Source organism: Hippocampus comes, unplaced genomic scaffold, assembly GCF_001891065.2.
Source record: "Hippocampus comes isolate QL1 unplaced genomic scaffold, H_comes_QL1_v1.1 scaffold153, whole genome shotgun sequence".
In the NCBI taxonomy this organism is placed as follows: Eukaryota; Metazoa; Chordata; class Actinopteri; order Syngnathiformes; family Syngnathidae; genus Hippocampus; species Hippocampus comes.
This window is the reverse complement of record NW_017805991.1, coordinates 280772-348841: the sequence shown is the minus strand read 5'-3', so window position 1 is coordinate 348841 and position 68070 is coordinate 280772. Positions and strand designations below refer to the sequence as shown.

At 41.7% G+C, this 68070-nt stretch overlaps 9 protein-coding genes across 19 annotated transcripts in view; 3 read left to right on the top strand and 6 right to left on the bottom strand.

Annotated features, from left to right (window-relative positions):
* Positions 1 to 1381, bottom strand: part of LOC109528989 (class II histocompatibility antigen, B-L beta chain-like) — a 4326-nt gene extending 2945 nt beyond the window's left edge. The window contains exons 1-2 of the mRNA XM_019892107.1: positions 1313 to 1381; positions 181 to 237 (exon numbers count right to left, since the gene is read on the bottom strand). Of these exons, the coding sequence (XP_019747666.1) occupies positions 181 to 229 (49 nt within the window). The 5' untranslated portion in view covers positions 230 to 237; positions 1313 to 1381. The remainder of the gene's footprint in view (positions 1 to 180; positions 238 to 1312) is intronic.
* An 88-nt stretch (positions 1382 to 1469) lies between these two features.
* LOC109528992 (H-2 class II histocompatibility antigen, A-U alpha chain-like) lies at positions 1470 to 6416 on the bottom strand. The gene is made up of 5 exons (XM_019892110.1): positions 6287 to 6416; positions 4893 to 5001; positions 4534 to 4794; positions 1870 to 2151; positions 1470 to 1784 (listed from the first exon to the last, which is right to left on the bottom strand). Exons 2-5 carry the CDS (start codon positions 4948 to 4950, stop codon positions 1654 to 1656), a joined length of 732 nt encoding a protein of 243 aa, XP_019747669.1. The 5' UTR covers positions 4951 to 5001; positions 6287 to 6416; the 3' UTR covers positions 1470 to 1653.
* A 949-nt stretch (positions 6417 to 7365) lies between these two features.
* LOC109528987 (boLa class II histocompatibility antigen, DQB*0101 beta chain-like) lies at positions 7366 to 11290 on the bottom strand. 3 transcript variants are annotated; one of them, XM_019892104.1, is made up of 5 exons: positions 10794 to 11284; positions 10241 to 10498; positions 9605 to 9889; positions 9219 to 9329; positions 7366 to 7576 (listed from the first exon to the last, which is right to left on the bottom strand). In XM_019892104.1, exons 1-5 carry the CDS (start codon positions 10840 to 10842, stop codon positions 7485 to 7487), a joined length of 795 nt encoding a protein of 264 aa, XP_019747663.1. In that variant the 5' UTR covers positions 10843 to 11284; the 3' UTR covers positions 7366 to 7484. The 3 variants fall into 3 exon arrangements, with proteins under 3 accessions (XP_019747663.1, XP_019747664.1, XP_019747665.1); XM_019892105.1 differs by lacking the exon at positions 10241 to 10498 and having other exon boundaries at positions 10794 to 11290; XM_019892106.1 differs by lacking the exons at positions 10241 to 10498; positions 10794 to 11284 and adding an exon at positions 9954 to 10230.
* A 1816-nt stretch (positions 11291 to 13106) lies between these two features.
* On the bottom strand, positions 13107 to 16085 carry LOC109528986 (rano class II histocompatibility antigen, A beta chain-like). 2 transcript variants are annotated; one of them, XM_019892102.1, is made up of 5 exons: positions 15581 to 16070; positions 15025 to 15282; positions 14389 to 14673; positions 14002 to 14112; positions 13107 to 13317 (listed from the first exon to the last, which is right to left on the bottom strand). In XM_019892102.1, exons 1-5 carry the CDS (start codon positions 15627 to 15629, stop codon positions 13226 to 13228), a joined length of 795 nt encoding a protein of 264 aa, XP_019747661.1. In that variant the 5' UTR covers positions 15630 to 16070; the 3' UTR covers positions 13107 to 13225. The 2 variants fall into 2 exon arrangements, with proteins under 2 accessions (XP_019747661.1, XP_019747662.1); XM_019892103.1 differs by lacking the exon at positions 14002 to 14112 and having other exon boundaries at positions 15581 to 16085.
* Positions 16086 to 17228: 1143 nt separating this feature from the next.
* On the top strand, positions 17229 to 36264 carry fam171a1 (family with sequence similarity 171 member A1). The gene is made up of 9 exons (XM_019892083.1): positions 17229 to 17683; positions 23650 to 23877; positions 24431 to 24523; positions 26802 to 26960; positions 27857 to 28033; positions 31969 to 32085; positions 32236 to 32350; positions 32847 to 32964; positions 33087 to 36264. The coding sequence occupies exons 1-9, from the start codon at positions 17581 to 17583 to the stop codon at positions 34554 to 34556; spliced, it is 2580 nt and encodes an 859-aa protein (XP_019747642.1). The 5' UTR covers positions 17229 to 17580; the 3' UTR covers positions 34557 to 36264.
* A 1121-nt stretch (positions 36265 to 37385) lies between these two features.
* On the top strand, positions 37386 to 47679 carry nmt2 (N-myristoyltransferase 2). The gene is made up of 12 exons (XM_019892093.1): positions 37386 to 37611; positions 38006 to 38123; positions 41118 to 41259; positions 41862 to 41980; positions 42062 to 42153; positions 43046 to 43162; positions 43710 to 43880; positions 44021 to 44129; positions 44224 to 44394; positions 45875 to 46042; positions 46480 to 46617; positions 46700 to 47679. Exons 1-12 carry the CDS (start codon positions 37499 to 37501, stop codon positions 46718 to 46720), a joined length of 1479 nt encoding a protein of 492 aa, XP_019747652.1. The 5' UTR covers positions 37386 to 37498; the 3' UTR covers positions 46721 to 47679.
* Positions 47680 to 49694: 2015 nt separating this feature from the next.
* Positions 49695 to 51872, bottom strand: rpp38 (ribonuclease P/MRP 38 subunit). The gene is made up of 2 exons (XM_019892099.1): positions 51729 to 51872; positions 49695 to 51142 (listed from the first exon to the last, which is right to left on the bottom strand). Exon 2 carries the CDS (start codon positions 51132 to 51134, stop codon positions 50322 to 50324), a length of 813 nt encoding a protein of 270 aa, XP_019747658.1. The 5' UTR covers positions 51135 to 51142; positions 51729 to 51872; the 3' UTR covers positions 49695 to 50321.
* Positions 51873 to 52247: 375 nt separating this feature from the next.
* LOC109528977 (acyl-CoA-binding protein homolog) lies at positions 52248 to 63679 on the top strand. Of its 3 annotated transcripts, XM_019892086.1 has the most exons (18): positions 52248 to 52422; positions 53731 to 53848; positions 54677 to 54739; positions 57752 to 57876; positions 57964 to 58145; positions 58223 to 58347; positions 58687 to 58795; positions 59206 to 59299; positions 59649 to 59774; positions 59860 to 59961; positions 60030 to 60113; positions 60215 to 60322; positions 60993 to 61123; positions 61598 to 61721; positions 61793 to 61871; positions 61937 to 62030; positions 62111 to 62230; positions 63132 to 63679. In XM_019892086.1, exons 1-18 carry the CDS (start codon positions 52411 to 52413, stop codon positions 63250 to 63252), a joined length of 1917 nt encoding a protein of 638 aa, XP_019747645.1. In that variant the 5' UTR covers positions 52248 to 52410; the 3' UTR covers positions 63253 to 63679. The 3 variants fall into 3 exon arrangements, with proteins under 3 accessions (XP_019747645.1, XP_019747644.1, XP_019747643.1); XM_019892084.1 differs by lacking the exons at positions 52248 to 52422; positions 53731 to 53848; positions 54677 to 54739 and adding exons at positions 55761 to 55897; positions 56494 to 56619; XM_019892085.1 differs by lacking the exons at positions 57752 to 57876; positions 57964 to 58145; positions 58223 to 58347; ... (10 more) ...; positions 62111 to 62230; positions 63132 to 63679 and adding an exon at positions 54819 to 55212 and having other exon boundaries at positions 52267 to 52422.
* Positions 63680 to 64187: 508 nt separating this feature from the next.
* abcb4 (ATP-binding cassette, sub-family B (MDR/TAP), member 4) overlaps positions 64188 to 68070 on the bottom strand; it is a 46712-nt gene continuing 42829 nt past the window's right edge. For 5 of the 6 annotated variants that reach the window (XM_019892071.1, XM_019892075.1, XM_019892076.1 and 2 more), the window contains 9 exons: positions 67403 to 67486; positions 67128 to 67331; positions 66956 to 67056; positions 66710 to 66850; positions 65993 to 66149; positions 65698 to 65895; positions 65259 to 65465; positions 64763 to 64909; positions 64188 to 64677 (listed from right to left, as the gene is read on the bottom strand). In XM_019892071.1, coding sequence (XP_019747630.1) covers positions 64471 to 64677; positions 64763 to 64909; positions 65259 to 65465; positions 65698 to 65895; positions 65993 to 66149; positions 66710 to 66850; positions 66956 to 67056; positions 67128 to 67331; positions 67403 to 67486 — 1446 coding nt within the window. In that variant the 3' untranslated portion in view covers positions 64188 to 64470. The remainder of the gene's footprint in view (positions 64678 to 64762; positions 64910 to 65258; positions 65466 to 65697; positions 65896 to 65992; positions 66150 to 66709; positions 66851 to 66955; positions 67057 to 67127; positions 67332 to 67402; positions 67487 to 68070) is intronic. The other variant, XM_019892074.1, reaches the window with a different exon arrangement.

Here is a 68070-nt window from a genome sequence, read left to right as displayed (position 1 = left end):
GTTTGTGGAATCAAAGATAATACAGTATATATAAAATGTTCATTATTCGCCATTATTCATGTGTTAAAAAAAAAAAAATGTACATGAGTCAAGTCTCTTAGTGACCAGTGTTGAAGCAATGCTGTGGCCCCTCTCGTTCGAAGCACACAAATTTCTACACTGGATTGAAAATTTACTCACCTGCATGGCAAAACACCAGGCAAAGACAAATAGCTGAGAGCGTATACATAGCGACAACTGGAAAAAAAACCGAAAGTGAAGCGACTGAAAAGCTCACAGTTTAAGGCGTGGCAATTCAGTAATTGATTCATACTGACACTTCTCATGTTTTTATAATCCAGTTCGCCTTTATTTCAAATGCTGAAGTGTTCTACATAAGGCCAAACAAAAAAGATAGTGTGTTTCCGGTAACATGAAATTTCAGCATAGGGTCGGTAGGTCGGACAAAGGTTTTTTTTTTTTTAATTTCCCCCACCCCCATTAAAAACTAAAACAAAATATTTAAACAAAATAACCATAAAACATAAAACAAGAAGACATTGAACCCGCCGCTACCTATTTAGTTTTCTCCCCGCTCCGGACTCGGGGGGCCGGGGCGCGCCGCCGCCTCCGCCGTCCTCCTCCGCCCTCGGTTTTTACTCGGCCCGTGGTGTTCATCAAATAGTTCGCTGAATTTTTTCGATACATCAGTGGATGCTATTTTCTTAACATTACGGTGCGAGCATGCGACTGTAACACAGAAAACGCGGTTTAAACTGTCGTCGGAGATCGCGTCCGCCGCCATGTTTCAATGTTGTTGACAGACGACAGGGCAAACGACGCACGCGCTCAACGTGAATATCGCGAGTTTGCACCGATGTAAACCCTCTCCACAAAAATGTAGAGGGTTGTTTGAAAAAAATGCCGACCTTAAAGTTTTTTTTCGACGTAGAAATTCTCGGTTGGTCGGGTTACCGGAAAAACACTACTTTTTTTTCTACGCCTAAGTGAAAAAAAAATCCCACCAAAACGGTTCATTTACAACTTTCGACTAGCTGCAAGAAACTGGAAACATGTAATCAATCCATCCACCTCAGGACAATTTAGAATCTAAATTGTAAATGAATGTCATGCATGTTTTTGGAATGTGTGAGGAAACCGGAGTACTTTGAAAAAAAAACTGTCTCTTCCTCCTTGGCAATCAATCCACTCAAAAGCTCACAACGACTGAACATTGCGAGGTGTTTGGGCTTGTTTGCTATGATTCCCGGACTCGCCCCATCCAACACACGGGCAGTTACAAGACAATGTGACGGTTTTCAAAAGTACTTACCAAAACAGTGCTAAATTAAGAAATGCAAATGCCAGAACTGTCGACTTGAACACGGTGATGAGCATGTAGAAATACGAACAGGATGTCGATGGCTGTCATGGCCGCCGGTCACACTTGATTGGTTCATTTTTGACCCAACAAAAACATTCCAAGCATATAACCCAATAAATATTTAATTTGAATTAAACATTTCATAAGAAATATCCCAGAATTTTGACCCAACACAAACAATCCAAAAATTGAGTTAATGAAATAACCCAACTGTTTTTACAGTGTACCACTGATGGGGAATCTCTCTATTAACAAGTTGCGTGTTTTGTTCATCAATGTGGAAGCCAGAATCACAAAACAGGCGTCGCATAGCGTCCTCTGACTCCCCAGAAAACTCCAGATGCCACTCCAAATAGTGCCACAGTCAAGCCCACGCCACAGAAAACATCTGCTCCAACGCCGGGATGACTGAACTCCACCTCTGTGACATTGAAAGACAAGTTTTTTTACTGCATGAGTGTGTGCTGTTTTCGTCATTGAAGTATAGAATGAATGAAAATATTTACCCAAAAAAATTGTTTTTGGCCTGTCCAAGGCTGAGTGCTCCACAGTACACCCATAAATGTCTCCTTCTTTTGGTGTGAATGTCAGTGTTGACAATTGGCGGAATGTGGCATCCTCGTTGGGGTAATACCGACTGAGTGACACCCCCTCTGATACCTCTATGCCATTTTTGGTCCAGTGCACTCGGATGTTCGGTGGGAAGAACTGATCCACGAAGCAGATCAAGGTGTTTTCTTCACCCTGCAGAACCTCGTCTGCAGAGTAGATGACGGTCTGTGGGGGATCTGGAGGGGGCAGAATGGATAAGAATTAATTATTGGACACATTACGACAATTACAGTTCAGTTCAGTATTTGGACCGTGGTATGAAGCTGTTTACAAAGTAGTTCTGCTTTTCATTGTGTGATAGCAACACCTATTTTCAAAAGACCAGCCTGACATGAAGTTACAATGACATCGGCAAGGCAAGTTTATTTATGATGCAGTGCATTTCACACGCAAGGCAACTCAACGTGCCTCACACGACACCTAAAAGCCTTTACAACAGAACATTTGAAAACATTCGCAAAGAGAGAAAATGTAGCTAATTAAAATTACTAACAGAACGTATATTGACATTTGAAATCCTTCACAAACAATATTTACAGAAATTTAAAAGCAAACGACATCATGTCATTAAAAAAAAACTAATTTAAAGATTTTATTTCCAAATTTCTGTTCCCAGGTGTCTTCATATCTGTCCTGTCTCACCCCACTGCTCACTAGAGCCCGACCACATGGATATTTTTTTCGGTCAAACACTTTTAGGTTTGATTTAGTCGACTGGTTAGCCCATCCGCTTCACAGTGCAGGGTTCGATTCCTTCCTGTGCCTGCATGGGTTTTCTCCAGGCACAGTACTCTGTTTTCCTCTCACATTATCAATAAATGCATGGTAGATTAACTGAACGCTCTAAATTGTCTCTAAGTGTGATTGTGAGTGTGAATGGTTGTTTCTCTATGTGTGCACTGCGATTGCCTGGCAACCAGTTCGAAGTGTACCCCGCCTATTGCTCAAAGACAGCTTGGAAAGGGTCCTGTAATACAATATTGCTGATGGACAGTCTGCGGCTGGATGGATGCACGGATTGAGGAGCCGACGATGAGAAGAAAGGAGCGTCAGCGCAGAGCGCCGATGCGTATGTGGAACCGGGAGTCGCGGCTTGGAATTGAAGCGGATTTACATGGGACAGGAGAAGAGAGCCAATCTCTTTTTCGTTAATGGATGCGACAGCTTCTTGTTGCTTTCAAGCTTAGCTTGTAACAGATGTGTGCACATTGCAGCATGACGTCTTTGATCCACTGGTGAAAAGGACACTCTGATTCACTCCTCTTTCATCTATAACTGCTTCAGACAACGAGTGTATGCAGGAAAGTGGTTAAGCTTGCATGATTGTCTGTGTCTCATGTGTTGTCTTGTATTATTTTGTAATTTATTTTTAACTTTTCTTTTGATGGCGGCGCGGACACCCGCAGCTGCTCCTCTTGTTTTATGTTGAGAGGGAAGAAATTTAATCTGTATGTGTAACATACAGTACATTTGACAAAAAAGTTGTATTCAATATTCAATTCAATTCAATATTACAGCCGGGCATCATCGTAAACTGGAGGACAGCACGTTTGCCTCACATTTCAAAGGTTCAGGGTTCCAATCTCTGCTGTGGCCTCTGTGTAGAGTTTGCACGCTGTCCTTGTGCTTGCATGGGTTTTCTCTGGGTGTGCTGGCTTCCGGCACGTTTTCTTAATTGAAGATTGCTAAATTGTCCACCGGTGCGAATGAAAGTGAATGCGTGTTTGTCCCCTGATCCTATCTGATTTCAAAGCAGACAGAGCATGACTTTCTGCCAGCGTTTTTTACCCGGACAAAGTTAAAGAAATGACTCGGCACACAGGGAAAATTGTCTTCAATATTGGCTGGAGGGATCTCTGAGAGCGAACGACGGTAGTTGCCCCGATGATCACACACTCTGCTCCCTCTCCGCCAGTTCGAACTTTTATTGCAAAATACAAGAAAACACTGCCCCCGAGATTTGCATACCGCGCCCCCCGGTCCGGCCCCTCGGTAGTGATCTGATCTACCCGAATACACAAGTCACAGATTTTGCTGATGACAAATGTCCACCTGGGCGCGACAGCTGTTCCCAAACCGTCTTTTGGTATTCAACAACTCTTTGTTCTCAAATTGTTTATTCCCACTTTGTGACTTAGTCAAGCCTTTTTCCATCTGTTCGCCCCCCTTGCTTTGACGTGATTACTCAAAAGAAGGCCCTCCGCCCGAACGGCCGACACCTCTGCGCTGAGTATGTCCAGACATGCCCAAATTAACCGAAACTTTAAACATGATACAATTTTGTTCATAGATTTCTCTGTCACTTTCATATACTGAAGATAAAAGGGAAGGCAGGGAGAGCCACGTCCAAGTGAGTGGCGAAGCAAGGTCACAATTTGGACTTAACACAGTCACTGACGGCAAAAATACTTTGTAAAAAGTCTAAAAGGCTTCTCTGCAACCGCATTGGTTCATTTCAAAATAACTGCGATGCTTAATAATGGCAAAATCTCTGCCGCTGGCCACAGAATTTCAGAGGTAACTGTATGAATGTAAAAGTTAAAAAGAAAACTGTTTACCTTCAATGTCTCCTGGATATTTGACATCTTCTTTGAAATACGCCAAAATTCTCTGGCATTCTTCGGCATCTCTTTTTGAATATTTGTATTTAGTAAAATTCTTTAACACCATTTTTGGATCTAAAAGAATAAATTTAGGAACAGTGTAAACAATCTCCTGCCGGACGTAATCCGCATATGCTATCTCATTGCCGTTGTCTGTCCACACTTCCAAATCTGTGTCGGGAGAGCAGGACACGGTTATCTTGGTATCGACCAGAACTGAAACATAAGAAATGCTGGATCAAATCTTCTCTCTCAAGAACATTCTACCATTCATATTAAGGTATCACATAAAAACGTATTAATTTAATTCTTACATTGTGAACAAGTCCTTAGGCATTCCAGTATCAGGATAAAGAAAGTAGAGAGGTTCATATTTTAACTGCAAGTAACCTTCAACTTAATGATGAATCACGACTGAAACGTCTGAAAGACAAGGAAACGTTGAGAGCACAACGACTTCTTCATGATTAAGCCTGCAAATCATCTATTGGCAGCCAGAAGCTGCACAGATGGACAGCTTTACAAACAATACAATACTGTACTGAGTAAAAGTTAAAAGTCACCATTAGATTTCAAGTGTCTGTTTTTTTGATGAGGTACACAAACACAGGAATTCTGTTTATAAAATTAACCATTAAAAAAAAATACTCTCCTCTCCTGCAGCAGCATGGCAGGCTGATTGGACACTCGAAAATATCCCTCGGTGTGAGTGTGAGCGCGAATGGTCGTTCGTCTCTGTGTGCCCTGCGATTGGCTGGCAACTGGTTCAGAGTGTCCCTCGCCTACTGCCCGAAAACAGCTGGGATAGGCTCCAGCATGCCCCCGCGACCCTTGTGAGGATAAAGCGGTTCCGAAAATGGGTGGATGGATGGATAATATTATTATCGTCATCCACTGATGTGAAAATTCAAGCAGAAAATTCACCGTAAAAGTCGCTTCATCTCTATGTAAAAAGCCACGAGCTTCACGTTCATTGCAGGCTAATTGACACGCTATAATTAATAGCATGGGAATTTCTACTGTTACCTGGGATGGGGCCGCAGCTAAGTAATTGTTCCCACCAGCAGTGATGAAAACTTACTTTCTTCCAAAACGTTCTTATATTCACATTCTTTAAGTTGTTTCTCTTTCCCATTCTGCTACCAAGACATGTATCAAGGGCATATGCTCCCAGATGCTTAAATCAGAAAAAAGTACAATTTGTTGGATGACACTGTGTTCGCTAATCACAAGTGAACGCAACTTCGAGGGACCGCCTCAAGTCGTTCTTTGCAGACAGCGTTTTATAAGCTTCTCTCAACCATAATGGAGGGCTATGCATGTTTAAACTAGATTGAAATTTAAAAAATGCAACTTTCCAGCGTTTGAAATGGTCCAAATCACAGCTTTCTTTGTTTCTCTCCATCATTTTTGAATACTCTTTGGTAGCCCAAAAATCTAATTTACCAATAATGCACTGCGGCAGCTGAGATCTGCAAGTTGTTTATTAATGTCCTAAAGTTTCGGGGACTCAAGGAACATGTAAAATCTTGCGTATTGCCCCTGGTATTCAAGTTTGATTTGTTCTTGTTTAATACTGTCTCAGAGTTCGTGTTAAAAAAAAAATCCCCACGAGTCAAGTCTGTGGTCACCAGTTTTGTAGCAATTATATTTTGGACCGTGAATTCTAAATACACAACATTCTGTAGTGTGTTTAAAATGCACTCACCCGCACGGAAAAAAACAGGCAAAGACAAATGATGACGGTCTATGCAGGATGTCAAAAAGAGAACTGATATAAAAGCAAATCTACTGCCACAGTAGTTGAAAAGTGACACTTGGAGGCGTGGCATTTCAGCCGTGAATTCATACGGTTCATATTCTGAAGTTCGTTTACGGTAAATGTATCGTACCATGCGAGTGAAAAAAATTCCACCAAACCAGTTGTACCAGTTTAATCTTCTGAAAGTTTAAAGGGGTATCTCTGATAAACAAATGTGTAAAAGGTGTTGGTAGCCAGGGATTGAAACATATGTTTCGCAAAAAATAACACAGCCCCTAAAAAAAAAAAAAAAAAATTATAACTTTCAGAAAAATTCTCCCTCCAGAAATAGTACATATTTCTTTACCTTGTGTAATTGAAAAAAAAATGAAATTTGACATCAAAGATAATTTGACTTGCAAATGTCAGGTTCAAAATCAAACCAAATAATGTTTTGGATTCCAGAAATTCAGGCTCAGACAAAGTACGATAACAAAACTATTACAGAAAAGCGCACCGACAAAGTACAAACTATAGTTGCTGGTCACAAGGAGCCGGGAAAAAAATATGCATAAAACAAAAAGTGCTTGCAAAGGTAAGGTAGAAGTGAACATTCTCGGTAGAATACGCAACAGAAACATCAAGTCCAATCATGCGAAACCAAAGATCAAGATCGATAAAAAGGAATGATGAAAATACAAAGTTCTATGACAAAATAACAATGACGACGAAAGCTGTAAAGAGGTCTAGAAGACAACACTTGAAGGACAACAGCGAGCAAAATCAATAATGCGACAAGTGACTGGGCAGTTTGGCAAGGCTTAAATACATGGCAGGCTTGATTGATAAATGCGGAACAGGTGGGCCTGCTGGAGGGAAACGCCCTGCACTCCAGCTAGGGATGACAACAAAGCAAACAGACAAACATGACAGTAAAGTGCCTTTGAATACTTTTTAAAGCGCTACACAAATAAAATGTTTGATGATGATGATTATTATGATTATTAATAAACATGATTAAACATCAAAAACAACAATTCCAGCCGTTTTGACTGCGTGAATGAACTCATGGATTTTATTGGATTTGAATAGAACATTATAAGGCACAGAACAGAGAAATAAAATTGAAAAAAAAAACATATTTAGCACGATTAGTTTATTTTATTTACTCTTGGTGGTATATTTGAGTCTCAGCCTCCTCTCTCTCCCCTGACTGGACGTCCCTTCTGTCACCACTTGTTGACGCTCTCACTCGCCCTGGAAAGAAAAAATAGAAAATATCACACAGCTTCAGCTGGTGTGTAAGATCACCAAAAGATTTTTGTTGAAAATGTGAAAAACATGACTGTTTTGTTAAATTGCCATAATTAATTTGTCATGATTCTGTTTGAGGGAGGGGTACTGTCATGATTTGGTTTGGGACCAACAGGTGGCACTGTAGGGCTTCCCCTGCAGCTGCACACCTGTTGGTCGTTATGTAATTATTAGTGCTTTAAAAGGACTCCCAGCCCGATCAGGCGACCACTCATTGTTGCGTCATTGTTTGTGTTTGTGTGTTGCTTGATTGCTACTGTCATGTTTGTTTTCGGTCATGGTTAGTTTTTGCTTCTGTCATGGTTTTGTTTGCTACTTTGGATTTTGTTTCCTCAGTGTTTAAATACAATCTGTCAAGTTCACCCTGCTCCTCCCTCGTCCCTGCCTTTTGGGGTCCACCACCACCCTGTATCGTGACAGAATGACCCGACCTCCTGGAGCCCACAGGTATAAAGGACTGGTTCCAATTCCACCATGTACCTGGCGGAGGACATCTGCGGCTGACACCCTTTTCCCCTTCAGGCAGTGCTGGTCTTGTGGCTGTCCCATGTTCCCCCTTCAGGCAGCGCTGGTCTTGCGGCTGTCCCATGTTTTCGTCTCGTCAAGCCGCGTCTATGGTGGGCCGAGCCCCGTCCACGTCGAGCCAAGGCTCGTCACGTGTCTGTTCGAGCTGAGTCACATTCACGTCGACGACGAGCCATGCCACGTCCATGCCAGGCCCAGCCCCTGTTCACATCCGGCTGTCCCATGTCCCCCGTTACGTCGAGCTCCGTCCACGTCAGGCCAAGCCCAGCCAAAGGGTTGCCGTCGCTTCTTGTTCGTGTTCCCTGGTGAGGCGAAGGTCGCCGTCGCTTCTTGTTCCTTTTCTCCGGCGAGGCGAAGATCGCTGTTGCTTTTGTTCCTGTTCTCCGGCGAGGCAAGGGTTGCTGTCGCTTTTAGTTCCCGTTCCCCGGCGAGGCAAGCTTTTGATCAACTTTGGGAGGTCTGGGATCTGTCCCTTGAGGGAGGGGTACTGTCATGATTCGGTTTGGGACCAACAGGTGGCACTGTAGGGCTCCCCTGCAGCTGCACACCTGTTGGTCATTATGTAATTAGTATAAAAGGACTCCCGGCCGACCACTCATGGTCGAGTCATTGTGCTTGTTTGTTTGTTGCTGTTCGTTTCATTGTTTGCTTGTTGCTTGCAACTGTCATGTTTGTTTCTGTCCTGGTTCTGTTGGTTCTGTTCCTGTTAGTTTTTTCTTTTTTTTGCCACAGTCATGGTTTTGTTTTGGTACTTTGGATTCCTTGTGTTCTTGGAACTTTGTTTAGGATTTAGTTTTCTGTGTTTTAATACAATTGGTCAGGTACACCCTGCTCCTCCCTCCTGCCTGCTTTTTGGGGTCCACCACCTCGCAAACGTGACATAATTGATTCAAGTGGTCTCATATAAGATTGCAATTTTATATTGGTTTCCAGTAAATCCAAAAGAAAATAATGAAAATGTTACTGCCCGGTAGCAACAAGAAATAAAAATTCTGGTCCCTTGACCCAAGTCAGTCTAAAGTACCATTTTTTTTCATCTTAATTTACATCAATCACTTACCAGGCACATTACTTCTGTAGTAAATCAGGCCAGCAGATGAAGAGACCACACCCACAATCAGACCCAGTGTTCCTAATATGATCTTATTCCTCACAAACTCTGGCATGGCCTCTGAAAATGCCAACATAACGTTACGTTATTGTATAATGAAATGGTGAAAAGAGAGAGACTTGCTTTTAAACTTTACTCTGTCAATATTCAACTCACCTGGAACACCTCTCTAACCAGCCATCTGATTGGCTGAGACATATCTGTAATAGGTTACATTAACCTTTACATGACAGCCAACTATTTTTTTTTTTCTTTTCAGAATTGTCCAGTTCAACGGCATTCGGCTTGTGTTAATATTAGCAATCACACCTGACATGACATATCTATCTACATACCCCAGTCATAAATCCTCGCCTTCTCGAGGCTGGGGTGCTCCACCATGCAGCTGATTTTGTCCCAGTGCGTTGGCGTGTACTCCAAGTACGAGTGCCTCTGATAGAGCCAATTGCCACTGGGTAGGGACTCGGTGGACGTCACCTCAGACGTAACCTTCTCGCCGTTCTTGAGCCACGTCACCAAGATGTCCTTTGGATAGAAATTGTACACGCTGCAGACGAGGGTCGCTGGATGCTCGCTGTCCGCCGGCGCCTTGGTTAATCGCAGTCGAACCTTCGGCTCAACTGCGAAATTGTGAAAACCACAAGTGACAACGAAATAATGGTAAACTACTGAACTGAGACGTATCGGTACACATGGAGGTGAGAGGAAGTGAAACTATGTTAGTCTCCCCTTTGCAGCTTCCACTCAGAAGACCACAAGATCTGACTGTGAAGTCAAAAGTCACTTGAACCTGAGAGAGGGCATTGTTATCACACGATCACGGTTGGTGTTCACCCCAAATGTTTTTGATGGGGTTCTTTCATGCCAAACTCATCTCAACCTTGATGGATCTTATTTTGCTGATTGATGGATGATTGATTGCTATGACCCAGTGCTTCTTATCATATAATCTAAAGGTTAAAACAGATCACCTTTCTTTGTTGAAGTGCTATAGGCACGCGTGATCCATCTCTTGCAATGTTGTAGATGTTTTTTTTGGTCTTTCAAAAAAACGTCTCTGTTGAGAATGTCTGCAATTGCCCTTCCTGTCTTTGTGTAGCCAATAATCTTTCCTCCGCTGCTGTTGTATTGGAGATAAAGCATCTTGTTATAGTAGATTTTTTCAGTTAAAAGTGCATCATCACTGGACATCCCCTGGCATTGGAACTGCCCATAGCCAAATTGAGCATCTGTAACATAAAAAGAAAACAATGTGTACCTTAAAAACAAATAAAGGTGTATACTGTATTACCCCTGCGGTTGGCTGCTAACCAGTTCAGTACCCTGCCTATTACCCCCCACCCAAAAAAAAGCAAGAAAATAAATAAAAACACATTTATGTATTCCCCATGGACTTCCAGTTATATATGTCATTGTTTATTCTTAGAGTTAATGTTTAAAAAGGCTCAACAGTGCTGGAGCAATACTGTGGCCGCTGTAGTTCCGCACAAACAATATTCTGTAGTATATTTAAAATGCACTCACCTGCATGGAAGAACACCAGGCAAAGACACAGTGATGAGAGGGTATGCATGGCGGTGTTGGAGCTACACGTACCACAATTGACTCTGAACCATATATACCTTGGACGTTTGTAAACCGAAAGTGAAGCCGCAACAGTGGGAGTCGCTTTGAATTTTGAGGCGTGTCAATTCAGTAATGCCAGTGAAAGAAATCCCACCGTGCAGTCTAGAAATTAATTACAAAATTCAGAAAATATATGGCTTCAATATGCAAGATTGCCACACGTTTTGCAAGTTTCTGGCCAGAAATACCCAATTTCTTCTGGAAATTGCTGTCATCCGTAAAGAATAGCTGTCTAATTACGCACATGAAAGTTATTTCAAGTTTGATAGTTGTCGTGCGCTGCGATTAAGTATTTATCCTTTATACACACACACACACAAAGACGATTGGGGTGTACAACGTATTTATATTAAATTGGAATTAGGATTATGGGAGTAGAGTTGTGACAGCCGTGGTGGCGGTGGGCGGCTCGCAAGGCTCAAATTATTGGCTACACCTTCGCGTCCCAGGTTTTTTCAGCTCTGCGCTGCGCCTTAAAAGACCGCAATTATCCTTTCTCGCCTGTAGATGGCAACGTTTTCCAATGTTTTGCATGGGTAAAGCCGCTGTTTTTCTCATGTTCCACGCCAGGGGTTTCAAACTCATTTTATGCGAGGACCCCTGGAGATTGTGTGTCTCCAACGCATGCACTACTGTTTTCCACTAAAAAGGTCTTCAAGTATTCAAAAGACGTATAACAAATATATTCTTCTCATTCTTGATTAAAAACAGTTCAGAGAATTCACATTTTTTAAGTACGTGGGCAAGGTTGGTGACACCGGTTCTCTTTTCTCATCTCCCTCGGCATGACTAGTTGAGTAATGACATCTGCTTCATTGAGCACCGCATTCAAGATATGTCGGGGGGCTCCTGTGCTCAATAAAAAAACATTCTGTCTCCTGTTTGTCTTGAATTGGCTGTTCTCGCGCACTCGGGCTGCTCGATATTGGAAAAACATTCCGTATGTGATTGCACAGTATTGAATATAGCGATATCAATGTTACTGCAATATTTGACATGTACCTAATGAAATGTCATTTTTATTATTTCATGAAATATTTTTTTCATGTGCCAAAATAGAGGTTTCAAGAAAAATCCGATTGGCAAAAACTGTAATGTATTAAATTGAAAGAGTCCAACATTTACGTTAATGCACTCACCCGCACGGAAAAAAACAGGCAAAGACAAATGATGACGGTCTATGCAGGATGTCAAAAAGAGAACTGATATAAAAGCAAATCTACTGCCACAGTAGTTGAAAAGTGACACTTGGAGGCGTGGCATTTCAGCCGTGAATTCATACGGTTCATATTCTGAAGTTCGTTTACGGTAAATGTATCGTACCATGCGAGTGAAAAAAATTCCACCAAACCAGTTGTACCAGTTTAATCTTCTGAAAGTTTAAAGGGGTATCTCTGATAAACAAATGTGTAAAAGGTGTTGGTAGCCAGGGATTGAAACATATGTTTCGCAAAAAATAACACAGCCCCTAAAAAAAAAAAAAAAAAAATTATAACTTTCAGAAAAATTCTCCCTCCAGAAATAGTACATATTTCTTTACCTTGTGTAATTGAAAAAAAAAATCAAGTTTGACATCAAAGATAATTTGACTTGCAAATGTCAGGTTCAAAATCAAACCAAATAATGTTTTGGATTCCAGAAATTCAGGCTCAGACAAAGTACGATAACAAAACTATTACAGAAAAGCGCACCGACTAAGTACAAACTATGTCACAAGGAGCCAGGAAAAAAATATGCATTAACAAAAAATGCTTGCAAAGGTAAGGTAGAAGTGAACAGAACACCGAGAATACGCAACGGAAATATCAAGTCCAATCATGCGAAACCAAAGATCAAGATCGATAAAAAGGAATGATGAAAATACAAAGTTCTATGACAAAATAACAGTGACTACGAAAGCTGTGAAGAGGTCTAGAAGACAACACTTGAAGGACAACAGCGAGCAAGATCAATAATCCGACAAGTGACTGGGCAGTTTGGCAAGGCTTAAATACATGGCAGGCTTGATTGATAAATGCGGAACAGGTGGGCCTGCTGGAGGGAAACGCCCTGCACTCCAGCTAGGGATGACAACAAAGCAAACAGACAAACATGACAGTAAAGTGCCTTTGAATACTTTTTAAAGCGCTACACAAATAAAATGTTTGATGATGATGATTATTATGATTATTAATAAACATGATTAAACATCAAAAACAACAATTCCAGCCGTTTTGACTGCGTGAATGAACTCATGGATTTTATTGGATTTGAATAGAACATTATAAGGCACAGAACAGAGAATTAAAATTGAAAAAAAAAACATATTTAGCACGATTAGATTATTTTATTTACTCTTGGTGGTATATTTGAGTCTCAGCCTCCTCTCTCTCCCCTGACTGGACGTCCCTTCTGTCACCACTTGTTGACGCTCTCACTCGCCCTGGAAAGAAAAAATAGAAAATATCACACAGCTTCAGCTGGTGTGTAAGATCACCAAAAGATTTTTGTTGAAAATGTGAAAAACATGACTGTTTTGTTAAATTGCCATAATTAATTTGTCATGATTCTGTTTGAGGGAGGGGTACTGTCATGATTTGGTTTGGGACCAACAGGTGGCACTGTAGGGCTCCCCCTGCAGCTGCACACCTGTTGGTCGTTATGTAATTATTAGTATAAAAGGACTCCCGGCTGACCACTCATGATTGAGTCATTGTGCTTGTTTGTTGCTGTTTCATTGTTTGCTTGTTACTTGCAACTGTCCTGGTTCTGTTCCTGTTAGTTTTTTCTTTTTTTTGCCACAGTCATGGTTTTGTTTTGGTACTTTGGATTCCTTGTGTTCTTGGAACTTTGTTTCGTATTTAGTTTTCTGTGTTTTAATACAATTGGTCAAGTACACCCTGCTCCTGCCTGCTTTTTGGGGTCCACCACCACCTTGCAAACGTGACATAATTGATGCAAGTGGTCTCACATACGATTGCAATTTTATATTGGTTTCTGGGAAATCCAAAAGAAAATAATGAAAATGTTACTGCCCGGTAGCAACAAGAAATAAAAATTCTGGTCCCTTGACCCAAGCAGTCTAAAGTACCATTTTTTTTCATCTTAATTTACATCAATCACTTACCAGGCACATTACTTCTGTAGTAAATCAGGCCAGCAGATGAAGAGACCACACCCACAATCAGACCCAGTGTTCCTAATATGATCTTATTCCTCACAAACTCTGGCATGGCCTCTGAAAATGCCAACATAACGTTACGTTATTGTATAATGAAATGGTGAAAACAAAGAGAGAGACTTGCTTTTAAACTTTACTCTGTCAATATTCAACTCACCTGGAACACCTCTCTAACCAGCCATCTGATTGGCTGAGACATATCTAATAGGTTAGATTCACCTTTACACGACAGCCAACTTTTTTTTTTTCAGAGTTGTCCACTTCAGTGGCATTTGGCTCGTGTTAATATAATTAGTACTCACACCTGACGTGACATATCATCTATCTACATACCCCAGTCATAAATCCTCGGCTTCTCGAGGCTGGGGTGCTCCACCACGCAGCTGATTTTGTCCCAGTGCGTTGGCGTGTACTCCAAGTACGAGTGCCTCTGATAGAGCCAATTGCCACTGGGTAGGGACTCGGTGGACGTCACCTCAGACGTAACCTTCTCGCCGTTCTTGAGCCACGTCACCAAGATCTCCTTTGGATAGAAATTGTACACACTGCAGACAAGGGTCGCTGGATGCTCGCTGTCCGCCGGCGCCTTGGTTAATCGCAGTCGAACCTTCGGCTCAACTGCGAAATTGTGAAAACCACAAGTGACAACGAAATAATGGTAAACTACTGAACTGAGACGTATCGGTACACATGGAGGTGAGAGGAAGTGAAACTATGTTAGTCTCCCCTTTGCAGCTTCCACTCAGAAGACCACGTGATGTGACTGTGAAATCAAAAGTCACTTGAACCTGAGAGAGGGCATTGTTATCACACGATCACGGTTGGTGTTCACCCCAAATGTTTTTGATGGGGTTCTTTCATGCCAAACTCATCTCAACCTTGATGGATCTTATTTTGCTGATTGATGGATGATTGATTGCTATGACCCAGTGCTTCTTATCATATAATCTCAAGGTTAAAACAGATCACCTTTCTTTGTTAAAGTGCTATAGGCACCCGTGATCCATCTCTTGCAATGTTGTAGATGGTTTTTTTGGTCTTTCAAAAAAACGTCTCTGTTGAGAATGTCTGCAATTGCCCTTCCTGTCTTTGTGTAGCCAATAATCTTTCCTCCGCTGCTGTTGTATTGGAGATAAAGCATCTTGTTATAGTAGATTTTTTCAGTTAAAAGTGCATCATCACTGGACATCCCCTGGCATTGGAACTGCCCATAGCCAAATTGAGCATCTGTAACATAAAAAGAAAACAATGTGTGCCTTAAAAACAAATAGATAAATAAAGGTGTATACTGTATTACCCCTGCGGGTGGCTGCTAACCAGTTCAGTACCCTGCCTCTTACCCCCACCCAAAAAAAGCAAGAAAATAAATAACACATTTATGTATTCCTCATGGACTTCCAGTTAGATATGTCATTGTTTATTCTTAGAGTTAATGTTTAAAAAGGCTCAACAGTGCTGGAGCAATACTGTGGCCGCTGTAGTTCCGCACAAACAATATTCTGTAGTATATTTAAAATGCACTCACCTGCATGGAAGAACACCAGGCAAAGACACAGTGATGAGAGGGTATGCATGGCGGTGTTGGAGCTACACGTACCACAATTGACTCTGAACCATATATACCTTGGACGTTTGTAAACCGAAAGTGAAGCCGCAACAGTGGGAGTCGCTTTGAATTTTGAGGCGTGTCAATTCAGTAATGCCAGTGAAAGAAATCCCACCGTGCAGTCTAGAAATTAATTACAAAATTCAGAAAATATATGGCTTCAATATGCAAGATTGCCACACGTTTTGCAAGTTTCTGGCCAGAAATACCCAATTTCTTCTGGAAATTGCTGTCATCCGTAAAGAATAGCTGTCTAATTACGCACATGAAAGTTATTTCAAGTTTGATAGTTGTCGTGCGCTGCGATTAAGTATTTATCCTTTATACACACACACACACAAAGACGATTGGGGTGTACAACGTATTTATATTAAATTGGAATTAGGATTATGGGAGTAGAGTTGTGACAGCCGTGGTGGCGGTGGGCGGCTCGCAAGGCTCAAATTATTGGCTACACCTTCGCGTCCCAGGTTTTTTCAGCTCTGCGCTGCGCCTTAAAAGACCGCAATTATCCTTTCTCGCCTGTAGATGGCAACGTTTTCCAATGTTTTGCATGGGTAAAGCCGCTGTTTTTCTCATGTTCCACGCCAGGGGTTTCAAACTCATTTTATGCGAGGACCCCTGGAGATTGTGTGTCTCCAACGCATGCACTACTGTTTTCCACTAAAAAGGTCTTCAAGTATTCAAAAGACGTATAACAAATATATTCTTCTCATTCTTGATTAAAAACAGTTCAGAGAATTCACATTTTTTAAGTACGTGGGCAAGGTTGGTGACACCGGTTCTCTTTTCTCATCTCCCTCGGCATGACTAGTTGAGTAATGACATCTGCTTCATTGAGCACCGCATTCAAGATATGTCGGGGGGCTCCTGTGCTCAATAAAAAAACATTCTGTCTCCTGTTTGTCTTGAATTGGCTGTTCTCGCGCACTCGGGCTGCTCGATATTGGAAAAACATTCCGTATGTGATTGCACAGTATTGAATATAGCGATATCAATGTTACTGCAATATTTGACATGTACCTAATGAAATGTCATTTTTATTATTTAATGAAATATTTTTTTTCATGTGCCAAAATAGACATTTCAAGAAAAATCCGATTGGCAAAAACTGTAATGTATTAAATTGAAAGAGTCCAACATTTACGTTTTCAACGCCTATACAGTTTTACATTCACTTCGGATGATATCAATGAATTTGATGGGCTTCAATTGCCACAAAAACAAAATGGCGTTCAAATTTTCCACACGTATCAGACCGTACACTACACCTACTCTAAATTGAGAACTTTTCTGAAAAATAATATTGGTAAAAATATGACTAAATAAAGTTCAAAGTGTCCAGGATTGGTGTTTTCAACACCAAGATAGTACCCACTTGAGATGGAATCACTGATTTTCATGGGCCTCCACAAAATCCACTTTAGATGAAACCACTGATGGTAGATTGAACTTCTACTTCAACCCTGTTTGAGAATTCCGAGTAAAAAGTTTTAACAGGCTTTGAACGACCCCAGTATAAAAATGACTAGTGTGTAGAACACTGCGTTCTGCCAGCAAGGGGCGCCGGAGTTCTTTAAACGTCAGCGAGTCTTCCGTTGGATGTAGCCGCCTGTTGGTGCTGTTTTTTTTGGGAGGGCATGTGGCTCTGAGGCTCAGGGCTGCCTCTCTCTCTGACCCTGACTCGTCGATGAAAAAGAGAGCTAAGAAGAGGGGGTGTGGATGCGCCACGGGAGACAAAAACTGCTTTAATGTGGTACTGCTGATTCTGCTAAAACATGGAGTGGCGCCGCCTTTACCGACTAATTGGAGAAAACGCCGATGTGGGCGTTTGTTGAGTTTGTCAAAGCCAAAGAGATTCGGGAGCTGCTTTGCTTTTTAAAAATTTATTTCTTTTGCCGTTGATATTCCCATCTGCAATGATGCGGGCTTTGGAAGGTGAAGGGAGTTGGACCACCGTGCTTGTATTCTTCGTTCTCGGATTGCTCGTTTCAGAAGGCTCCAGCAAAACGTCGGAGGAAGGTAAAGACTCAGGTCGAACATCTTGGTCCACTTTGACCCTTCTAAAGAAAGCGAGTGGCTCGTAGTTTCGGAGGCTAATGGTACCGCTAGCCTGGCGGGATGCTGATAGGACGCAAACTTAGCTAGCTTAATGTTAGCCAGGCTAGCTGGAGGCTGAGAAAACTTGTTCACAGTTTTTGCTTCATGTCCAGCTTTGTGATCAGCCTACAAGTCATCTCCCTTTGATGGAGCCAAACTTTTAACTAGGCCTATTTTGGTTTGTTTATCTATTTAATTTATGTGGGAGGCATTGACTGAGATGTTCAATCTTATTGTGCAGATCCGAGGATGGTGACCTGCTGCTTATTTCTTGATCAATGGAAAGTCATATATGTTGTCAAAGCTTCTCATTCACCAAAATGCACTTGCAAGTTAACTCCTGCTTAAAAGATGTGGCTAATCAAATGTAACAGTTTACCTTGTTTACATTTAGTCTACCATGTGATATTGTTTAAGACCCATTAAGACGCACGCCTCACAGTGCAGAGGTATAGGGTTTGATTCCGGCTCCGGCCTTGTTGTGTGGAGTTTGCATGTTCTCCTTATGCCTGCTTGGGTTTCGTCTGGGTTCTCTAGTTTCCTCACCCATTCCAAAAACATGCATGGCAGATTAATGGAACACTCTAAATCACAGGTGTCAAACTCCAGTCCTGCATGCTTTCCATCTCTCCTTGTTGCAACACACTTGATTCAAATGAACTGGATCGATAGCAGGCTTCTGCAGACCTTGCTGATGATCATTTGAATCAGGTGTGTTGCAAAAGGGTGAGGTGGAAAAATGCGGGAAAATAGCCCTCGAGGACACCTATGCTCTAAATTGTCCCGAGGTGTCTGTGTGAGCTCGAATGGTTGTTCTTCTATGTGTGCCCTGCGATTGGCTGGCAGCAAATTCAGGGTGTACCCCGCCTACTGCCCGGAGACAGCTGGAATAGGCTCCAGCACCCTCGTGAGGATACGCGGATTAAAAAAATGGGTGGATGGATGGATGTTAGAAGAGACTTGATCAAGTGATACTATTGAAAGAACAATAGTCAGCAACAGTAGGTATGAGAAAATAAGACAATCCTTCCAAACATTTGCGTTTCATCAATTCAACCTCAAGCATGAGAATATGAATTTGAATAAAATACAAAATAAATTAAAGGACCCTGAGAAATAACCTTAATGAAGTCATTTGAAAACAATTTTACTCTTTGAAGTGCAAAATGACAATTCAAGTTGACTTCGGTACATTCAGAATGGTTTTTTTTGCCGGATAGAAGAGCAGAAGCGGAGTCTGGAATTGTTTAGAAATGTTTGTATAGGAATGATAATCGAGGCAATTTTGGATTTAGACCGATATAATCAGATACTGGTTGGCTGATGTCCAACCAATATCGATATTGGATTGGAACACCCCCAGTTGGGTTTCATATTGCAGCAATTTGGACACATCGGCAAATCATCAAGTGCGTCGGAAAGAAAGGTCTTTGTTCACATTTAATTTGCATTATGTTATATGAAATTTTATTGATCAAAAGTACTAGAGGTATTGGAACTCGAGACCTGTGAGTTCTCAAAGGGAGAATATTCGTACCGGTATCAGTCTGGAGAAAAAAAAACGTATCGAACATCTCTGAGTTTTACCCTTCGCTAAAGATCTCAATAAGTGTACCGCTACCCATAACAGGTATGTCGTATCATCTGCAACACACTGACATCTGCAAACAGTTGATGGGTTCTTGCTAGGACGTGAACAACCAATCAAATCATGTCATCAGTTGGATATCAGTCACCAGATGTTGGTGTAAACATAATTTAAGGTCATCTAAGTGACATGTCCAAAACTCAACAGGTTTTACAAATTCTTCGGTTTAATATGGATAACAAAGTGGAATGTGTTCGGGCTAGAGGAATAAGGGCCACTCAATCACCTGGCCTGATGATGTAAGCACACCACCCTGTCCCCTGCTGAGTTAATGGGATCAACCATTGATTCCTGTCCTTTCTTTTAATCCTGATGAGGGGAAAATAGCCGGATCAACCTCTACTATTTGTCCTTTCTCGGTGCTATAACTGATAGCGTGGTCACAAGAGATTAGCAAAAAGGTGACTTATGAAAAGTATTTTTGTTAATCATGCCTTGATTGATAATCCTGTACCCTCATGTCAAAGGTAATTGGGCGATTGAGCAGGCAATCACATGCATTAAAATTCATTGAACACCTACAATGGATGACGAACCACACTAATGTTCGTCTTGACGGGTGAGGATTGTGGTATTAAAGGTATTTGATTACATTTGTTTAGAAAAAAAAACAACTATATGGTTGAATCATCACTTTGGTTGATAATTTGCATTATGGTGCCTTCCTCAAAACAGTCCAGCTAACATTTTAGCCAACCAAAATTTGATCTCTCTCTATTTCATAACATTTTGTTTTGTAGTTTGGAAATGAAGCCTGAGTAGCCAAATAATTCTGCTTTTTTTTTTTAAACTGTATTTGAAGTTGATGTTAGAACTAGTGCTGGGTGTTATATCATTATCGTATCATGATCGAGAGCTGAACATTCTCAAGTATTAACATCAAAATTAGGGCGATATCAGTCATGTGACCTTCCATGTTAGCGACAGCCATGTGCTGTCAGTACACATATATTGCCTATTACAACATTATGTGACCATATTTATAATTTCACAATTGCCAGACAGTGGAGAACTTGCCGGTACTTTCGGTAAAGCCACACTTTGCTCATGATTATCCCCCCACGTCCTTTTTCCAGAGCAACTTGCATTTCATACAATGCAACATATTGTGTTGGGAGCTTCAAAACGTGATCCAGGCTGGCATAGTTCATATCGCTTGGAGTCCACATATGACATCGGCATGTAATGCACCAGAGCAAACACAACCATCGTCATTGGCAAAGGGGAGATCACCCCTGCAGCCTCCAAGTCACATAACACATCCATCCATTTTCTAAACTGCTTATCCTTACTAGATTTGTCCATGGGCAAATTGGTCAACAACACACATGTTGATGCAGTTAACAGACACAAGCAAACATAACACTTCTGTTGTAGCGTAACATTTTTTGTCACTAAAGCACAGTTGCAGTACAATGTTAATATCATTGTTTTTAATTTATTGCTGACTTTGTTACTTTTGATGGTTGTTAGTAAATTCTAATACAAAAACAACACCTTCTACATCCTTTTGGATTTATATTTTTTTCTTTAAAAAATGCTTAATTTTCACTGAACCCATAGTACTGTTGTTATCATATCGTTATAGCGATACTTGGCAAAAATATGCACATATGAAATTTTGGCCATAGCGCACACTCCTAGTTTGAACATTAGAACAGGGACAGAATATTCCTTTTGCTTCAGCTTGTATGATCATAGCAAGGTCAATGGGCGTGCAGGACAAATTCAGGCAGTGTAGGGTGGTTTGTTTGTGTTAGCTGTTTGGCTGGACACCGTCTGCTTTGTTGTACAAAAAAAAGTTGGCTCGGCCGCTTTAAAGGCAGCAACTTCACCAATTGTAAACTTTGGAATCCGGGACAGGCTTAAAGTGGAAACAGATTAAAACAAACTATGTTGTTTTGGCAGTTCATTTGCATGACAGCTGCTTTACTGAGCCTGAAAGTGTGAACCTTTTGAAAACAGTTACCAAAGTCTTCATTCACATATCACAGACACCAATTTATGGTGTTTTCAGTTGTTTTTGTAAGTACTGTTATTTCTGCACGATAAGGCACACTTAAAAGGATTCAATATTGTATTGTATTTCCTTTAAAGTAGCTCCATCTAGTGGATGCATAATGCAACCGCAGCCACTATTGTAGCTTCTATTCTGTGCGCCCTATATATGAAAACTGTTTTAAAATAGGCCATTTATTGAAGGTGGACCTTATAGTGCGGAAAATGCGGTACGTTAATGACAAGGGGTTCCTCGGTTTACGACAAAGTTCAGTTCCTTCAGTAGTGATGTCAACCAAAATTGTAAGAACTCAAAGTATAAACCACTGCGAGTTCTAACCTATTCTAGCGGAGTAGTTACGCAAGTCATGATTCTATTTACTTGAATGAATACCACATCTAGGCCACACATATAAAACACTAAGTATGCCAGTAAATGCTCATGTCAAACTCTTTCTGCCACCCCATTTTCTCCCCATGTGTCCCTCATTTTCTTTTGTACTCTTATACAAACACACATTGCCATCTTGCAGCTCTTGGCGTTTGTTCCATGTGATAATTGGACAGTCTTTTTATGCTGTTTTTCTCCATATGGTGCTCAAATCCACAATGATATGGAGTGGGCAAGGTCTTCTGCTTTGTAGTTGTTCTTCGGGCTTCCTTTTCCCCCCATGACAGAACACAGAGGCGATGCGTAGCTTGTTTAACAATGATGTCACCCCATTGCTGATTTATTGAATGAGAGCTGGGAGGGGTGTGTTGCATTTGTGAGTTCTTGCCTGTCATTCCGGGCTCTCCCAGGGGAGTGTTTTTTAAAGTGAGTGCAGCTGGTACCCCTAACAACAGATCACTGGGAATGGAACAGGAAGTGAGGTCGTGACACTCACCAAGTGGAGATGCAGTTTGGAGTTTCCAGCGCTCTCTTTGTGCTCTTCCAAGCCTCTGCCTTGCTTGCTTAAATGTAAGAGAGGGAAGAATGGAGGGAAAGGTCAAAAAGTGGGCACAGGGGACCTGGTCTTCCCTCCGCGCCTCTGGCAAAGTTGTCAGGCTTTTAGTTTGTCCAATCTCACAGTGTGTAGAACCATAAAACTTGATCTCAACAAATACTGTATATGATTTTGAGCAGCTCTGTTTTTAGGCCCAGAGTGCACTCTGGTTGAACTCACACAAACATTGTCAGAGTGGTTACTGTTCCACCGTGGGATCTTGGAACGGGGGAGGGGTGTTCATCCAGAGTTTGTGTGCACAGTGCTGAAGGTGAGCTCACAAGAAACAGACAAAATTCAGATGTGCTTTCGTATGGGGGAGGTATGCATGATTAGGGTCAAGGAGTGGAAAAACCTTTCAGCCTAATTGAAAGGTTACCATGGGTCAATCAGCAGCCAATGATCAAACAAGCGCTACCAAAGAAAATAGAGGTGTGTTCTGCGATGCATATTTTTTAATTTATCTGAAATAATGTTCACTATTTTAATGCCAATGTTTAAAATTCTTGAGAATAAAAAAATGCTCTTAAAAAGAAAATGCAAAATTTTAAATGTGCTAATAATATCAGCAGCATTAAAAAAAACATCAATAGTGTTTATCATGATAGTTTTCAGGAAATTATATGCTCATAAAGGGGTCATTGAGAAAGGCCGAGCTGAGTGATCTGCGGCCATCAGATATCAACCATAGATTAAATTTGAATAATTCTGAAAGAATTTAAGAATTTTGTTTTAATAACTTAAAACTGTGTGGGAGAAGTAAAGCTTTGGTATTAAAAAAATAGCTTTTCTTAAATTGTCTCTGGATAACAAATGGAGGGATATATCGTATTCGCCACAATAAACAGGGGTTCACTGTATTGTCTTTAGGCCTCGATTCCATATGTTAATGTCCCTCGAGAGCGATGACAGTCTGAGACATGTGTTGCTAAGATTTTATTTCATACATTAACTGCTTTTCTGAGAGATGTTTTTGTTTTTGTATGCAGCGGTTCATGTTTGATGAAGGGAAACGGTCCATTGTTTTTGAGAGGAAGTTGCTTTAGTCGGAATCCAGGAAATTGTCACCAGGTTGAGTTGTGGAATGCATTCTCTGTAGACTGGAGCCAAAGGGCAGGACAACCAACCAAACTTCTGTCTAAGGCATTGCTTTCATGCTATCAACATGTAGTACAGCATTTGTATATAAATTGCGCCTTGTGATGACTCCAGTAACAAAAAGACATGCAATCTGATTAGTCGTCTTGCGTTCGCAGAAGTGACTCTGAAGGTCCGCCTCAGTGATGCCAGCACTCACCAGCCTCTGGAAGGAGCATCCATACAGCTCTTTGCCAACCACACTTTGGTAACCACGGAAACCTCACTGGCAGACGGCAACGTTTACCTGCGCTTCCCATACCGCCTGGGCACCCCGCTGGTCATCACCGCAACCAAACACGGATACGTTCCAAACTCTGTGCCGTGGACACCCTCCCGACTCCCTGGTATGTGTCAAATATAGCAGACCGGTTTATTGCTCACCACCTCATGTGCTGCCAGTTGAATGTGTGGGTTCATACCAGGTGTCTAAGCTAACGAGTGGCCCACTTCATGACTAATTTATTCTACTCTCTGCCAAAAAGCCAGTGAGGGGAGTTGCTTAAGTCTCCCTTTCACAGACACACGCTCATCTCCCAAAGGGGTCGCCGTGCGATAGCATGCGCGAGTTAAAGTGCTTTGTGGTAGGGAATAATTGTGTGTGGTGGTAGTGGTGATGGTGCTGGGGGGTGTTCTAAACCAACGGGAACGCCAGCCAATTGGTTTATCACGCTTACCAGTTAGGAACAATGGAGGAGTGAAAGGAAGGAAGGCAGAGTAACACAAGAAGTGCAGTTTGCCGAGTCAGGCTTGTGTCCTGTGCTGCTGCTGACAGGAAGCAGGCTTAATTAAAAATGTATAAAGTTGCTTTAATGACTTGTTATGTCTGATAGTAATCAGTGAGTTATAGTCAGGTAGAAGCAGTTAATGCATTCTGTCCACTTGTTGTCCATCTTCCAGTGTTTTCCTCCATTAGCCTGAATCTTCTACCAGAGAGAGCCGCTACTCTGACAGTCTATGAAGATGTGGTGGAGATCGTGTCGGATTTTCAAGGTAAATCAAGCGCCATTTTTGGTTTTCCAACCAACCCGATGTCTTGTTGAGTGTAAGTAAAGTAGTTTCTGGGAGTTTGCATGTATAAATGTTGCTACCTTTCATACTGTCCTGACTGAGTTTTTCAAATACCAGCTGTCATTCAGTTGTTTTATTTACCATATTTTCACGACCATACGGCATACCGTATTAAAAGGCGTAGTGTCATTTACTGGTACCGTTTCTGTCTTTAACACATACACAAGACTCTTTGTATTATTGGACGCAGGCATGGTATAATGTATGCTATCTTAAAAAATACGGTAACATGCATGCACAGTGCACACTAGCATAACTTGTAGCTTGGTAGTTAAACTGTGCTTCGTAAGCGTGTCTCTTCGTAGGTGCCATTTTTGGAATGTTGTTTTGCACAATGCACGTACCAGATACTATATACATCTACTGTGGGCAAGCCTTAAGCGTCCTCTTTCACGCCCGCCCTTTCCATTTTAACATCTGCATGCTGTCCTAAGTTAAGTCCGCCTTTGCTCTATATAAGCAGCGTGTCTGCACAACATCAGTCAGTCAAGCGGGCCCCTCATCGAAGTCAAACAACAGCATTCACAGATTTTGGAACTCTTACACAAGGCGACCCGTGTTATTAGGCACCCTGTCCATTTTGGAGAAGATTTTAAGACTCAGTGAGCCTTTGGTTGTGAAATACGTTTTTTTTTTCTTTAGGTTGTGGGCAAAAATTAAATATAGAAGTGTTGCCTGTTCAAAGTGAGCTCAACCTGAATAACTTCACAACAATACTTCAAAAAAGAAGGTGTTTAATGCAGCTCCAATTGATGTTTTACTGTCAAACTAAACGTAACAAAGACAACTACACATTATATCACATAGTTTTACCTTTGACAAAGCCCGCTTTGCCCAATGCTAGCAAGCAATGCAAAACACCATAGATGGGATAAGAAACAGCATCTGTGCGGTAGTCTTATAAAGCGTTAAACAGTAGATATTTCAGCAAGAAAGTCCATATCAACACAGGCAGATGGATCATATAATACTACTCTGAGCCATATATTCTTTGTCTTCTGTGAAAAATCGAGGAACATTACTGCAGCTTACTGAGTCACTTGCAGGCGAAACTATTATTTGTTTTTGTCCACATGAGTGTATTACATTAAAGGTAACATTGCCTATGTATTACTGGGACTCTTGTCAACACGGGTCTCAAGTGTTCAGTATTTCATTTTTAAGTCCCGTGCCGCTCTGCAAACAAATAATGTCATTACCATTTGAATATGTGTGCAATTGTATTAGAAGGGGATTTTTCAATCAGACAAGATCAAATATTTTGTCTTTTGTTTGCTGACTCTTTTGTATTTTTGGACTGACAGGGAGTCGTTTAAAGCATGGACTTCCCAGATGCACAATAAGTGTACAGACACCATTAACATGTAAACTGTTGCCCGCAGGGTAGTTTATGTCCTGTCTGAGACGCTTCTAAATGTTTGTCTCGACAAGGCGAGCCCTGGGGAGAGTTAAACCTTGGCGTGTGGCACAAGAGGGAAAAAAAGAATGAAATGGAGGGGGGAAAAGAGGGGGAAGATGATCCAATCTGTGCTGGAAAGTGGGGATATGGGTGGAGCAGGTTGAGAAAACGGGGGGATGGGTAAAAGTGTCCAACAGAAGGAGGAACACGAGGGGGGGGGGGCAGGAGTTGAAGAAGGGGATGCAAAATGAACAGAAACAAGGTTGTTTCCTTATAGACAGACCAGGTCACAGAATGCAGCAACCTCAACCGATATTTGATATCAACTGTGCAGTCCAGAATCATCACCAAAAAAAAAAAATACCAGCACTCTTTCACAGCTGGATACATGTGCTCACAGCTCAGGAATGTTCTGTCGGACCACAGTGATATCACTTTGCCGAGCCAGGCAGCAGTTTACTATTTCTGCTATTTATAAAATCTTATTGATATTCATTTAAAAGATGCAAGACATGGCGACAGAACAAATAATTGCTTTGTTGTTGGAGTGATCAATGTCCTGATGTGACGTAAAAAAAAAAAAAAAAACAATACGAACAATTGATGTTTAAAAAAAAAAAATACTCCATGGGGCGCAAATGATAACGCAGAATGGGCAATGAAAACACAAAACACCGTGTTCAGTGTATAAATAAGAGCTAATAAAATGTTATCTTCGGAAAAAGAAAGACCTGCTTCTTCTAATGTGTTTTTGTCCCCCCAAACAAGTGTATGACATCAGTATTCGTGTCCCCCTGCAAGGATTTAGGCGCCAGCCCAGTGTTCATTTCCAGCGTCGAACCTTGACTCTTCCTGTCAACACTTCCTATGCCAATTTGACCGCACTACTCACGGTGGCCGACTCCCCCTCGGAGATCCAGCACTTTCCCTACCTGCAGGTCCCTGCCGACAACGGCACTGGTAAGTGCAAAAGACAGAGAGGGTCAAAAAGAGGATTATGACAAAATGGAGTGCTGCTGAGTGGGAGTAAGAGTGGGAGTTGAGTTGGGAAGTATAGAGGAGAGGCGAGATAGTAGCATCTAGTCTATAAGACCCTCTGAAACACAATATCCCCTGTGTGCTTTCTTCATTTCATCATCAGCCTCATGCCTGCATAAACCGTGTATCGTTTCCATTTTCAATTGCGAATGTAAAAAAAGAATAAGTAACTTATTTTGTTCTTCGTACGTCTTTTTCAGAATTGTAGGCTGAGATCAGAAATACAAATTTGTCATATTTGACTCAACCGGACTAGGTTTGATATTAATATTTAATTGGACATGTTTACGTGATGCTGACATTTGGTAATAAAACATACATTAGGTTGTAAGCCAGCACAATCGGTCAAGACAGACATGTACACAAAGTTCCTTGTGTATAGTTGTACAATGTTTGAAAGAAAAAAAAAAGATTATTTATTTATTTTTTTAATTCATGTAATTTGCTTCAAGTCTACTCGTCCACGTTGTTTCTTAAGGGCGAGAATGAGTTGGAAACAGTTTTGAAAGCATATCTTGCATGTATCTAAGTAAATTTGTAGTCATCCTGGTCATTATCTGCAAAGGTTGAAAAGTGTGCGTGTGCTTCTTGCTCCTTCTGCTTGAATAGCCTTCAAAAGACACCCCACTCCCTACAGACATACTTGCACTTTGTGACACTTCAACCTCACGTTTTTTCGTTTTTTTTCCCCACTCTTCGCCTTCTTTCCTGCCCTTCCCTTGTTTTCTTTCCTGTCTGTCTTACCCTTCTGACATCTCTCCTTTATCCATGCTGCTTTATGTTACTAAACCCCCACCTCACCCTATCCCGCCTCACAGGAGCAGAGAAGCGGCCGGAGCTGACTCCTGTGGCGGCCGTCTCCGTCCACCTATTGGCCAGTGACGGGCTGGAGCTGCAGGTGAATGAGCCAATCACAGTCTCCGTTCCCCTGCCTGCAGACAGTGGCCTGAAGGAAAATGATCACGTCTCCGCTTGGAGATTTGAGCCACGTTTGGGTACGTCCTGACAGAAACACACACACACACACACACACACACCCATGGAAGCTTACTGCTGTTCCAAGCACGAGGTCGGATGTCTCGTATGGATTTTTTCAGAAATAAATATCTGCATCCTCCCTGAAAGCATTGCAGTGTAGACATATTTATTTTAATTACTGTTAAGGCTGATTTAGTCAGTCAACTGGAAAAGCAGGAAAATGCAAATCACATGCTTGTACTCTGCGACCAAATCACAGACTGTGGCGGTGAGGTGGAGCAATGAATTAGTGTATTCACAAAGTCATAAAGAAATAACGACAGGAAACCCTCTGACATATGATGCCATTTAAATACAGCTCACATCCTCGAGTTGGCGTATTTGCATTGCATTTTTGCGGATTGCTGTGATGCATTAATCATTGCCTTTGAAGTGCTTCAGAGGTCAAAGCATAACATACAATAATTGCTCCATCACTGTGGTGTAACTCCTTTGAACGTTATGGGGGGCAAAATAATGGCTCTCCTGTTTCAAACCAGTGACAAGTCAATAGTTTAGTATGATTGTGACTTCTTGTCTTTCAACAATTACAACCACAAATGCCATTTCAATTTAAGTGAAACAAAATCAAGTTACGATTGGTTCAAGCTTACTCTTGCCCTCTTGGGAACAATGTAAATATATTCTGGCTGTCAAAATTGAAGCGTTAACATTGAAGATGAATTTACACTCGATAAAGTGTTGAAAAAAATTAATTCAGTTCACTGTTTTATTTACTTCCTGTGGCAGCTGACCTCTGCGAACTTTGTAGTCAAATTTTGTGCACTTTGGAAAGCCAAATTCAAATACTATTTTAGTTTACGTCTTTGGAGTGTCGTTCAACAGTTGTATTTTACTGGATAACAATTGTATTCAAGGATCAAAGTAAGCTGTTAGAACAGCCATGGAATCTAAATATAATGGTACTTTATATTTGCTGATTTTTACATTAATTTCAAGATTTTACTCAAGTAAATATTGATTACAAACTTTGTAGAAAATTGCAGTTGGAAAATGCGATTGATCGCGGTTAATTATGAAACATTTTGCGATTAATTAGTTTTTTAAAAGTTCCCCCTTCAACTTCTTTTTAACTGCCTCGACTGTATCTTGTTTGCCATATAATTTATGTTCTTTGCTTCACACTTGCAGACTTTATTTGGAATGTTGCTGTTTCAGGACATACGTTTGTTTCATAGTGTCACAGAATAACAAAAATGATTCCCTTTTTCACCAGTGAATGTTGAAAATGATAAATTGTGGGTGTGCCCAAAAGTAGAGTCTCTTCACATTAGGCTGATCTTGCTTTGAATGTTTCGCTCCTCTATTAATGTCTGTCAGCTTGGTGTCACTTAAGCCGTATCATACTGAGCAACCATATCTCAAATCTGACTGCACAAGGCAAGTTTATGCAAACCCAGCCCAAGCCCCCTCAGCCCCACACATGAGTTTTCAGCAGTCCCTGCAGTGTGACACACCTGCACATGCTGGTCAGAGAGTCAATGATGACATCACGTTTTGAGTCAAACATGTCTGCAATGCTCAGCCTAAGCTTGAAAACTCAACAGCTCCCACAACTCTTGTTGCAGAACATTATAATCTACAAAGGACGCTGCTTACACACTATGGATCGGTGTTTGCATAGTGCACCTCAGCAAATAGGGCCGGCTGGGGCATTTATTTACTCAACTGCAGATGGAGAGGGGGAGTCATCTGTTGGGGGAGGCCTTTATTTGTACAATTTATGTCAAGTGAAACGTCATTGAAAACCAAACAAAAAGGGCAGTTGCAGTGAAATTCAGCAAAAAAAACAAAAAAAAAAAACACTAACTCAAGCAGATTGGGTGGAACAAAAATGTCACGTGGCTACCCAGAGCATAAACATGGATGCAGACAATCACCTCAAATAGTCCGGATAAAAGGTGTCTGTTTAATTATGTGTAGGCAATACATTGCGAACTTTAATTCAACTGTGTGCTGCTGTTTTGGTCAGCAACTAGTTTAAATGCATTCAGCGGGCATTAATAAATAAGTAAATAATATAATGTCCATGTGTGAACAATAGTGTCTGGTAACAGAGAAAATTCCCGTTACTGGCTGACTTTTCCCCGAATAGGAAATGAGAAGCATCTGCATCTCAAATTCTTGCTCTGGGGTTAAAGCATAAAAACAGCCTAATAAAGGCTCGGTGGGTCACTCGTATGTCAAGGCACCCCCGTGTGATACTGTTTCAACCATTTCATAGGGAAATTATAGATGTTAGTCTTTATTCTTTCGCCCTGAGCATCTCATGGCTTTTTCGTTTCAAAGATCCAACGCTTCAAAAGGCACTTTGTTAGAATGGCAAAGAACACATGCACGTTTGTAGCCTACGCACATGCTTGCAGTATTTCCACAACAGAAGCCATCCCAAGACCCCTCCGTGGGCTACATCCCTCGTTCCCTAGCAACCGCGCCAAATAAATAACAAAACAAGAGTCACTTGACACCTGATTGAGTTTCGCCGAGCAACTATGCGCCTGTTTGTGGTAATGCATCGGTTGAAATGAGGACATAAAGGAAACACGTTTTAGACGGTTGGAGGAATACATGAGCACGGTAAAAGGTTCCCAACACACACACACACACACACACACACACACACACACACACACACACACACACACACACACTTAATCACTTGAAAACCTGTTTGTCTCGTGCTGCAGCCCAGCCTCTGTTTATTAATAGATCAGGCAAGCATGCACTTAGCTGACCATGTGTTGAAAAGAAACATGGCACCAAGAATCTTTGATATTAACCAAGTGAGGCAGGCAAGGGAAGCCTCCCCCGTGGAAACGATTCAGACAGAACCAGGGTGAGTGCGGGCAGGGCTGGTCACATGACTCAGTGATGTATGTGTGTGTGTGTGTGTGTGTGTGTGTGTGTGTGTGTGTGTGTGTGTGTGTGTGTGTGTGTGTGTGTGTGTGTGTGTGTGTGTGTTTTGCTGGAGGTGCTGAGTCACATAGTATCTCCCTTTTCTTCTCGCCATTATCTGTACTTCCATTTGTCCCCTGTTGGTCGTGTCCCCCCCATTTGCTATGTTTTGGAAATTTCTCTATCCTCTTTGGTTTCCTCTCTCCTTATAGATCAATGAGTGCTTGAGTCTCCTAATATCCCAACAAACACAGATTGTAGCTCATTGTTCCTCTTTTTTCCATCAGGTTCAAATGACTTGTTTTATTTAAAATCAGTGCTACACTGTGAAAAATAAATTACATCGGAGGCGCTGTAACTATTTTAGAAAATGCAAATGCTTTTTCCAGAAAAAAGTAACTTTTTTCTCGTATTGTGCATCATGTATGGATATATTTTTTCCTTCTTAGTGTGGGCCCCGTAAATTTGAGGTGCAAATCTACACCAGGCATGTCCAGAACAGGTCGTGGGTGTTATATGTCTCCCTCCAACACGCACAATTCGAACGATTAGCTCATCAGCAAACTCTGGAGAAGCCTGCGAATTACCCTAATAATTTCAACCAGGTATGTTGGAGAGGGAGCCATAAAACACGCAGTACAATGGCCCGCGAGGACCAGGTTTGGGCAAAACTGATCTACCGGGTCAAACAAAATTCCCTCTACCCTTCCGTTTTTCAATTTCGTTGCATGTATCACATGGACCAATGGGAAGCCATCAGCCTTTGCCAGTTGAAGCTTTGCAGGCTTTTTGACTCCCTGACTTTTAGTAGGATACTGCCTCCCTGTGGACACGTAGTGCCACGGTAACGTCCTCAACAAGGTTTCAATGAGCATTTGGAGTATTGGTCCTTGAAATGTGTCAATGGATCCTTGTGTAAAGGTCTTAAAGGTATTTCCAGTGCATCGGAACTGATGATAAAATACTCTCCAAGATGTAATCACGTGCGTTTGTGCAGGTTCCTGGATTAAGAGCAGTTGGGGCCATGTTCAGAGGGAGAACAACCAGCTAATCCTGACCTACATCGCTCCTCAGCTGGGATACTGGGTGGCCGCCACGTTGCCACCTAAGTCAGGTAAGAGCCACTGTGGTTTGACACATACAGGTACTGTCCCTCAAATCAAAATTTTCCTCCAAAAATTGATTTAGAAAACAATTTTATCCTTAGCCATGATGTTTTGGAATTTTCTTTTTTCTTCATGATTGCCTCTTCTCCTTCCAATAGGTCTACTGTTTGTGAAAGACATCAGCATGTACCACACTATGTTTCTATTGGCCATTCTTGGAGGCATGGCACTCATTCTGCTGTGTTTGCTCTGCGTCCTCCTGTACTACTGCAGGTTTGTCTTCTTACCCTCTGCTATATTTCATGATTGTGATAGACACTTTGCCCTGTTTTATTACCGGGTGCCCTACCGTGAGCCGTCACCTTCCCATGGTGGGAGGGGCTTGTGTATCCCAACGATCCGAGGAGCTAAGTTGTCTGAGGCTTTATACCCCTGGGAGGGTCACCAATGGCAAACAGGTCCTCGGTGAAGGACCAGACAAAGCAAGGCTGAAAAGAACCCTTATGATGAGTACAATATATGGACCTCGAATATAAGGCCTGGGAAGTTCTGCCTCACAACTGCGAGTCTCATATTGTTTTTTTTCTTTGTTTATTTGACCATCTTGTACATAGATTAGTCACTTTGAAAACATGGTATATATTTGTGACTGCTTGGCTGCATTGTTTCTTAAAACACAGTCAACGTCACTAACATTAATAAATCGATTGAGCAAATAATAATCATGTATCATGAACCAGTTCCTGTTTTCTGTGTCTGTGTTGAGCAGACGCCGTTGTTTGAAACCTCGGAGCTCTCACCGTAAGCTCACACTGTCCTCCGGTTTGGACGGCAGCAAGAGGGATCAAGCGACCTCCATGTCCCACCTCAACCTCATCAGCAACGAGGTTGGTATTTGGACTTCTCTGCTAGGTTGTCTTCACTCTATCTTTAGCAGTGAATTCAGTTTGGGATTTTAAATGTAGTCTCATTCAACTCCAATTTGCATGTTGACTATTTTTCTCCTCAGGTGCAGTTGGAGCTTGTTTCCACAGCGACAGAGGCCGACATGACCACGCCGATGCTGAAGCCGTCCTCCTACGAGCGCGGTGACGATCCCCACACGCACAACCTGATCCAGCAGAGCAAGCACAGCCGCTCTTCGCTGGGCAACAGCCATCACGGCTCGTCCCTCGGCAATCTGACACCTCGCAGTAGAGACTACCGTCAGTCGGCCGAGACTATGCAGTTCAAGTCAGCCATGTCGTGCGGAACCGACCGAGGCTACCGCCAGTCGTATGTCTCCGTCTGCTCGTCCGGCAACCACATATCCGACGGACTATCACCAGCCAGGCACGACCAATTGTCAGAACATCAACTGAGCGGTGTTGTCATCTCCCCTTCTTCGCCCCCTCACTCCCCCTCCAGAGGGGAGGGAGGTGAGTGCAGAGCCCCTGACTACCCTCTCTCCCGCTCCGTTGACCACCTGGAGCGGCCCCCCTCGCTCGCCCGGCCGGGCCAGCTGCTGTGCTGCGCCTCCGTGGACCTGCTAAGTGGTGGCGAAACCTACCCGAGAGTCCGGCCCACACTGGTCATCCCCGCTCACTACATGCGCCTGCCTGGTGAGCACCCCCTGTCAGGTCAGGCCCTCCTGCTGCAGACGGACGAGCAGAGTGACCTGGAGACCATCCAGGCTGAGCTCAATGCCTCACAGTCCTCAGGACAAACCCCCAAAGACTGCGTGCCACGCCCTGCCAAGCAGGATGAAGAAGAGAAGCTGGTGTCCATTCCAGGAGCGCTCGGAGAAACGGGTCTGGTGGAGATAAATAGCGAAGACACCCTATTGGCGGAAAAGACGTTAATGGAGCTCAGAGGAGGCAAGCCTCTGCCACACCCAAGAGCCTGGTTCGTCTCACTGGACGGCCGCTCTAACGCTCACATCCGCCACTCCTACATTGACCTCCAGCGGGCTGGTTGCCACAGTAACGCCACAAGCGCAGGAGGCCCACAAGGCAGCGGGCGGAGGCATGGCAGCGGCAACGACGCAAGCTTAGACTCCGGCGTGGACCTGAATGAGCCCAGAGCGGGTCACAGGGTACGGGACGTGGAGCAGGAGGAGCAAGAAATGGAGAAGGAGTTGTCCAAGAGCACAACACCAACCACAGCCTTCACTCAGCTGGTGTACGTGGATGATCTGGAGGGGACGGGCAGCAAGGAGCCCTTCAAGTACACCTCCCGGGACAGCAATTTGGGGTCCATCCAGTCTGTCAAGGGAGAAGCGGAGAGCGTACAAATTCACACGGAACCACCATCAGTTTCTTCCCCCTCACCCGCTTCTCCTGCCATGACGCAGCCCGACTACGGCGTGACTCTCAGGAACGACTGCACGCTGCTCTCTGCCTCCCCAGAGGATGACGCACCACCTGAGGATGGAGAGGAGAAGAAGAGTCCCTGGCAGAGGAGGGAAGAGCGACCCCTGCTGGCCTTCAATATGAAGTAAATTCTCTGGCGACTACATGAGAAGAACACCCCCGTTGAATCTTTCCATAGCACTGACATATATCCACTACTCAAAAAAAGTTTGCGATCTTGGGCTTTGAGGTGAGATTTCAGGATGTATCTGAACTGCATTATAACCATTATCCAACCATTGTCTGTGCACTTAATCCGAAACTCTCTACAAGTTTAAAGGCTGTAATGCATATGAGGATCATCTTGAAATTTCACCCAGAAGTCCAGTATCCTGAACTTTTTGGGCATGGTGTACTCCAGCACTGGGATCGAGCAAACAAAGGGACAACTCTGAACTTTTATAAACGTTTATATGACAATGACCACTGTCATCCTCCATAACACCCCTGCCCTCATCTGTGTAAACGCACCACTAACAGGCAGGAAGTAGACATTGCCTGAAGCACTCTGGAGGTTCTTTTTTTTTTTTTTCGATGCAAAACAAGTATGTTTTTTTTTTTTCTCTTCGAGCTGTAGTACAGCCAATAGATGGGTCATTCTCTCAAACAAAGGACTACAGGAACCTTTTTCCTTAAGCCATATTGGCCTCGGACCACTGACCATAAAAGCACTCCATTCCCACTCCTCAGTATTTTTTTCCCCCAGTGCTTTTGGGTGCACAACAACTCGTCACTCCAACACAATATATCCCTTGAGAGACGTTTTTTAAAAGACCAGTTTATCAGGTCACAAGGACGTTATGCCTTGACTACACAAAAAACACAACTATTACTGTTGTGTAATCAGACAATGTGACACACCACCCAGTTGGAGTGTAAGGATGTAATACCACTACAAGTTAGGCCTCCAGCAATGATACTGTTTATACTATGAAGGGTTTTTGTACGAGTTGAATCACTGACTGGCATATGTTGCTCTAAAGGCTATGCATCACTTTATATGCCTGCTTGAGATGCCTTTTTTTGTTTGTTTGTTTTAACACCATTATTTTGATTGCCAACGTGAAGTATTTTAACCCTATGAGGCTACTTCCTCTTCAAATATGTTAAGGGCTTTTCTTCTTCGCCTGCCTTATTCTTTGTTTTTCGTTATGTGTCTTTATTTTAACTGAAACCAAACCGTTTCCGTTTGCAGTATTTTTCGCCTTTAGTTCCCAATTTTCCAAGTGCCTTTTCCTTAAGATGCACATTTCCTGAAAGGATCACTACATTTATTTCTCACCTTCTTTTGCCTTTGTTCTGCCTTTTCTTCTCTACCTCAGCCGTCATTCTCGTTCCCGCTTGTGACCAAAAGTATGCAGTAAATGTCTCTTCTACACTGCGCAGAGCTCACAATATTCTGCAAGCCCATCAAGAGGCACTGAGATGGTTTGCAGCACAGCAGGGAATGGATGAAGAAAAGCGAGTGTAGGCCAAGGGAACAGGTTACTTTTGCGCATTTGGAGTGAGCATTTGTTTTAAAATGTATTTTTCTGAGTGAGGCATGTTTTTTTATGACCTACTGTATTCATATGAGAGTGCTGGGAAATAATCAAATCCACTCGGGATTCATATAGTCATAACAGTCATATTAAATCTTTTTCTTTGTTTATTTCTTCTTGCACATTGAAATATTGCAAGTTTGTTTTCTGGGCAACCTTCAGCGTTTGAGCAAAGTTGCAGTACAATTCGTGTGTACATTGCTCGTTTGCAATATATATCTGACGTTATTCTGAATAAACAACCAGACTGGAACAATTTGTGTCTGGGTTTTTGTCATAGAGCCATTTGCTGATGATTTAATGAAAGTCTCAATTAACATATTAGGACAACAAATTTGAAAGGTGATGTCTAAAGACTCAAGAAGACTATGAATCATTATTTAAAGTGTCAACGTGAGCTGAAATGTTTTCTTTTATTTCTTCCATTTTTGCATTGCCTCTTCCCTCATCTGCAAGATTCAGTGAGGTAGCAAGGAACCTTCAGTGTGGAAATAAAACGTGCAAAGTTTAGGAGGGACTCGTAATTGTTCTTATGTGTGCAAAAATTGTATTTTAGTATTCATGTTGTTTATCTCAGACCCATAGGATATGTTGATTTGATTTGGTGCACAGTTCATGTTTATTGGGGATTTACCTGACTGTAACGTTTCAATCCAAATATCCATGATGCGCAGACAAAAAGAAAATATTCACATGGAGTACTGTCTCTACGAGATATTTAATTAGGTAAAATCAATCACAGGATGTGCTGTGGATCAAGGAAAATACTGAACTACACTATTCATTGATCTCACTAAAGTGTTTGACTTGTGCTATCCTGCTATAAAGGCTGACTGGCATAAGATTGGACCCCTGTTCACTTCACTGGTTTCAGAATTATTTATCCTGATGACAACAATGCCAAAACATTGGTAACTCTTAATCTGCTATCCTCCGAATAATCAAGGGTGTTCCACAAGGCTCATTACTGGGTCCTATGCTGTTTACGGTTTACATAAATAACATTCCTCCATAAAACAGACTTCGATGTACTTTTTAACGCAGATGATACAGTTTTATATTATGGGCATAATGAAGCTCTGAGGTTTTATGAGGAGCCAAGTATTTGCACACATACCAATAAACTGATATACTGTACCTCTTAAAATAAGCTGTTTTTTCACCGAATGTATGTGATTTTGACCAGTGTAAAAAAATAAACTTTAGAATCCACACCAATGTGAAATAATCAATTAGAATGAGTTGGGGTATCTATTATTGTGTCTTTTGTCCTGCATGTCACGTAGCAACCGACGTAACATATCGACGTTTTTTTTTTTGTGTTTTGTTTTGTATTGCCACCATTTGGCCTCAAGGTGGTGCTATTTCCCGACTGATCGAATTTCTTTTGTTTTTCCGATGAGTAGCCACTCGCCGCGATCTCTATCAGACGGTACTTGGGCAGTATTCTCCCCCTTGACCCCCTCCCCTTCCCTTTTTCTAACGTCTTAATGATGGCGGAGGACAGCGAATCCGCCGCCAGTCAGCAGAGCTTGGAGCTGGACGACCAGGATACTTGCGGGATAGACGGGGACAACGAGGAGGAGAACGAGAACGCGCAAGGGTGCGGACGGCCTGTTGTACATCACACAGTTTACGCGCGTGTGTATGTTTGTGTGTGTTCTCGCTGGCTAATGCCAGTTAGCCGATACAAACACAACCACAATATTCTCTGTGGGACTGTCCTTTTAAACTAGCAACCTCGCTAAAAGTGGTGCTTTAAAACGGTCACGACGCCGTTCATTTGAACTACTTTAGTATACATTCCCCAAGCCGGTGTCTTGACTTTAGTGGAAGGATGTCAGGCAAACCGTTAGCGAGCTAGCGCAGCTGTCATTCGTTGCTATGGCAGCTAACGTTAGCCCGCTGCCTCCCTACCTGCCTCACTCACTGTGTGTGTGACTATCTCGAGTTAGTCCATGTCGCCTTAAAACGTGACTTTGTCCTCATGTCCGCAGGAGTCCTGGCGGGGATTTGGGGGCCAAGAGAAAGAAGAAGAAGCAGAAGAGGAAGAAAGAAAAGCCAAGCTCTGGAGGAGCCAAATCAGACTCTGCCTCTGACTCTCAGGAGATCAAGGTGACCACTCCATCCATTCATTTTTGTGTGATCCGAAATAGCTTTACTTTCTCTGAAATGTTTTCATGTTACCTTAAAGAGGGCGTGTCATTCAATATGACTTTTTACTTCTTTTCATACCACAGTGGTGGGCTCTGCATTTGGGATGTTGGCCTTCACTAGGTCCTTACCTGTCTTAATTCACCTGTTAGTTGGCTTCATACAATCAGGATTTTGGGGCCCATCACCAATCAAGGAGTTAAAAAAGAAGAAAGAACAATAACCGATCATCAATCTGATCACAATATAGAATCTTATAACTATTTAAACAAGTTATTATCTGTGTATCATGTGGAACCTCAGATTATTAATTGGTTTCCATAAGAACATGGGGAAATTCCCATTCAGGTATCGTTTTTCTTTTGTTCATTGCTTTTGTCGTTCATTGGTTGATTTTGGCACAACAAACGGATCTAGGAAAACCTCTCTGGTGTCACATTGTCATTGAAAAGATTAATTGCTCTATTGGGCAAATTGCTACACATTTCTTTTATCATTTTTTTATGGCAGCTGTCACACGATTACTAGTAGGTGGTGTTTTTTTTCTTTTTCTTTTTGCCAGTCTAATAAAGAGCAAAACAACAGCAATAATGATGATGAATGGTATCCTCCTTTACTGACGCAATGACCCAACCACAAAAGACAAACACACCACATATCTTTCTGCTCATCTCTGAGCAGTACTTCTTAACATTAACAGTTTCACTTTAGGGACCCTTGTGTTTATGCTGTGTTCAGAATGAAGAAATGTCACGTTCCTCCATGTTACTCGCCTCCCCCAAACAGAAAAAAAAATACAAAAACATTTCTCGTCAATCAGGTGGATGGGGGTTTTCTAAAACATTGTATTGTGCTACATACTATTGCTATTTTGGTTCTACAGCTGTGAATACATTTAACAGCAATGCCAACTTCCTTGCTCCCCATTCTCAAATCCTGCTCCTTTTTGGCTTGCTTTGGAAGCTGGCTGTGTTTTGTCCTACATTTTTATTTTCCACCTTATCTGCACAGGACGCTACATGTATGTGCCGTGTGTGTGAGACAATAAGCACAGTCTCAATGATGTTTGGCCTCGGCACGAATTCGCCCCTGTCTTCGTAAAATGTATTGACTATGTACAGTAACTGTCTCGTAAGAATACTGTCGCTGAAGTCACATTCGGTCTGACTACAGTATAGCTCGTATCCTCGTTTAGCAAAAGTTTCGTGCATTGACGTGACAACGCACCTATTTCCATGTTAGTTCAAACAACACGGCCTGCTGATGGCATTTGTGATTGGGTGAATGTTCATAGCCTAGTGATGAAAGTGACCACGGTGACATTTTTATCTAAAGACTAAAGACCATATAGCTATGAGTACTGCTGTGTTTTATCCATGTGTTGCTACCACTGCTTGCGTTAAAGGGGAAGTCAAGTCAAACTTTTTCGTTAGATGTTCCACATGGCATCACTCATCTAAATGTGGTATGCTGATTCATATTGTGTTTGTGGAATATGAATTAAGACGCAAAATCCACCCATTTTTTTTATCCCTCTCAAGGGACAGCCTTTTTCCTACTTGGTGTTGATTGAAAATGACATCACAGTTGCTCAGGGCTCAGGTAACGACCAATCACAGCTCAACTTACGGACGTCACATAACCGAACACAGAATACAGGTGACGTGTTTAGACGAGTGATTGGGCAAAGTGAAGCCTCATGAACCAGTAAGACTTTGTCTCTCATATATCAGCCAATGGTTTGTTCATTCCTTGGTTTTATTCATTTTAGCTCTTTAAGGACCCCTGCTGCACGGTGAGCTGTATTGCAGTTTGTATTTGAGATGAAAGCGTGTAATGTTGCTTCTCTCCAAATTCCGACAGTGCACGTTTTAATTAACTAATCCTAACACTCTGTACAGACTACATTGCAAGTAAACTGAATGACTGAATCTTCTCTACTTATCTATGGACAACTGAACTAACTGTGAAACTGACTATATATGAACTTTCTCTCTCTGAATCTGTGAAGGAATGAATGGATAACTACCTGACTGACAAACTGAATTGAATAACGAACTCAAAATTAATACCTCACAGAGAGAACACACTCTCGTCAAGAAAATTTTTGACTTCCCCTTTAAGATAAGCGGTAGGAATACAGGGAGATGAAACATATAGCAGTTATTCACAGGCATATAGTCTTTATCCTCTGAAACAACAACTACTCATCTCACAGCGTAGTTGAGACAGCCTTGTTCTCTGTAATCAAATGTACAGATTGAATGTATGCATTAACCACCAATGTAATTCAAAATGTTAATTATAACACGTTACATTACTTTTTAATCACAAGTGACAAGCACGTTGCAGCTAAAAAAATGTTAGAGCAGTCAACGCATCTTTACTAAGTGCTCTTTATTGGGAAACAGCTCAAACAAATCGATTCAAAAAGACCACACCAGTCGCAGAAGAACAACAAAATCCTTTACTCACCAAATGTTGGTCAATAACAGCCCCTGGCTGAGTTGAGAAAAACAGGAAATTGAAACCTACCAAAATATAAAACCTTAATAGCACTTGCTTAGTCATCCACATGACTGTCGTGACACTGACACATTCGCTGGACAAAAGTACTTGAACACAACCTCAATCTGCTTTCGAAAGGTCCACTTATTTCACTGTTAGTTTCTGTGGATATTCTTACTCTTTTCTCACATTCTTCTTCTCTGATCCTGACCACCATCATTCTGCCAGGAAAGCTCAATACTCACAGAAGTAATGTATGCTATGAATTTGGCCCAAAAGATGTTTAGTGAAGTGTGTTGATATCACCCATTAACATGTCTCAGGCATATGTTTCCAGGTGATCTTGTTTGAACTCCAAATTTGACAAGCTTTGAGGTACTGTACCAGCTTCCTCCTATGTTTTACCTCCCATTCTTAAAGCCCTCCGTGTCTATTGTTACTCTCCAGAATCCTGGCTTGCCGATCCAGAAGCTGCAGGACATCCAAAGAGCTATGGAGCTGCTGTCCTGTCAAGGCCCAGCTAAGAGCATTGATGAGGCAGCCAAGCACAAATATCAGTTCTGGGACACACAGCCGGTGCCCAAGTTAAGTAAGTTCACATTAATCTCAGGACATTCATGACTGGTGGACTGAATAGAAAGCAACAGCAGCACTTGCTCAATGGCATTATTTGGGAAATACAGTGAAACCCCCAAAGCCATGCACCCCATAAGTAGTACAATTTGGAGTTCAACCAATATTTTTGAAATCATGCGCACCATCAGTCAAAAATTGAAGCTCAAACCTTCACGACGTGATGTCAGAAAAATTCCATTCTTTATTTCGGCCTATCGAACATTTGCATCGTCAAGAGACCTGCAATTGTTGCATTCATTCGGCCAGGGTGGCATGGCTCAGTGTGGAGTAGTCGTCGCCCGCTCCCAACCGGAAGTTTGTGAGTTTGATCCTCAACCCTTCTAACCGCGTGTACGTGTCAAGACACTGAACCCTAATTTGCTCCAAAGTGGACCTGGCAGCAACCTCCCACGGCATGATTTGGAGCATCTGGTTTTCACGGCGACGAGACAAATGCACTGGCGCTGTGTACCAGCAGAAGACAGTCGTACTTCAGATTGGAAAACTAAACTTTGCAATAGTAGGCATGTGGTAATTGATGTCACAGATCTGACAGGAGTTGTGCTGTATGTGCAGATGAGGTGGTGACGAGTCACGGCCCGATCGAAGCTGAGAAAGAAAATATCCGACAGGAGCCTTATTCCTTACCTCAAGGCTTCATGTGGGACACTCTAGATCTCAGCAATTCGGATGTAGTAAGTACAGCTCATAGCTCAAATGCACAAATGGCCTTAGTAACAGGTCATAATGTCGTAAGCTGGTGCTTTGTTTTTCAGCTGAAGGAACTGTACACGTTGTTAAACGAGAACTATGTGGAGGATGACGATAACATGTTCAGATTTGATTATTCGCCAAGCTTCCTCAAATGGTAAGCGCTGACCTTATGTCAATGTTGTTTGTCATATTTTGGTCTTGGTTTTTCAGGTGCACTAAAGAAAAATGTAATTCATAGTTAAATTTAGCTACACTTATTTTGTACCTTGGGCAGAACGGGGCTTAAATCTCATTTTTCTCAATTTTCCTCAGGTGTGGCTTTTCTCCAGTTACTCAGTCTTCCTCCCACATTCCAAAAACATTCATGTTAGGGGCATAGAAGACTAAATTGTCCCAACTAAGGCACAAATCTGATAAGGACAAGCACTATAAAAAAATGTGATGGGTGGATGATTTGACCTGCACTTAAAATCAGTCCTACCGGAAATACACCTTCAATGTCAATCATCTGTGTAAAACATTCATTCATCCATACTTAGGTTTTCATTGCTTTTTTTGTCTTCACACAGGACATGGTGTAGAGAATGTAATTATTAAAAGGCAAAATCATAAGTGGAGAAATGAGGTTATGATAGGACATGGCAATGACTTTGTCATGATAATGAATGAATTAATATTCATCAATCCATTTTACTCTCATCATTCTTTTTGCAACCAAACTGCTGAAATACTTTCGTTTGGCTATCCAGATGTTCCCTTTCTGTCATTCTGGGCCAAAATTAGAACCTCATGTCAGCAGGCATAACAAAGCACTCGCTCAACCCTCTTCTGTCTTTTCTTTTTCCCACGTCAAGATATCTGACTTTGCATCACAAATATTAATTTACTTGCCCATTGAAATACAAGCATGGGAATTTCAACCAGACACCAAGCCACAAGCTTTGAGCCCCTGACTAACTAGATAAGTTGTATTGCTTCAGATGACGATGTTTCTGGATGCAACTTCCTCTAAGAAGTATAATATGAATTGTGTTCTTCCTCCTCAGGGCTTTACGTCCGCCTGGTTGGTTACCTCAGTGGCACTGCGGAGTGAGAGTCTCCTCAAACAAGAAGCTCGTCGGCTTCATCAGTGCCATTCCTGCAGACATCCGTGTTTATGACACGTGAGTATTCATAAATGACCATACATATTGCTCCAATGCGAGCTTGCCCATAGTTGAAAGTGGTTGTTTCGCAGCCAACCAGGAACCAGCTTGGATTATTTTCCTGCTTGTTGGTCTTTAGCAATAGCACTCTAAAAATCTCTTCGCCAACCTCTCTACGACTGGGTGCGCCATCTGACATGACAGGGGCTCCCGAGTTGAGTATCTTTCAAATCAGGGTGCACTGCCGCCATGGCAAATGACCACATTCCATCATCACACCCTCACAACACATACATAATGAATGGCTTGGTCACCATTGCTAAGTGCAGTGTGAAAAGGCCTTTATAGTGCAGGATGGAGAATCTTTTGTAACCAGATGCTAATGTCTGTCCAAGAGTTTATCAAAGTAAAGAGTCAACCACCTTAGACTTGCCCTATAAGAAACATACACTAGTTTAGAAATGTCTATTCTACCAAAACATCTGGCCAGTGAGCATCTCTCTTGCACTTAGCAGGACAATGATGAAGTCTCCAATACTCAAAAACGACATTTTTGCTGCTCTAGGTTGAAGAGGATGGTGGAAATCAACTTCCTCTGTGTCCACAAGAAGCTGCGTTCAAAGCGTGTGGCGCCGGTGCTCATCAGAGAGATCACGCGGCGGGTCAACCTGGAAGGAATATTTCAGGCGGTTTACACAGCAGGCGTCGTGCTGCCTAAACCAGTTTCCACATGCAGGTAAACTTTCATGCCCTCGGACGTCTGCTTCAAAACGAGACAAAATTATAGAGAAGGTTAGACTGGTTGATTGACAGGAACTTGATTATGAAGCCAGTGAAATACACACAAATTTTCTCTTGTTGTGTGTTATCTTGCAGGTATTGGCATCGTTCTCTAAATCCCAGAAAGCTTGTGGAAGTTAAGTTCTCTCACCTGAGCAGAAACATGACGCTGCAAAGAACCATGAAACTCTACAGACTACCAGATGTAAAGGCTCCCCTCAGCCCACTTTCAGACCAAGCATCTCTTATTATAAAGAATGTTCACTTCATGTAACTGCTCATTGTCTCCGCCGCCGCAGAGCACCAAGACAGCAGGGCTACGGCCGATGGAGCGGCGCGACATCCGGCAGGTGACCGAACTGCTGCAGAGGTTCTTGAGACGCTTCCAGCTAGCGCCGTCCATGAGCGACGAGGAGGTGGCTCACTGGCTCCTTCCTCAGGAAAACATCATAGACACATATGTCATCGAGGTAGCTGCGATCTGCTCATCTGTGGAAAACATTCTGGGCATTTGTGGTGGATATAAAAAGTTTACATACTGCTGTTCAAAGACTACTAGAACAGGTGACATTTTGTTTCCAGGGTTAATGGGAGGCATTTTGAATTGTGGCAGGTGTGCACTGACTCATTTAACATGAGCTCCTAAGTGATTGGTTCATTTTGAGCACAGCCTCTTCCCCGGTTGTAAGGAGGTGTGCACACTTATGCAAACACATGATCTTGGTTATTTTTTTGATTATTACTTCTCCTCTCAAATATTTGTTTTCAATGGAGTCATAATTCATATTAACGGTGCAAAAAAAAAAGTTCAATGATTTATCTTGGTCTCATTTTTATATCACAAAAAACTGGCATTTGAACACAGGTGTGTAGACTTTTTACATCTAATGTATTTGATGTGGGCAGCATGGTGGACGATTGGTTACCATGTCCGCCCCACAGTGCAGAGGTGTAGGGTTCAATTCTGGCTCCGGCCTTCCTGTGTGGACCTTGCATGTTTTCCCCGTGCCTGTATGGGTTTTCTCCGGGTACTCAAGTTTCCCCCGACATTCCGAAAACATGCATGGCAGGTTAATGGAACACTCTAAATTGTCCCTAGATGTGATTGTGAGTGCGAATGGTTGTTCGTCTATGCGTGCCCTACGATTGGCTGGTAACCAGTTTATGGTGTACCCCGCTTCCTGGACGAAGACAGCTGGGACAGACTCCGGGCGCCTGTGACCCTTATGAGGATCGGCGGATTAGAAAATGGATGGATGGATGTATTTGATGTTCTTGAATATCCAACTTTAGGACCATTATAGTAGTTCACTCTTTGTCCTCACTAGCACCATAATCACTAATAAGACAATTCAGTGCACTGCCTTTTCACATGTATTTGATAGCCTACCAGTGTGCTGCTGCTGAATTATAAATGAAAACTACTGTGCTGTGAATAATCCGCAACTGGCTTTATGGCAAGGTGTTTCAGCATTTATTCAATATCCTTGATGTTCTATTGAAGGTCCAAGTACTTGTATGGTCACTGTCCTCACAAGTAGGACTCCTACATGATACTCGTGACTCGCACAGTTTTCCCTCATTAATAACATGTACGTAGTTGTCCTACTAGTATGCCAAAGTTGCCTGACTCGGGAGGACAAAGGGCGCACTTGTCCATGGACTTAAGATGGATATTGAGGACATCGAATAAATGTTCAGACAGCTTACAATAAAGCCCTTTGAGCCTTTATTCACCGCGCACTAGTTTTCATTCAGAATTCGACGCTCTAGTAGGATATTGAATAACGGTTCAAACTGCATTCCATGAAAGGCATGTGAGGACAAAGAGCGTATTAGTATTTGCACTTTAAGATGCATATGAATGACATTGAATAAATGCTCTAACAACCTTCGGTGCTCAGCACTGTACCATGTCTGCTATCTTGAAGCTGCTTTTGTGTCCCATAGGGTGCTGGTGGCGTCTTGACCGACTTTGCTAGTTTCTACACTCTACCCTCCACGGTGATGCATCACCCCCTGCATCGGAGCTTGAAGGCTGCATATTCCTTTTACAATGTTCACACACAAACGCCGCTACTGGACTTAATGAATGACGCCCTGATCCTTGCCAAACTGGTAATTTACCCTAGACGTCTTTGTATTTGGTGATCTAGTGCAGTGTTCTCAACCTTAATTGCACTAAAACGTGTATTTTACAAACTAAAAAAAGAAGTCACGGCACACCACCCAATAGAAATGTCAGAAAAAGTATATATGAGGTATACGACACATCCCTGGTATAGATACACGAATAAAGATACATTATTTGTAGTGAATAAACAATACTTTTCAAACCAGTTGAGTGAAATTAATGTGCCACGGCACAGTGCTTGGGCATCGGCGATACCGTCCAGTAGTTCACCAAGTAAGAGCATTAATTAATGCCTGCCTGGCTAATACCAAGTAACTTGAGTTGCCTAAAGGTACCCCTAAACTCCAGAAGTCTGCAGCGCTTTCAATAAGCTCATGAAAATTAACACTGACAGTAGTTTTGATGATTATTTCTTCCACAGAAAGGCTTTGATGTGTTCAATGCCTTGGATCTAATGGAGAATAAAGTTTTTCTGGAAAAGCTCAAGTTTGGTATAGGAGATGGAAATCTGCAGTATTACCTCTACAACTGGAAATGTCCCTCTATGGACGCTGATAAGGTCAGTGAGCAGTATTTTATACCTTTCCACCTTTGAAACAAGAACATGTATCTAATTTTTAAAAAATGCAATTCTGTTTCAGGTTGGCCTGGTCCTTCAGTAGCCCCCGTGCCTTGAAGGCTGCTACAGACACATATACACACACACACACACAAACACACTGATACACGATGAGGACACAAGGTCTGGCAATTACGTACCTGCACACACAAGGTCGCCCATGCCAGACTACGGTGAGAAAAACAACCTTTATTCTGGGAAGATGTTTATTTTTTTTTCCACCACTGGCGCTTTTTTTCCAGCTCACTTGCAGGTAAAAATCAATTACCGTAAAAAAAAAAAAAAAAAAAAATCCTCAACAATTTGAATGTGAACGTCATGTTATGCCTGATACGTACGCTCACGTTTGAAACAAACCAGTTTGGCATGCACAGATATCACTGGCATGCCGTTGTCGTCATAAACAGTATGGAAATCCGACAACTTCATTAGTTGGCAACTCCTCTCTCTTTTTTTTTTTTTTGGAAGTTAAGTTGTCCCTCGCTACTACTGCATCTCACCAATAGAGGGCTGTTCATGCAATATATATCATTCCACTGCTGGGTACTTCAATTTATTTTGTTCTCGGTACATACAGACTTGTACACTGTCACACGGTCATAAAACCAACTGGTGCATTGACTTTTTTTTTTTTTTCTCAATATGAAACATTGAGTTACATGTACAGCATGAAGCCATGTACTCAGTTTAGGACTTTTTTTTTTTTTTTTTTTTAATGAAGAATGTATTACATCAATGAAGCACAATTTTTCAGTTTCAAAAAGGTCCTCAAGGTGGCCGATGTTTGGAAAAAAAAATGCTGTGGTACTTCTCAGTGTGAAAGTGAGCTGCTACCATGTTACAATATGTAGTAAATAGCCTTTAAAGCCATGGGTATTTTTGGGGTTGAAAATTTTCCATGTCCCACTGTTCATTGTTTCTGTACTTTTTGCATAACTTGTTTTGCTGAGTGGTCATGATCACGACGGGTGTTTGATTCATGAATAAACCATTACATTTCCTGGTTCAGCCAGAACTGGTATTTAAAAAAAGGACCCTTACCTCGCCATTGCAAGGCTTCAAACAGAAAGTGGCCGCAGAGATTGGAATGCCATCGAGTGCAACAGACGGTGAGAGACTGAAGGAGTCACAGAAAGGCACAGATGTGATTGTCCTTGGAAATGAAAAAAAAAAAACGTTTGTGAGTTTTGCCACTGAGCACTTTGGTGTGCAAAAAAATACTCACCAGTTTAACAGTTGGGCATGTACATTAAAAGTTTATAGGTCATATGAGGTTCACCGGTAAAGGTTATCGTGCATTTTAAGTTCATCCTAACTTTTTGTGCGTAGTGTACAATAATGTCATACAATTTAGTATGGCTCTCAGAGAACTTTATTAAAACCTCCACCTGATTGAAAATTGTGAACGTCACATTGCGCCTACATCTTTTCAATCACAAATCGGGGTTGACTCATGGTGGCAATGAAAACAACACAAACGACAAATGATCAGACGGCAGGCGTTGAGAGGCCAATCATCAACAAAACAGCAAATTCTCTTGTCTTCCTGTTGTATTTGGGACAATAGAGTCTTGCGGAGAAATTAGCATTTAGTTAAGTCAGAGAATAAGCTGCTGGAAAGCATTTTTTTTTTGTCATTTCGTATGCAAAAATATCCTGTTAATCACCTTGTCTGTTCAATGATTCATTTTTGAGAGAATTATTTAGATGGGGGGGGGGCGATATTTGCTATTTTGGGGCTTTTTCACCGTTTTTGATGTCTTCATCCCTGCACATTTTATTCACTTTCTACTCCTACTGTGTCTGAGACAAATCTACTGTATTTTTTTTAGGTGTTGAGTAGCTAAATGCATGGAAAAAGCTCAATTTATAATTGAATTTGTGACAGTTTTCCTTCTGTAAAAGTCTAAACAGGCAACCAGAGAAGTGTGATATCATTTGGTTGATCTTGTTTATGTTCAAGTGAGCCTCCGCTGTTGTTCCATGGTCACATTTGAGATGTTCTACATTGTCTTCTTTTTACGTGCTTTTCCTCTCCTCCCTTTTACAACAGATGAAGAAAGCAGTCTGCTAGTCAGAACTTTTTCTTTCTTTCGTTTATATGTTTGAAACCTTGAGTGAGTTGCATTCGCCAAGACGGCTGAGCTTCTGTTCAACGCAGACAGACGCTGGTTGTGTCTCCAAAAACGTGTGAATGTTGCTGCGGTGACTGTAGTATCGTTTTACTACCTTTAGTAACAACTTCGGCCCTGTGAACCTGCCTTATTTGGAAGATTTTGTTAGTTTTTCCAGGAGTTTGACATCATGGGGTAAACAATCCGTACAGCTTTATCAAACTGAAGAACAATTTTTTAAATTCAAATCCATTATAAGCTGTGAAAAGGCTGACAGAACTTGTACCAGCATCATTGTAGACCACATGACGCCATGCAATTAATCTGTTTCAACAAATGCCGCCTATGCCAGCATGGATATTTGAATAAATTCACATAACAAAATCAACAAGGCTGATTGACCTATTTTTCCCCATCTTTTGCCTTTTAGGGAAAAGTTGTGTTGTTACCTGACGACTAATGCCATGTAAAATGCATTGCTGCTGCTTGTCCAATTTGGAGATTAATAGCCAGAGTCATTCAATTTTAGGGCACTTCGAGGAACATCTCTAGTCACACACAATCTATTCTGGGATGCTTGTCAATTCTGTTTTGTTTGGTTTTAGAAACTATTACAGCCCGATTGATTCATCGGATGATATTAGCTTATTTGAAATTGGCCAATTTATTCAATTTTTTACATGATGATGATGATGTTCAAACATCAACGCCATGTTTTAAGTCACATAAGAGTATAAAAAGAAGTCAGTTATGCCATTTATTGAAAAGCACTTTTCTCATGTTCTATAATCCTTTCTTTGGAGACATAACTATTACAAAACAAAATACATTCATCTTTACAATATGTGATGACTGGTACGGTAATTCTGGAGTCATGTAACTTTCAGTGTATGTTTTTTTTAATTTTTTTAATGCCTTCTGAAGAAACAAAATGCCAAGAGTTAAGCCTTGGATGCTTGCTGAATTGGAATAGTGGAACTTTAAAGCATCTTTCAATTAACCATGGCGTGGAAAAAAAAAGATCAGAGACGTTCAGTTAAAAAAAAAAAAAAAAAAAGTAAATACTCTACATTACTCACAAATGGGGATATTGGTGCTTTCGGGTGAATTTCAGGACTAGAATGCAAAAGGTGAACTTTATTTGACCTTTTCTAATGTAATGAACCAATGCACACCTTTTTGTACATTATTTTCAAGTGCATCCACCAGTATGCTTTTCTATGACTGCTCCAGTTTCTTTGTATCTCTGTTGAAACTTGCTTTCAATGGTGAGCTGGTGTTAGTCAATTGTTCGGTGCATGGGCAGAATGATGAAGAGGACCATTAAACATTTCTAATTGAAGAAGAAAATGTATTGGTTGATTCATAGATCAAAAGCTTAGAGTGCATTTTAGGTTCATCGTAAAATTCCAACCCAAAGCCCAATATCCCTAACTTTTTGTGAGTAGTAATAAATGAACCTAATAGGTCTCCAGGCACAAACAACAAACTCCAAATAACGAGGAGGACAAAATTTAAGGGAACTTAATTTCACTTGGCTTGCTTCCGATTCCGCTTTCTTTTTATCTTGGCTGGGTTGGAAACAATTTTTGTTACTTTGAGAGGTTGCAGCGTGCAGTGTTCACTCTCCGGCTCCAGTTTTCTTTTCTGGCCCGCCCTCTGTCCACCTTCCTCCTCTTTAGCATCACCACTGTGTTGCAATTCCACACCAGGTGCTGTACCTTGTAGCCAAGCAACATCCACAGAGGGCATCCTGGGTATGATTGCATCCACAGTGTCAGTGAACGCCTCTGCCTTGTCATTGTTGTCACCTTGGCAGCAGCTGTGCCTGAACCCCAGAGCGAGGACACTCTTCAGGCCTAGCAGTGTGGCCATGCTTTCGCTCAAACGCGGAACTTGGCAGGCGGGGACGCCTCTACTGGCGCTCAACTCTATCAGGTGGTTGGTCATGTGCTTGGGCTTGATCGACTTGCACACCAGAACCAGCTTAAGTTGGTTCCTCTCCAGACCTTTGGTGACCTCGTTGATGCCCAGGGCGAGTTGTCGTCTCGCGGCCACATCTGTCCAGCCACCTTTCGACGAATCCTCCACCTTATTTGTGTCCGTATCCATAGATGAGAAATCCGGACCTCTCTGTTTTTTCCTCCACGGCCGAAACACCTTCACTTCCTTCTTCTCAAGCCCCATGGAAATGAGTTTGTCTTTCAAGGTTGTCAGGATAAAATGCATGTCTTTTTGTGGAAGAGGGCTCCAGTTCAGCGCAAAAGGGGATGTGAACATCGTCTTGACCCTGATGGGCTTTTTGCCGGCCTTTTTGCCGCTGCTTTTCTGCGGTGTTTCCATTTAATTAACTGGAATTAATAAAAATAATGAAAAGAAGAATTACAGCCACATTTCATCTGCTTGGTATGATGGCGCTTCATAAAATATGTAAAATGATCAATTAAGCGAAAACTGAGCAAATGCAAAAAGATGAGTAATGTACAGGGTGGGCCAAAAGTAAGTACACACTTTAATTATGTACAGTAAATGGCAAATAATTTGCCACGGGAGAAAAGTGCATTCTACAAAAAGTGTGCATTCTAAATCAATACAGTACAGGTAGCAAGGGAAGGAAAACAAAAACAATAAAAAAGGAAGAATGAGAAATAAAAAGGGGGGTGGAGGAAGGCAGGAAGGTTTGTGGAAATCAAGAAATTAAAGAGGGAATGTAAGAAGGATGCAAGGTTGCATAAACAATAATCTGTTGTGATGGGAGATTCTATGAAAGATGCCAGAAATGTAATAAGAGAGGTGTTTTTTTAAGTACCATGCCACCTACTCTTGGCTCAACCTGTACATGGACATCAAGTGATCTGTCGTACCGTCTGTAACCGTTGAATTAACAACCAAAAACCCAACAAAACTGACAAAAAAAATTTTGGAAACAGAATTTACCTGAATGTCTCCACAGCATGTGTTGTAAACTCTTCTTATATTTCCAATTTAAATCACGGTGAATGACAACTTCTTCCTTTCAAAACACACGCGTTAGCTACCGGGCGCCGCCATCTTGTTTGAATTTTGTCAAAGCTTTATTTAAAATGTAGTAAACAGTGGCTACGTTTGTTAAAGGGACCATACGTTATTTGCAAGGACTTGTTGAAATAAAAGAATACAATTAATTACCTGCAGTTTCTAAAAAGATTAGCTCTTTTGCAAGTAGGAGTTTTATTTTGTGCACCCGCATGAATACGTCAGGTAGTTTTGAAACCCACTTCGACAATGGGTACTATTTATGCTTCCATTATATTCACTGTTACATTTTTTTGGGGGGGAAACATCCTGATGTAGTTTTAAAACACACACGCACACACAAGAGCTCTATTCCTTGACCCCAGAATATAGCGTGTTCGGTAAAGACTTTTGACCCAGACATGACATGTGCAAGGAAACCGTTCTCTGGTTTGAGCATGCGCACACGTCAGGCCACCAACTAGTTTCTAGTCCCGCCCGCTCCTTCAGGCCTTGCCGGAGCGACATTCGACCATCGAACCGTTGTTTTTGCACCTTCACCCAAACGACCGAATCGAACATTTAAAAGAAGCACATCGGAGTGTCGGCGATACTGTCATCCAAAATGGCTTCTGTGGTAAAATGAAATTTCAACTTCTTGTTCTTTCATCATCGCTTTCATCATCCATGTTGACTTTGCACGCGCGATCGCGCGCTGTCTATCTTCACTGACATGCTGTACTGTATTACATTTTTCTTTACGTTTTAAGAGCATACCGCGTATTACCTGATGCTACATCGATTCCACTGTTTATCTTTCACTCGTCCACTCCGACCAACATCTATGGTACAAGGTTGGAGAAACAACCCTTATTATGCGGTGAGAATAGAATAGATGTTCCCAAGCTTGTGGTAGGGGCTTCAAAGGGTCGTTTCTTATTTATCATCTAGGGGATTTTGGATTCATCAGTTCATGTGTAATGTACAGCAGTAGACGGTGAGCCAAAATTACGCATAGATTTTTTTAAATGAACGATTTTTTTGTTCAACAAATACCATGCAAAGGCAGATTTGGACTGGTAGCAAAAACAGAGGGAGATACACAGTCAACCTCGTAGAGGACATTTTACTCCAATCGAGGAAAATTATACTCTCAAAAAGACTAGATTTTGTCCAAGTCTCAACAAAGTAACATTTACACTTGGAAGAGATAGAAATATCAAGAGTACATTTTACTCAAAGTTGATTTTTACTCCAAATAATGAAAATAAACTTTCATTTAATGAGAACATAAATTAGCCACCCACATTTTAAACTGATGAGAGTGGGGGGGGAACCCAGCCGCTGGGGAGAAGTGCCCTCCCCTGGGGGTACACTGTTCCCCGGTGCCGGTCCCAAGCCCGGAGAAATGGGGAGGGTTGCGTCAGGAAGGGCATCCGGCGTAAAACTTTTGCCAAGACGGACATGCGAGTTGATAGGGCGGTTTGCAGGGACGGATGGGAATTAATGACTCGCTGTGGCGACCCCTGGAAAGGGACGTGCCGAAAGGAGAAGAAGAAGAAGAAGTGGGGGGGGGGGGCTCTTGTACTCTGAGTGGGAGGCAGTTGTACTCTAAACTGTTTAAATAAGCTCAATTGTAATTTTATACCCTATTTTATCCCACCCTTGAGCAAATTTCTACTTGGAGCTGCAAAAGTTTGGGAAACTCAGCTTTAGACGTTTGTATTTAGACGTTTGTATTTATCCGTCCTGCAGTGTCCTAATTCCTTTGTGAAGTAGAAGTAGGAACAAAAGCACCAGTCTTGAATAAAAGCCTATTGTTTAGCCTCTTGTGTTGTTCTAATAGGTTACCAAGTTCACATTCGAGACAAAATGTGCCCATTACTTCACCGTAGTTGTTACCAGTTAATAATCAATAGCCTTGTCTCTCTGTTATCACCTGCAGGCAGAGTTTGAGAAGGCGGCGGAAGATGTGAAGAACTTGAAGACAAGGCCGTCGGACCAGGAGTTGCTTGACCTCTACGGCCTGTACAAACAGGCAGTTGTCGGAGATATCAACACGGGTATGACAAGTCTGTAATTTATTCTTTCTTCAGGGGTGGAGCTATGTGTTGATAGCTGGTCTCCGGTCACCCGACTAGCCACCCGCACATCTAGGGGAAGATTTTGATGAAAATGTTTCTGTGGTGCAGATAGATCTAAATAAGTTTTGAGTGTACAGATCAAAGATAAAAGAATCGTTCGTAACTTATACTCGTAGCGAACAATATTCAAGATTGTTCCTTTTTTTTACTTTAGCGCACAATCAACATTTATCATACCCATCCATACTAATTTTCCCAACACACTCATAATACGAGGAGGGAAAAAAAAAACGACGTAAAACGCAATCTTTAAAATTGTGAAGGATTAGGGGATTGCTTTGCCATGTTCCCTCTCAGGAATGATGAGAATGAATGAACCATTGATCGCAATATGCAAAATGGCATTGGCCATAGGAGATAATTGATCACTCTTATTTGGATGGTAGCTAGCAAATCAGTGCATCAGCTATTGACTATAAGAGCAAAGAAAATGATTTTATCTGATAAATTAAGATCAGCAAAACTTTGCTTTTTGCGTAGACATTTTCCTGCTTGTATAATGAGTGTGTTGGGCAAGGTTCTGAATATGAACGCATTTTATTTCATGAAAGACTCACTGTGGATGGTGTGATAAACAACGACTTCTCGGTCATGTGCTCGTTGTACCCAAGGTTGATCTCACAATCTCTGAGATATGAGGTAACGTACGCACGAGTGAACATATCATCTTATGGCCACCCCACTGAAAAAAAGTTTTGGCTACCATTTGGATTTCTTAATTAACAAATGCAATTTCACGTTTTCCAGAAAGGCCGGGGTTGTTCGACATGAAGGGCAAAGCCAAGTGGGATGCATGGAACTCCAGGAAAGGTAGAAATCAAAATGTTTGAGCTGAAATACAACAATTTTGTTTTTTTAACCTGTCATTCGTTTTCCCGTGTTTGCCCAGGAATGTCCAAGGATGAAGCCATGTCTGCCTACATCGCACTTGCAAAGGAACTCATCAGCAAACTGGGTTAATAGAAGGGGATACTGTACTAAAATGCTATACTCAATAAAGGACTAAAGTGAGGCTGCTATCATGAAGTACAACAAATTATAATGAAGCATTTTTTTAACGTTTCTTTTTTGAATAGCTTCTCTCCATTTACATTTCTTTAATGTGAAGATGTAGCATATGGCAGTTAGTACTCCATGTTTGCTTATTAGTGAATGTTAACTTGCTCATGTGCAAAAAATTCAACGATTAATTTAATCAAACTTAATCCCTATTAGAAATGAAAGACTGAAAATAATGTTAATGTGGATGCTTTGAAAATAAAACTTATGCACTGTTTTACTCATTGGATTTGTGGTCATTATTAGTTGAATTTGTAATATGCATGATTTTGACCCCTGATGTGGTATGCTTTGGTTCATGATAAAAAAATATTTGAGCCTTAAATGCATTCAAACCTTCGCAGGTGAACTTAATGTTACTTTCTCTAATATTTTGAATGCATATATGTGTTAAATGTTTTAAGTAGTTTTTGCACAAGTTGCTGTCCTCTAAGGAGGAGCTTAATGGCAAAATTTACAAAAGGCGTTTGATCCTTGAATTGGCCAATAAATGTCTTGGTTCAATTAGAGCATGTGCTAAAACAGTCCTCGTCATGCTTTTTACATTTTGTTGAGCTGAAAGAATTGCAAAATAGACTTTTCTTTTATGGAAAAAAAGGTAATAGTTCTGAATATGTCTTCACTTTTAATCCCGAAACACGACTAGTAACGAATTAATTGTTTGTTTGACTTTGTCACACATAGCATTGCCCTCGTGTATATTGGTTGCACTCAAATCAACTCTCCGCTTTGTAAAATCTAGGGCAAATGCCACTGTGGTGCGCATGCGCCCTGATCTCTTCCGGGCTGCTTCAGGGGCATTCGGTTAAAGGTGAACAGCGGGAATCCTGAACAGCGAACACTAATCCAAACGCACGACCGAAGTTTTAGTTCTGTTTTACGGGAACCCTGTCGACATATATCTTGGAGGTGAGTTGTACTTTACATTTTGCATACGACGCATCATGGGAGATAGACATGCAAATCATGTCAACGAATCAAATCCAACTCAAACAGTCAGCTAGCTCGACGAGTTAGACTTCACCTACTGCACTTTGTGTATAATGCAAATCCACTTTTAATTTCGATGTCTGTTTTTTTTAATTGGCGAGTGATTATAAAATATTATAAACGTTTTAAATATTAAAACGGGGGATGATGGAGTCACATTGGACGAGTATGTAGATGTTTAACTACCTACTTGGCTGTCTGCCTTTCATATCTCTATTCTATCCATCTCTCTCTCTCTCTCTCTCTCTCTCTCTCTCTCTCTCTCTCTCTCTCTCTCTCTCCAACAATCTAGTCTGTTTCTCCCCCAGTCTCTGTTCATTTAACTATCCCTCTATCCCAGCCCTCCATCATTTATTGGACATCCATCTAGACTCAAGCCATCCGTCTTGTTAAAACATCCTTTCTATTCACCTGTCCATCTTTTTTTCTCTCTTTCTATTTACTTCATGTTTTCCAGTGTGAATCACTGACCCAAAGTGTATGTGTGCATACGTGTGCATATGTATGTTTTGCAGGTAGAATAAAAAAATATAAAAAAATGCCGGAGCCACAGCATGAGAGGACTTTCCAGTACCAAAACAGTCTGCCTGCTCTGCCTGTCCCCACATTAGAGGGCAGCCTCTCCAAGTACTTGGATGCAGGTGATACTCTGTTTTATATCAAGTGTAGAGATACATTATTTACAATGTATTGCATATTTCCATGCCGTCCATCTCTATAAGGCAATCAGTGAGATCCATCACAAACAGATGTTTCTTCTTCTTTTTCTTCTCCTTCTTCTAAGAAACTGCATTTGCAAGGATAAGATAATATTTTGGCCTTCTGTTGTAGTACAAAAAGCTAACAAATATGAGAAATGTCACCCACTATTATGCAGTGTCTCATAATTAGCGTACACAACCCATTATTCATACATTTTATTTCCTGTTTGTTAAAAAAAAAAAACAGTCCTGACATTTCAAGGTAATGAACTGTGGACGGTGCAAATATATGTCATGGTATGATCTCAGATTTTAACAGGATGTATAAAAAAAAAAAAACCATCAAAGTTTAATGTTAAATTTATGTCCGTGATAGATTAATGTTTTACTTTAAAAATACATCACAAGTGGAAAGCAGATTTGGACATGGCATAAAAATGTGTAAAATGCTAAAGGAAAATGTGTGTCATGTAACAGGAAAAAAGGCTTTTTAGATTAGTTAGAAAATCTGGATCTGTTGGAATATGATGTTGGAAATTTATTGAACGGAAATGCCATTAATTCGTCTCAGCAATAAAACTCAGTTTTGCCTACTTTTTTTTTAACCAATATGTGGGTTAAAAATACGTAATATATTGCAATATAGAAATAAGTGAAAACGCACTATAATAAAGGAATAAAACATTTGAAAAACTATTTATTGCTCATTAACTTCTATCACTAGATGGAAGCACAAGCCTCGTTAAAATTAACCGGTGTATGCACTTCTTATCATGAGTGCCCTGGTTCTAAGCAAACTTAAACGACACTTTTCATACTTTTTTTAAAAACTTTAATTATTAGTAGGATAGTGATAGACTACTGCATGTTCTGACTTCTGTCCAAATTCAGGCCCCTCACCATAGGAGTGGAGATCTTGTGCACCAACTTGACTTTTCTGTGTTCATACTATAAGTAGAAGCTAGTTTGGGTGTATGAAAGTATATTATTACGTGTCAGATTAAGATTGAAGGCAAACCTGCATGCACTTTCCCGAACCGCTCACTCTGAAGTGTCTTTCGTTTGCCATCAGTGCGCCCATTTGCATCCGACCAGGAGTTTAAAACGACAGTGGATATTGTGCAGACATTTCAAGAGGGTATTGGCAAAGAGCTGCACCACAAACTACTCCAGAGAGCCAAGACCAGGAGGAACTGGGTTTGTTGCAGTTCCATAAATGACGTTATCATGCGATAAAACTCAGTAGTTTAATGTTGAATTTAGAATGATTTGAATTCCCCCTAGCTGGAAGAGTGGTGGTTAAACAGTGCATACCTGGAGGTGCGCACGCCATCTCAGCTTAACGTGAATTTCGGTGGCCCGGCTCCCTATTTGGAACACTGCTGGCCCCCCGCAGAAGGAACTCAACTACAGAGGGCCAGTGTTAACGTCTGGCACACGCTACAGTACTGGAACCTCATTTACAAGTAGGATACACAGGCGGCAAGTCAGTTTACAACATGATGCTAAATATTGTTGTTGGTGGCGGTTTGTGTGATTTTAGGGAGGAAATGGCCCCTCAGAAAGCTGGTAAGATGGTGTTGGATATGGACCAGTTCAGAATGCTCTTCTGTACCTGTAAAGTGCCTGCAGTTGAGAAGGACACCATCTACAATTATTTTAAGACAGGTACTGTATTGTCTCAAAATGTTATATTGAAGTTGCAACCCAATGGGTAGTGGTTAGCACCTCTGCCTTCTGGTTTTGAGGTTTGGGGTTCAAATCAGGGCTCCGGCTACTCCGGCTTCCTCCCCCATTCCAAAGACATGCACGTTAGGTTAATTTTTTTAGTCTAGAAGTGACCTGTGATTGACTGGTGACCAGTCCAGGTTGTAGCCCACATCTCGCCCAAAGTTAGTTGGGACAGGCTCCATCTCACTCCCGACTCTAATGTGGATAACTGGTTTTGGAAACGTATTGATGGAGGATTCTCAGGTTTGCTATATTTTGTTCCTGTTTGTGTCACAGAACGAGAGGGCCGCTGCCCGTCGCACCTGATTGTCATGTGTCGCGGACGGATATTCACGTTTGATGCACTTTGTGACGGCGAAATCCTCACACCACCTGAACTCCTCAGGTAATAGCTATTCCCAATAAGAGTTGGCACTTAGTTTATAACAATACAAGCAGGTGTCCTAGCCGGGCTCAATCCATCTGAATTCTTTTGAGGCCGATGCCGATTTTGGGCAGAATAAAAATACTGACTGTACTGAATACTTGATTTGAAGATTTTTGCTATTTGCAGGCTGGCCTGGTCCATATTCCCTGTGAATAGTGGGGGTTAACTGTAAATATATTGTAAAATAAAGCTGAGCCGTGATTGGTCATTACCTTAGCGCCGGGCAGCTGGTCTTGTTGGTAAATCTACAAACGGTACGCTGCTACTACGTGTGAGCTCAAGAATCAGTGAAATATAATTAAAGATCATAATTCAGAGATCCAATAGCACATGTCTTTTTTTTCACTTGTTTGGATTCACTTGGGCAGGCAGCTGAGCTATGTGAAAGAGTGCTGTGAGGGACGGCCAGATGGCGATGGTGTTGCTGCTCTTACCTCAGATGAAAGGACTCGATGGGCAAAGGTTTGGAGACTGAAACTCACGGGTCACAACATTAGGTACACATGCATGATATCCTGAGATCTAGAGGTTTATTATAGTCATGGTTTTCTAACGTTGTCAGAGATTTCAGAGATGTTCCACCTATACGCCGGGAATGGAATGGCACGTTGTGAGTTCTAAAGATGGGTTAAGACAAGTTTGGAGTTGTTTAAAATTTATAGTCATTTTAGTCACCGCTCCATTGGATACACAGGTGTACATAATGAAGTTTCCAGTGTATTTTTCATCAGTGGGTGTGAAGTGAAGATGTCACCAAACTGTATTATCATTTTTTTTTTTTTTTTTTTTTTAATAATAATTGTTTGTGCAGGCCAGGGAGTATCTCATTAGCATTGATCCTCACAATGAAAGCATCCTGGAGACCATCCAGCGCAGCCTCTTCGTAATATCCCTCGATGACGCAAAGCCATACTCCTCTGCAGAGAACTACACAAACGTACAGACCTCGCATTTCAAAACCTTTCTCAAGTTTGATTTCATGAGTTCATTATTTGAAAACTGAAAATTAATTGTGAATGCAGATTGCTACGGAAGCACTCAGAGGAGACCCCACCATTCGCTGGGGAGACAAATCGTACAACTCTCTCGCTTTCGCCGACGGTACTTTTGGATCCAATTGTGATGTGAGTATTTAAGAAGCCTGCATGAGCTGATAAAGAAAACAATGTCAACAGTTGAGCTTCTTTTGCAGCATGCAGCATATGACGGAATGGTTATGGTGTCCATGTGTTGGTATGTTGACCAGCAACTTAAAGCGACAGAGGGCAAGTGGAAGGTGGACATGAACCTTTTCTTGAAATGCAAATATGTCAAAATAGCTTTTCTTTCCCAAGATAACAGTTTCTCCCCCCCTTTGAAACATGTGACCACCTCCAGGGCTCAGAGAGAGTCCGGCCAATGCCTTTACCTGAGGAGCTTGTTTTTACCACGGATCAAAAAGTCCTGAATGATATTAGCCACGCCAAACGGCAATATTTCGAGATGGTGAGTCAGCATTAGTCATCTTGTATTCCAAAGCATACATCGTCAAATAATCGAAATAAATAACAGGAATGCACTGTTTCAGTCTAATAACCATTTCTCCATTAAACATATTCAACGCAACCAACGGTTATTCGCTCACATAACTGCAAATCATAGTCGTCAGTAAGGGTTGTACATGTAAGCAAAAGCTTATATACAGAGAGGAGGATTTTTCAAACTTGTATATTTCGAGATTCGATTTAGAAATTTTCATGCTCCCCTGGACCCAAACTTACTAGTGAATCATGCTTTTTACCATAACATCCACCTATTTCGTACATACACAAATGATAATGTGCACTGTTGACATTGAGTATTGCTGATAAGTTGTGTGCCATTTTGATGATCAATAAAACGACTTAGACTTTTTCTCTGATGGTCAGCAATCCAAGAAATGCTGCCCTTTGTAGCTGCACGTAATGCACATACCAGAAATTGACACTGGTTGTAAGTTAAAAAACAATACAATTCACATGAGTAAGTCAAACCGTGAAAAAAAGTCTTTATATGTGCAACTTTGAAATCAGGTCGGATGATAATCTTTCGTATTGTGCTGTGATTTCATTATGGATATTTTATCCCACCTCTCATGTTCATATTTCCACCTGACTGTATTGTCTCTGGCTTCCAGGCACAGGACCTCCAGATATTGTGTTATGCCTTCACGGGTTTTGGAAAATTGGCAATCAAGAAGAAGAACCTACATCCTGATACCTTTGTTCAGTTGGCCATGCAACTGAGCTACTACCGCATGCACAAAATGTACTTATTAGTTCAAAAATATGCCTTTATAAGGAGTGGGCAAAATAAGTTATTTTATTTTTTTAAACAATTGCTAGCTTCATGATAATTACATTTATTAATCATGTTTTAAAAAGATTCATTATTTTTTACTACAACTAAAAACATGACAACAAATTTCGGGGTCTAGACATTATACCCATTCACGACGCTAGATGGCGCCAGATATCATATAATTTGGTGTTCAAAAAGTCTTTTTTCAAACTTGAGTCTTGTCTTGAAAAAGGGGGTGTCGTCTTATAATCAGGGCCCTCTTATATTCGGGCCAATACGGTATGTATTATTCGGGTGTTTTGCATGTATTTAACTTTTTTTAAGACCATATCTACTAACGACCAGGGCGCATCTGTGTGTTTTACAAATCAAACGTGGCCCTTGATCCCCTGGCCTAAACATATCAATAATTCCCTCTAAACATCTGCTCTCGCACCTCAGAGCAGGGAGTTGCTACGAAACGGCAATGACCCGCAGGTTCTACCACGGCAGGACAGAGACGATGCGGCCTTGCACCAGCGAGGCGCTCAGCTGGTGTAAAGCTATGATGGACCCCATGTGTGAGGTGACACATTGTACCACAGAATCATTGTCACCGGTTCATGTGACCTACTAAATCAATCATTATCTCATCAGATTCATGACAAGAGGAAAGCCATGCTGCAAGCCTTCAACAAACACAATAAGCTAATGGCAGAAGGCCAAGAGGGCAAAGGTTGGCGTCTTAACTCATCGGGATCAACTGTCGCGATGAAGCGTAACCGTCATATGGTCCACCAGGTTTTGACAGACATCTTCTTGGACTCTATCTCCTCGCCAAGGAGGCGGGACATCCCACTCCTGCGCTCTACACAGACCCTCTCTACACAAAGAGGTAAAGCTAAATATAATGCAGATACTAGTTTTATTTGAACACATTTGAGGCAATAAGTGATGTGTTGTTTGTCCTTGCAGTGGAGGTGGCGGGAACTTTGTGTTGTCATCCAGTCTGGTGGGCTACACTTCAGTCCAGGGGGTGGTTGCTCCAATGGTTCATCATGGCTATGGCTTCTTCTATCGCATCAACAATGACAGGTATCTTCACTGAACCGGGTATCCCTTAATGCAGTCTGCAGAGTGGAGTACATACAATCACGCCTGCCCGAATTTGGGGAAAATACCTCCCATTAAAATCCGAAGGCCCAAATGCAACATTTAGTTAGTTTGAGTTTGCTCCCTAGGCACTGCACATTTAGCCTTTTCTTATCTTTTGTGTGTGTGTGTGTGTGTGTGTGTGTGTGTGTGTGTGTGTGTGTGTGTTTATGCCACCACAGAAGATTATTAATGACAAAGAGGAAATCTATAATGGTGGCCATAGAGCAGGAAACTTTTTGACACATAGGGAAAGCAATTGTACTTCTCTGCGGCTGCTCAGTACAATATAGCCAAACCGTTGTTGTGCATGACGACAAGGGATGGTAGTTGAAGACCGGTTCTTTTAGAGAACCAACATCCATAATCAATTCCCATCCCGAATGATGATACATAAGACTTGAGGTCAATGAGAGAGTGTTTCGATTTTTTTTTTTTTCCCACCACGAACAGGAAAGAAACTTTTTTTTCGGGACATGGGAAAGCTATTAACACTTCTCTATTGTGGCTGCTCAGTACAAAATGGCTAAGCTGGCAAAAATAATAAACGAAGAGCACACAGTGTACACAGCTATGTGAGCTGTATTGAGTCTTCATGTGAAGAGATTCACCTCAAGCAGTAATCTCCCGCAACAAATTTGTTACTGCGTCATCTGTAAAAGTCAAAGGTGAGGACACAAGTTGTTGTTTTTATGTTTCACTGTTCACAGGGGTTGACTTCTTTTTCACAAGTATGAAAGCCTTCCGCCATATGACTTGAATCCCCTTTTCCTTTGCACGTCAGTCACTTGTCATGAGACTTAAGATTTATTAGGCACTGATGATGCACTTAACCCCTTTGCAGGATTGTGATCTCCGTCTCAGCATGGAAATCTTGCCATCAGACAGACGCTGCAACGTTGTTCAACAACTTCTGTAACTCCATGCATGACATGTTTCACCTGGCGACCACATCTCAGCTTTAAGTATTCACTGGCACCGAAAGGCAGAGGAGCTTTCCGTTAGGTGCCTCCCACTGACTCATCTCCTCTTCTTCCGCAAACGTGAATAGTAGAGTGTTTGCACATAGCACGGAACAATGCAACTGTTAAGAATGACTTTCGTGTTTTTTTGTTTTTTTTTTTGTGTAAATTGTTGTTGAATGTGTATATTGCTAGGATAACTGTTTTAGATTTTAAGTGGTAATCTCAGCCATGAAGGCTTACTTTTTTTTTTTTTTTTTCTCGACAAAGGCCTCAAATATTAGCCAGGATGATTAATACCATTCCGCTGACATCCCAAGAAAATTTGATAGACGCTAATCACCTCAAGTAGCGGTCAGCTGCTTTGACTTACTCAACTGCACAGACTAAACTGACATTTATCAGAGGTTAGGTGTTTTTTTTTTTTTTTAAACAGAAGAGGCACTTATATGTGAAAATGTATTTTTTTAACAATGAATAAAGCACTATTATTGTACTGATACATTCTAATAACTTAGCACTATACAAATGTATGTATTTGTGCAAATCATTCTAAACGGATGAATGAAGATTTAAAACATTGTGACCGCTGTGGTCAAAAACATCTATTGCGACACTTGTCACACATTCACCTGGTGCCGCGAGTGTTATTTTTACTTTGAAGTACGGTGGGTGACTCACCCTGGGATTAATTTGAGTTGATGTCAATATTTGAAGAAGTTGGGTAAGTTTGCTTTCGTAAGGTGCATAGTTGAGCTTGAAACACACAGAGAGAGGCCTTGAAGCTGTTTCAAGACACTACACTTAACATTAACTGAAATGTATTGATCTGCCTGTCGCCCTTATTGGGTACAATCCAGGACCCCGCGGCTTCTCATCATGCACTCATATGCCATGAAAATCAATTGAATATTCATCAGCTTTTTACTCTCTATGTAGAAGCGACGTACGGATTGCCGAGAAAACAGGAGAGTCGGGATGTTGAGACAGGAGAGTTTATCTTCATTACCGATCTTTAACTTTTGATTTGTAAATGAGAGTTGAAAGTCACCTGTGTGCTATCAAAGCATCAAGTGTACCTTGACTTCCTTCCACAGTCCAAAAACATGCATTTATTGTATGGCAGTCCTGTGACTGACTTGTGAATAGTCCAATACTCTCAGCGTAGTTAATAACTCGTTTTTTTTTTCCCCACATTCACTGAATTACGGTTGCGTCTCCTCACTCACTCCTGTAGCCCAGTTGTGTGGTGACCAGCATGTGGTAGACGCCCTTTTCGGCTAGCAGCTGCTGATGTGTCCCTTGCTCAACCACTTCTCCTCCCTGAAAGACGGCGATGCGGTCTGCATTTTGGATGGTGGACAGACGGTGGGCTACGACGATACACGTCCTGCCCTGCCGAGCTTTGTCCAACGCCTCTTGCACCACCTGGATCGAGCGCAAATTGAGAAGACAGAAGTCAATCTGGCTAAACAAATGTGGAGCAATTCCAGATGAGAAGAGAACAACTCACCTTCTCATTCTCAGCGTCGAGTGCAGACGTGGCCTCATCCAGAAGCAACAGTTTGGGGTTACGGAGGATGGCTCGGGCTATGGCGATTCGTTGTTTCTGACCACCTGACAGCTGGGTCCCCTTATCGCCTGCCTGAGTGTCATACTTCTGCTCGAGGAAACAAAGTCAAAGTCAGCGCATGGAAAATGAAGTACAGTAAATGTTTTTTCTTAATCTTTGAAAGTGAAAAGATTTGAAATTTGGAGCCCTAATAATTGCCTTCATTTTTATAAATCTACTGCCGATGTAACGGGAGCGTTGTGTATTTGAATTAGGAAAGAATATTTTATTTTGCAGTTGTATTATAAGTATTATTGTCCTTGCTGTTTTATGACAGCACTTTGTTACAACTGTGGTTGAGTACACTGAGCGCCTAATGTAAACTTTGGTGAGTTAAACTGGTCATACAGTTTACGTTTTAACCAAAAATAATTGCTTGATCCTAAAACATGATTACCTTTGGCAAGTTTTCTATGAAGCTGTGAATGTTGGCTGCTTTAGCAGCTGCTTTAATCTCCTGCAGAGTAACAGTCCGACTGTTGTCTCCGTAGGCGATGTTTTCAGCCAAGCTGCAGTCAAAGAGCACGGGCTCCTGGGACACAATGCCTATCTGAGACCTCAGCCAGTGGATGTTCAGCTCTTTCACACTTACAGAATCAAAAGTCTGGAAGACAAAATCGCATAACTGTGAATGGAATGATACAGGCACTTTCCCAACCAAGTCCCAGGCAAGTACTACATAAGTAATTTGGACCAAGTTACCAAAATATCCCAAACTCAAGTCAGTTCCAAAGTCTAAACAAGGCAAACGTTATTTGAATCAAGTTTCAATCGAGCATGTTGCGTGGTGTCATCGATGCTGCACAAACAACGGGTGTATGTCAATTTCTTCTCACCACGTTCCCTTGCGTGGTGTCGTAGAACCTCTCCAGAAGCTGGAAGGTGGTGCTTTTTCCACAGCCGCTGCTTCCTACCAGGGCCAATGTCTCTCCCTTGCTCACTTTCAGATTCAACCCTCGAAGGACGGGTACGTCAGGGCGTGAGGGGTAGTTAAACTTAACACCCTCCAATTGCACATTACCATCAAATTGGTCCTGGAGTTTTAAGGTAAGACAAAGAGCTACTTTATTCATACTGTAGACATGTAAAGTGTGTTGCAGAGTACTCGTTTGGCAACTTTTTGCTCCTTACCAATGACTGTCCCTCATGTGAGAGATTATCAATAGCAGGCTGTCTGCTCAGAAGCATCATGATGTGAGCAGCTGATAATTTGGCCTTTGCATAGTTTGGAGAAAAGGAATGGGCTTCTCCAACAGCTATTGAACCATATAGAATTGCCAGCAACACTCTGAAAGAGGAATCAGTTTACATATGACAAATCAGAGATGATCCCATATGATTTTGATTTTATTGTAACGGTACATGGAGCTACACAAAATATCTTGCCTGCAGAGATGATCCCATATGATTTTGATTTTATTGTAAGCTACACACAAAATATCTTGCCTACACAAGACTAAGTGACTTGAATGAGTCACCCTTTAAATATGGACATGGTCACTTTCCGGTCAAAACCAAACACATGTAACTGCGTTCTTAATTTAGTCGTGTGACAAAATTAGCAATATCTGACTACATCTCGGGTATGTAGATATCGCGATGTGTCTAACATAGTTTTCGTTGACTATACTGTACTTGCAAATAACCGCACCGTGTATTTGAAAAGATATAACTAGATGTTTTGGGCATGCCAGGACTTTTGGACAGGGCAAAACGATTCAATGCAAATGGTTTAATTCTATAGAATGAACTCCTGCGTTGTAAAATCACAAATGCATGCACAGACTTTATGATTATTAAACCCAGACTCCAGACTGCTGAAATCCATAATGAGGAGATGTTGCTTACAGAAATACCGCCTGAATGTCCATCTGGCCGTGCGCAATGAGCCAAGCTCCAAATGAGAAGCATACTGCGTAACCATAGCAAAGCACGCCTTTGGATATGCCAAGGACTAAACCATGGACATGGGCCCTTTTCTCTGCATTTCTGTAGGGAGAGAGGGAGAGAGAGAACTATTGAAAAGAACACCTGAGAATAAGTAGGTCTGTTGTGTTCAATATTTATGGGCAGCCGATCGAGGATGTCACATACTTGTATAGAACCTGGAGGTTATTTTCATACAAAGATTCAAACGTGGGTTCTCTGGTTAGCGATGCAACTGTCCGGATATTCTCGATTGCTTCTGTAACAGTCTGACGAGACAGCGTGAAAATATCATGTTGTATACCACAGGAACTTTGGCAGAATGATGGCAAATGTCCACCTTTCCAGCCTTCTCCAGCTCCTTCTTGTCCTTAGCTGCTGTTCCAGTTATCATCTGTATCCTTAACATTCCGGCCGCAATCAAGATTGGCACTACCACCAGTATGGGGAGGGTCAGCTGCCATCCATGCAGAAACGCCATGATTAAATTGGTGCCCATGTTTGTCGCAATCTGGACCATTGTGGCCAAATGTTGTCCTGTAACCTGAGCAGAGATGAAAAGTGATTTACGACAGGTCAAGCAGGGAAAACATGAGACAGAGAGGAGCGCCTTACCCCTTGTACTTGAGCGGCATCTGAGGCCAGCCTTGTTATAAGCGCACCAACACTATTTTTGGGGTCATCAAACCAGCCGAGGTCCTAATAAGATTAAAAATAATAAAAAGGGTAAAATAATCATCATTGTTACCCTCAAGTTTTTAACCTACGCCGTTTAAAGGTCAAGTGTGAAGTAAACTTGGCCACCCATATTTTGAGTAATACTGTACTTCGGGCTAAAACTATTTCAAGCATACTTTTGTGAGGGTTTTTTTTTTTTTGAAACCCACCCAGTTTCATAGTTAGACCCACAGCAATTAAATGCTTTTGTTTTGGCAATCTTCGATGAGTCATTGTTTGCATTGTTGATTGTCCCGTTAAATGCTCTTTGCGAGCCTCGGCGCCGTGTGGCAATGCACTGTTCACATTCAGGCAAACAGTTGTTCGAGTGCCCAAAAGTAAAGCATAGGGCACGTACAGTAAATGAACCAGAAAACTGGAACGATACAGTCTCGTTCTCGCAAAGCGAATGAATTTCCACCACTGGTTCACTCTTTGAGATAAGGAGAGGAGCTAGGCTAATTAGGAGAGACTCAAGAGTTGAGCCATTATTCCTCCAAAAGAGGATACGTTTCAGGTTAGTTGGACCCGTCCAATCGGAGGAGGTCTCGGGGCAACGCTTGGTC

Bases quoted from the DNA above. Each gene is read 5' to 3' on its own strand.
- nmt2 (XM_019892093.1), top strand. From the start codon at position 37,499: ATGATGGCGGAGGACAGCGAATCCGCCGCCAGTCAGCAGAGCTTGGAG. The intron at 38,124-41,117 runs GTGACCACTCCA...GTTACTCTCCAG, and splicing joins CTGACTCTCAGGAGATCAAG to AATCCTGGCTTGCCGATCCA. The intron at 44,130-44,223 runs GTAAAGGCTCCC...CCGCCGCCGCAG, and splicing joins AACTCTACAGACTACCAGAT to AGCACCAAGACAGCAGGGCT.
- rpp38 (XM_019892099.1), bottom strand. From the start codon at position 51,134: ATGGAAACACCGCAGAAAAGCAGCGGCAAAAAGGCCGGCAAAAAGCCC.
- LOC109528986 (XM_019892102.1), bottom strand. From the start codon at position 15,629: ATGCATACCCTCTCATCACTGTGTCTTTGCCTGGTGTTCTTCCATGCA. The intron at 15,283-15,580 runs GTGAGTGCATTT...TTTATGTTACAG, and splicing joins CCTGGTGTTCTTCCATGCAG to ATGCTCAATTTGGCTATGGG. The intron at 14,674-15,024 runs GTGATCTGTTTT...ACAATTTCGCAG, and splicing joins TAGCACTTTAACAAAGAAAG to TTGAGCCGAAGGTTCGACTG.
- LOC109528987 (XM_019892104.1), bottom strand. From the start codon at position 10,842: ATGCATACCCTCTCATCACTGTGTCTTTGCCTGGTGTTCTTCCATGCA. The intron at 10,499-10,793 runs GTGAGTGCATTT...TTTATGTTACAG, and splicing joins CCTGGTGTTCTTCCATGCAG to ATGCTCAATTTGGCTATGGG. The intron at 7,577-9,218 runs GTAAGTGATTGA...TTTTCTTTCCAG, and splicing joins CTACAGAAGTAATGTGCCTG to GGCGAGTGAGAGCGTCAACA.
- LOC109528977 (XM_019892086.1), top strand. The intron at 59,962-60,029 runs GTGAGTATTTAA...CTTCTTTTGCAG, and splicing joins CTTTTGGATCCAATTGTGAT to CATGCAGCATATGACGGAAT. The intron at 62,031-62,110 runs GTAAAGCTAAAT...TTGTCCTTGCAG, and splicing joins GACCCTCTCTACACAAAGAG to TGGAGGTGGCGGGAACTTTG.
- fam171a1 (XM_019892083.1), top strand. From the start codon at position 17,581: ATGATGCGGGCTTTGGAAGGTGAAGGGAGTTGGACCACCGTGCTTGTA. The intron at 24,524-26,801 runs GTAAATCAAGCG...TCCCCCTGCAAG, and splicing joins GATCGTGTCGGATTTTCAAG to GATTTAGGCGCCAGCCCAGT. The intron at 32,351-32,846 runs GTTTGTCTTCTT...TGTGTTGAGCAG, and splicing joins GTCCTCCTGTACTACTGCAG to ACGCCGTTGTTTGAAACCTC.
- LOC109528992 (XM_019892110.1), bottom strand. From the start codon at position 4,950: ATGAACCTCTCTACTTTCTTTATCCTGATACTGGAATGCCTAAGGACT. The intron at 4,795-4,892 runs GTAAGAATTAAA...CTTATGTTTCAG, and splicing joins CCTAAGGACTTGTTCACAAT to TTCTGGTCGATACCAAGATA. The intron at 1,785-1,869 runs GTAAATATTTTC...TCAATGTCACAG, and splicing joins GCCAAAAACAATTTTTTTGG to AGGTGGAGTTCAGTCATCCC.